The 71,140-nt window shown below is 45.8% G+C and overlaps 13 non-coding genes and 2 pseudogenes across 13 annotated transcripts; 13 read left to right on the forward strand and 2 right to left on the reverse strand.

Moving 5' to 3' along the window:
* Positions 1-24,615: 24,615 nt before the first annotated feature.
* On the forward strand, positions 24,616-24,778 carry LOC134988489 (U1 spliceosomal RNA). The gene has a single exon (XR_010193948.1). It is a non-coding gene; the product is annotated as a U1 spliceosomal RNA (small nuclear RNA).
* A 629-nt stretch (positions 24,779-25,407) lies between these two features.
* Positions 25,408-25,571, forward strand: LOC134988475 (U1 spliceosomal RNA). Its single transcript, XR_010193933.1, has one exon. It is a non-coding gene; the product is annotated as a U1 spliceosomal RNA (small nuclear RNA).
* Positions 25,572-25,723: 152 nt separating this feature from the next.
* Positions 25,724-25,886, forward strand: LOC134988498 (U1 spliceosomal RNA). Its single transcript, XR_010193953.1, has one exon. It is a non-coding gene; the product is annotated as a U1 spliceosomal RNA (small nuclear RNA).
* Positions 25,887-26,557: 671 nt separating this feature from the next.
* On the forward strand, positions 26,558-26,721 carry LOC134988472 (U1 spliceosomal RNA). The gene has a single exon (XR_010193930.1). It is a non-coding gene; the product is annotated as a U1 spliceosomal RNA (small nuclear RNA).
* Positions 26,722-26,873: 152 nt separating this feature from the next.
* On the forward strand, positions 26,874-27,036 carry LOC134988482 (U1 spliceosomal RNA). Its single transcript, XR_010193942.1, has one exon. It is a non-coding gene; the product is annotated as a U1 spliceosomal RNA (small nuclear RNA).
* A 671-nt stretch (positions 27,037-27,707) lies between these two features.
* On the forward strand, positions 27,708-27,871 carry LOC134988500 (U1 spliceosomal RNA). Its single transcript, XR_010193955.1, has one exon. It is a non-coding gene; the product is annotated as a U1 spliceosomal RNA (small nuclear RNA).
* Positions 27,872-28,023: 152 nt separating this feature from the next.
* LOC134988491 (U1 spliceosomal RNA) lies at positions 28,024-28,186 on the forward strand. The gene has a single exon (XR_010193950.1). It is a non-coding gene; the product is annotated as a U1 spliceosomal RNA (small nuclear RNA).
* A 671-nt stretch (positions 28,187-28,857) lies between these two features.
* LOC134988476 (U1 spliceosomal RNA) lies at positions 28,858-29,021 on the forward strand. Its single transcript, XR_010193934.1, has one exon. It is a non-coding gene; the product is annotated as a U1 spliceosomal RNA (small nuclear RNA).
* A 152-nt stretch (positions 29,022-29,173) lies between these two features.
* Positions 29,174-29,336, forward strand: LOC134988484 (U1 spliceosomal RNA). The gene has a single exon (XR_010193944.1). It is a non-coding gene; the product is annotated as a U1 spliceosomal RNA (small nuclear RNA).
* Positions 29,337-30,007: 671 nt separating this feature from the next.
* Positions 30,008-30,171, forward strand: LOC134988473 (U1 spliceosomal RNA). Its single transcript, XR_010193931.1, has one exon. It is a non-coding gene; the product is annotated as a U1 spliceosomal RNA (small nuclear RNA).
* Positions 30,172-30,323: 152 nt separating this feature from the next.
* On the forward strand, positions 30,324-30,486 carry LOC134988487 (U1 spliceosomal RNA). Its single transcript, XR_010193946.1, has one exon. It is a non-coding gene; the product is annotated as a U1 spliceosomal RNA (small nuclear RNA).
* A 662-nt stretch (positions 30,487-31,148) lies between these two features.
* Positions 31,149-31,312, forward strand: LOC134988469 (U1 spliceosomal RNA). Its single transcript, XR_010193927.1, has one exon. It is a non-coding gene; the product is annotated as a U1 spliceosomal RNA (small nuclear RNA).
* Positions 31,313-31,464: 152 nt separating this feature from the next.
* LOC134988494 (U1 spliceosomal RNA) lies at positions 31,465-31,606 on the forward strand (annotated as a pseudogene).
* A 2,776-nt stretch (positions 31,607-34,382) lies between these two features.
* On the reverse strand, positions 34,383-34,524 carry LOC134988496 (U1 spliceosomal RNA; annotated as a pseudogene).
* Positions 34,525-34,676: 152 nt separating this feature from the next.
* LOC134988478 (U1 spliceosomal RNA) lies at positions 34,677-34,840 on the reverse strand. The gene has a single exon (XR_010193936.1). It is a non-coding gene; the product is annotated as a U1 spliceosomal RNA (small nuclear RNA).
* Positions 34,841-71,140: the final 36,300 nt, after the last annotated feature.

The raw sequence follows: 71,140 nt of genomic DNA on the forward strand, positions 1-71,140 counted from the left end.
AGTAATTAGAAGCTTTACTGTAGGGCATAGTGTATCACAGATATTGTGGTGAGTGACATAATATGTTCCAAAGGGCATTAATGTGTGGGGCTTAACATGGTGGAAATTACTGTACTTTTTTCCCTGTGGTGGCCGAGGTCTGTTGGTGCAGGGTCAAGAACTGGGGTGTAAGGTAGTCTTTGCCTGCAAGGCTACGCTCAAGTACCCCCCTGTCAAGTGAAGGAGATCCAACTGAGGCAGCACAAGGGAACTCTCGAAAGAGGAACAAGGCTAGAGGAAGATCTGAGACAAAGAAATCTGATTTTTACCAGAGTTGACCAGAAGAAAGCACAAACACAGTGGATTTGGCAAAAGCAGAGGACGATCTCTGCTCCTGCGATCTTGAAGAGGCTACAGACCTCTTCCCTCTTTTCCTTCCTCTACCTGCAAAGAAAGGGGAATCTTAACTTCTTGCATATCTATTGGGCCGAAATGACTGCGTCAGATAATGATGCGTCTTCATCCGTTGAGAGGGAACATAGGGCAAGAAGGATGACTTACCTGCGGGAGCTGCCGAGATCAAATTAACTAGGCCGTCGCCAAACAAGGCTTCACCTTCATAGGGAAGAGACTCCCTTTCTTCTTGGAGTCAGCATCAGCATTCCCTTGGTGAATCCACAATGCCCTCCTATCCGAGACTGCCATGAAATTGGCCCGTGAGCACTTGTGCCCGGTGTAGGATTTTTAAATATGTGTAGTTTACTGTATGCAAAGGTTTAAAACCTTTAGGAACTGAGATCTAAGGTGTATTACATGTAGTTTAAAAAAAACAAAAAAGGTTTATTTTATGGCAGTAGTTTCCAAACTGGGGTTCTTGCACTGGTAGCATAGTTTGGTGGTCCAGGACCAATTAAAATTATTTATACTTTATTAAATTGGCAAAACCATTCCCTCACAACATAACTGAACCTGAGGATGACATGCTATAAACACAATTTACTTAATTTTATATTTTTTTCTGAATTTCTCAATAAAAAAAACTTTGGCCTAGGGGTGCCGTGAAACAAATTTTGATACTCTAGGGCAGGGGTGTCAAACCCATGGGCCGCATGCCGCCCCCAATGCATCCTTTTGTGGCCCACAGGCCGGGGTCCGACAGGGGTCCTTTTGTGGCCCGATCACCTTGCTTAGAGCGAGGGCAGGAGAGTACAGCCAGAGTCTTTGCTTTCTATGTGCGGCACCATCTTCCCGAAGAGATCACCGGGAAGATAGTGCCCCTTCCACTGGCTACAGCACAGGTATACTGGGGTGGGGTAGCAAACTGGGGGCCCCAATGGGCCCCTCCAGCAGTCCCTCTACCAAAACACGTCTTTTGGTGGTTTTGCGGTGTTGTTATAACTACATGGTGACGATACTGTAGCACAGAGATTTTCAACCATTTACAACTCACGTCACACAGAACAAGATTTAAATATTGACAAGGCACACTGAAATATAATGGTGATGCATGGTGCAGTATCGTGTCCTAGGATGTCATGTCGCAGCTTCTCCATAGGTAACGCCTGAACAGGCCCGGTGACAGGGGGGACAAAGGGGACACTTGTTCAGGGCTCCAAGTATTAAGAACAGAAATAATGGGGCCACAGTGCCAATATTGCTTTTTAAAGTGTATCCACCAACTGCTCAATTTAAGCAGGAAAACAATTAACAGGCCAACTAAACCCTCCCCCCTCCTTTTACCCCATCACTTTGTCCAGTCCCTGTGGTCCATACTGTATTGCCATTATTATGCATGTTGCTGTGCTGGCCCTTTTCTGAATGTCCCTGCCACCGCCACCGAAGAGCTGGATAGCCCAGTATGAAAACCACCTGCCGGCCTCACTGACGGTCCGAGTCAAAGGCTCCATTTTTTTTTAAAGATCCCTCTGCCAAGTTAAGGGGGGGTTGAGGGGGCCCCAGAGATATCAGTGTACTGGGCCCCGAGATTTCTGTTGCTGGCCCTGACCCTCAGGGGCGTATCTACCCCTTGGCCAGGATGGCACTTGCCAGGGGCACCATCCAGCTGTGCCAACCGTGGCTAAGGGATAGAGTTCTGCAGTCTCGGCGTGGGACTGACCAATTAGACGGTGAGGGAAGGATACTGAAATTGTCCCAACCCTGTTACAGTTTGAAACGCCCCTCAACTGCTGTCACTGCTTCACTCCTAGCTCTGCCCCTTTGAAATTATTAATCCCTACCCCCCGGTAGGCGGAGTTCTCCAGGCCCATACTCAGGAGTCACCACTGCTGTACATTATGTGCCGGTTGTAGAGGCAGAGCGGGGAACATCAGAGAACGCCACAAATTACACAGTGGGCAAGGAGATGGCTGGAGACAGCTGCACAGCCATGCCTTGCAAGTTCGAGAGAGCTGTTGAATTTCAGCACTTCAAGTCAGAGCCTGCCCCCTGCTGCCCAAGCAGTCCGTGACAGTTAGTGTCGAGGAGGGGGGGATTTGTGCATGTGTGCTATCAGTGTGTGTGTGGGGGGGTGGAGGATGTGTGTGACTGTGAGGGAGCTGTCAGTGTCAGTGGGGAGAGGAGCAGGAGGGAGTTGTCAGTGTGTGGAAGTGATGAGAGTTGTCAGTATTGGGGAAATGTGTGTGTGTGTGTGTGTGTGTGTGTGTGTGTGTGTGTGTGTGTGTGTGTGTGTGTACTAGATTTAGGAGTGTGTGTTTGTGAGAGGTTTCAGTTGGGGAATTAGAGTTCATACAGTAATTAAATGTTTTCATATTGAGAACTACATCTCCCAGCATATACAGTGTGCTGGGGATGCTAACAAGCTTTATTTAAAAGTTTAAAAAACATTGCTTTTATGACTGCAATGGTTAAAAAGGGAGAGCTATAAATCAATTTATCAGTGAATGATCGCAGTTTGAGCTGTTACATTTTACTGAACCACCTATCCCTCCACACTCACTACCTGTCCTCAGGATACATTTACCATCCCGGCAGACGGTATACCGGCGGTCATTTGACCGATGTTGGAATCCTGACACCACTTGGGAGACTGGTGCCGGCACACAGACAGCCAACATCCCGAAGGCGAGTATTGGAGGGAGGGTTAGGACCGGGGGAGGGGGTGTTAGGGAAGGCACTAGGAGGGGGGGGGGGGGGGGTTAGTCCTAGCTGCCACCCCCTGAGGGTTAGCCCTATCCGCCACCCCCCCAGAGGGTTAGGATTAGGTATCATGTGACTGCTGGAATCCCGAGCGCCGGATGCCATACCCAACCCCCTTTACTTTTTCAGGCATTTCTATCTCTCCTCTCTCTATGGTGTTCCGATTGCCCACTTTCCCTTGTGCTTTTCTCTCTCTCTCTCTCTCCTTTGTTTAGAGCATCAGTTTCTGTAGTCCACTTTATCCTTATTTTTTCCAGTGTTTCACTATCTCTCTGATGTAATGAGGATGTATGGTCTAGAGGGATCAGTAATGCATTGTACTGTATAGAGGCGTCAGGGATGTAGCGTAGGTTATAGAGGCATCAGGAATGTAGCGTAGGGAATAGAGGCATCAGGGATGTAGAGTAGGGTATAGAGGCGTCAGGGATGTAGCATAGGGAATAGAGGCGTCAGGGATGTAGCGTAGGGAATAGAGGCGTCAGGGATTTAGCTTAGGGAATATAGGCATCAGGGATGTACTAGCAGGTATATAGAGGTACTGTATAGAGGGTAGAGATGAGCGGGTTCGGTTCCTCGGAATCCGAACCCGCCCGAACTTCAGGTTTTTTTACACGGGGCCGAGCGACTCGGATCTTCCCGCCTTGCTCGGTTAACCCGAGCGCGCCCGAACGTCATCATCCCGCTGTCGGATTCTCGCGATGCTCGTATTCTATCGCGAGACTCGGATTCTATATAAGGAGCCGCGCGTCGCCGCCATTTTCACACGTGCATTGAGATTGATAGGGAGAGGACGTGGCTGGGGTCCTCTCCGTTTAGACTAGAGTACTAGAGAGAGACACAAATTTTGGGGAGCATATTATTAGGAGGAGTACTACTTGCTGCTTATAGTGTGACCAGTGACCACCAGTTTAATTAATCCATTCTCTGCCTGAAAAAAAACGATACACAGTGTGACACAGTCACATACCATATCTGTGCTCAGCCCAGTGTGCTGCATTATATGTAATACTGTATATCATTATCTGACTGTGCTGAGTGCTCACTGCTCACACAGCTTAATTGTGGGGGAGACTGGGGAGCAGTTATAGCAGGAGTACATATTTTAAGTACAGTGCACACTTTTGCTGCCAGAGTGCCACTGCCAGTGTGACTGACCAGTGACCACTGACCACCAGTATTGTGATTGTCTGCTGACCACCAGTATATTGTGATTGTCTGCCTGAAAAAGTTAAACACTCGTCGTGTGGTGTTTTTATAAACGCATTCTGCAGACAGTGTCCAGCAGGTCCGTCGTTACATAATATATACCTGTCCGGCTGCAGTACTAGTGTGATATATATATATATTTTAATTTTATCTCATTATCATCCAGTCTATATTAGCAGCAGACACAGTACGGTAGTCCACGGCTGTAGCTACCTCTGTGTCGGCAGTCGCTCGTCCATCCATAATTGTATACCACCTACCCGTGGTTTTTTTTTTCTATCTTCTTGATACTAGTAGCTTACTTTAGGAGTCTGCAGTGCTGAGTCTGACAGACAGTGTCCAGCAGGTCCGTCATTACATAATATATACCTGTCCGGCTGCAGTACTAGTGTGATATATAATATATATATATTTTAATTTTATCTCATTATCATCCAGTCTATATTAGCAGCAGACACAGTACGGTAGTCCACGGCTGTAGCTACCTCTGTGTCGGCAGTCGCTCGTCCATCCAAAATTGTATACCACCTACCCGTGGTTTTTTTTTTTTCTATCTTCTTGATACTAGTAGCTTACTTTAGGAGTCTGCAGTGCTGACAGACAGTGTCCAGCAGGTCCGTCATTACATAATATATAACTGTCCGGCTGCAGTACTAGTGTGATATATATATATATATTTTAATTTTATCTCATTATCATCGAGTCTATATCAGCAGCAGACACAGTACGGTAGTCCACGGCTGTAGCTACCTCTGTGTCGGCAGTCGCTCGTCCATCCATAATTGTATACCACCTACCCGTGGTTTTTTTTTTTTCTATCTTCTTGATACTAGTAGCTTACTTTAGGAGTCTGCAGTGCTGACAGACAGTGTCCAGCAGGTCCGTCATTACATAATATATACCTGTCCGGCTGCAGTACTAGTGTGATATATATATATATTTTAATTTTATCTCTTTATCATCCAGTCTATATTAGCAGCAGACACAGTACGGTAGTCCACGGCTGTAGCTACCTCTGTGTCGGCAGTCGCTCGTCCATCCATAATTGTATACCACCTACCCGTGGTTTTTTTTTTCTATCTTCTTGATACTAGTAGCTTACTTTAGGAGTCTGCAGTGCTGACAGACAGTGTCCAGCAGGTCCGTCATTACATAATATATACCTGTCCGGCTGCAGTACTAGTGTGATATATATATATATTTTAATTTTATCTCATTATCATCCAGTCTATATTAGCAGCAGACACAGTATGGTAGTCCACGGCTGTAGTTACCTCTGTGTCGGCAGTCGCTCGTCCATCCATAATTGTATACCACCTACCCGTGGTTTTTTCCCCCCCTATCTTCTTGATACTAGTAGCTTACTTTAGGAGTCTGCAGTGCTGACAGACAGTGTCCAGCAGGTCTGTCATTACATAATATATACCTGTCCGGCTGCAGTACTAGTGTGATATATATATATATATATATATTTTAATTTTATCTCATTATCATCCAGTCTATATTAGCAGCAGACACAGTACGGTAGTCCACGGCTGTAGCTACCTCTGTGTCGGCAGTCGCTCGTCCATCCATAATTGTATACCACCTACCCGTGGTTTTTTTTTTCTATCTTCTTGATACTAGTAGCTTACTTTAGGAGTCTGCAGTGCTGACAGACAGTGTCCAGCAGGTCCGTCATTACATAATATATACCTGTCCGGCTGCAGTACTAGTGTGATATATATATATATATTTTAATTTTATCTCATTATCATCCAGTCTATATTAGCAGCAGACACAGTACGGTAGTCCACGGCTGTAGCTACCTCTGTGTCGGCAGTCGCTCGTCATCCATAAGTATACTAGTATCCATCCATCTCCATTGTTTACCTGAGGTGCCTTTTAGTTGTGCCTATTAAAATATGGAGAACAAAAATGTTGAGGTTCCAAAAATAGGGAAAGATCAAGATCGACTTCCACCTCGTGCTGAAGCTGCTGCCACTAGTCATGGCCGAGACAATGAAATGCCAGCAACGTTGTCTGCCAAGGCCGATGCCCAATGTCATAGTACAGAGCATGTAAAATCCAAAACACCAAATATCAGTAAAAAAAGGACTCAAAAATCTAAAATAAAATTGTCGGAGGAGAAGCGTAAACTTGCCAATATGCCATTTACCACACGGAGTGGCAAGGAACGGCTGAGGCCCTGGCCTATGTTCATGGCTAGTGGTTCAGCTTCACATGAGGATGGAAGCCTCTCGCTAGAAAAATTAAAAGACTCAAGCTGGCAAAAGCACAGCAAAGAACTGTGCGTTCTTCGAAATCCCAAATCCACAAGGAGAGTCCAATTGTGTCGGTTGCGATGCCTGACCTTCCCAACACTGGACGTGAAGAGCATGCGCCTTCCACCATTGCACGCCCCCTGCAAGTGCTGGAAGGAGCACCCGCAGTCCAGTTCCTGATAGTCAGATTGAAGATGTCAGTGTTGAAGTACACCAGGATGAGGAGGATATGGGTGTTGCTGGCGCTGGGGAGGAAATTGACCAGGAGGATTCTGATGGTGAGGTGGTTTGTTTAAGTCAGGCACCCGGGGAGACACCTGTTGTCCGTGGGAGGAATATGGCCATTGACATGCCTGGTGAAAATACCAAAAAAATCAGCTCTTCGGTGTGGAAGTATTTCAACAGAAATGCGGACAACAGGTGTCAAGCCGTGTGTTGCCTTTGTCAAGCTGTAATAAGTAGGGGTAAGGACGTTAACCACCTCGGAACATCCTCCCTTATACGTCACCTGCAGCGCATTCATAATAAGTCAGTGACAAGTTCAAAAACTTTGGGCGACAGCGGAAGCAGTCCACTGACCAGTAAATCCCTTCCTCTTGTAACCAAGCTCACGCAAACCACCCCACCAACTCCCTCAGTGTCAATTTCCTCCTTCCCCAGGAATGCCAATAGTCCTGCAGGCCATGTCACTGGCAATTCTGACGAGTCCTCTCCTGCCTGGGATTCCTCCGATGCATCCTTGCGTGTAACGCCTACTGCTGCTGGCGCTGCTGTTGTTGCTGCTGGGAGTCGATGGTCATCCCAGAGGGGAAGTCGTAAGCCCACTTTTACTACTTCCACCAAGCAATTGACTGTCCAACAGTCCTTTGCGAGGAAGATGAAATATCACAGCAGTCATCCTGTTGCAAAGCGGATAACTGAGGCCTTGACAACTATGTTGGTGTTAGACGTGCGTCCGGTATCCGCCGTTAGTTCACAGGGAACTAGACAATTTCTTGAGGTAGTGTGCCCCCGTTACCAAATACCATCTAGGTTCCACTTCTCTAGGCAGGCGATACCGAGAATGTACACGGACGTCAGAAAAAGACTCACCAGTGTCCTAAAAAATGCAGTTGTACCCAATGTCCACTTAACCACGGACATCTGGACAAGTGGAGCAGGGCAGGGTCAGGACTATATGACTGTGACAGCCCACTGGGTAGATGTATGGACTCCCGCCGCAAGAACAGCAGCGGCGGCACCAGTAGCAGCATCTCGCAAACGCCAACTCTTTCCTAGGCAGGCTAAGCTTTGTATCACCGGTTTCCAGAATACGCACACAGCTGAAAACCTCTTACGGCAACTGAGGAAGATCATCGCGGAATGGCTTACCCCAATTGGACTCTCCTGTGGATTTGTGGCATCGGACAACGCCAGCAATATTGTGTGTGCATTAAATATGGGCAAATTCCAGCACGTCCCATGTTTTGCACATACCTTGAATTTGGTGGTGCAGAATTATTTAAAAAACGAGAGGGGCGTGCAAGAGATGCTGTCGGTGGCCAGAAGAATTGCGGGACACTTTCGGTGTACAGGCACCACGTACAGAAGACTGGAGCAACACCAAAAACGCCTGAACCTGCCCTGCCATCATCTGAAGCAAGAAGTGGTAACGAGGTGGAATTCAACCCTATATATGCTTCAGAGGTTGGAGGAGCAGCAAAAGGCCATTCAAGCCTATACAATTGAGCACGATATAGGAGGTGGAATGCACCTGTCTCAAGCGCAGTGGAGAATGATTTCAACGTTGTGCAAGGTTCTGCTGCTCTTTGAACTTGCCACACGTGAAGTCAGTTCAGACACTGCCAGCCTGAGTCAGGTCATTCCCCTCATCAGGCTTTTGCAGAAGAAGCTGGAGACATTGAAGGAGGAGCTAACACAGAGCGATTCCGCTAGGCATGTGGGACTTGTGGATGGAGCCCTTAATTCGCTTAACAAGGATTCACGGGTGGTCAATCCGTTGAAATCAGAGCACTACATTTTGGCCACCGTGCTCGATCCTAGATTTAAAACCTACCTTGGATCTCTCTTTCTGGCACACACAAGTCTGCTGGGGTTCAAAGACCTGCTGGTGAGAAAATTGTCAAGTCAAGCGGAACGCGACCTGTCAACATCTCCTCCTTCACATTCTCCCGCAACTGGGGGTGCGAGGAAAAGGCTCAGAATTCCGAGCCCACCCGCTGGCGGTGATGCAGGGCAGTCTGGAGCGACTGCTGATGCTGACATCTGGTCCGGACTGAAGGACCTGACAACGATTACGGAGTCGGACATGTCGTCTACTGGCACTGCATATGATTCTCTCCCCATTGAAAGAATGGTGGAGGATTATATGAGTGACCGCATCCAAGTAGGCACGTCAGACAGTCCGTACTTATACTGGCAGGAAAAAGAGGCAATTTGGAGGCCCTTGCACAAACTGGCTTTATTCTGCCTAAGTTGCCCTCCCACAAGTGTGTACTCCGAAAGAGTGTTTAGTGCCGCCGCTCACCTTGTCAGCAATCGGCGTACGAGGTTACTTCCAGAAAATGTGGAGAAGATGATGTTCATTAAAATGAATTATAATCAATTCCTCCGTGGAGACATTGACCAGCAGCAATTGCCTCCACAAAGTACACAGGGAGCTGAGATGGTGGATTCCAGTGGGGACGAATTGATAATCTGTGAGGAGGGGGATGTACACGGTGATATATCGGAGGATGATGATGAGGTGGACATCTTGCCTCTGTAGAGCCAGTTTGTGCAAGGAGAGATTAATTGCTTCTTTTTTGGTGGGGGTCCAAACCAACCCGTCATTTCAGTCACAGTCGTGTGGCAGACCCTGTCACTGAAATGATGGGTTGGTTAAAGTGTGCATGTCCTGTTTATACAACATAAGGGTGGGTGGGAGGGCCCAAGGACAATTCCATCTTGCACCTCTTTTTTCTTTCATTTTTCTTTGCGTCATGTGCTGTTTGGGGAGTATTTTTTTGAAGGGCCATCCTGCGTGACACTGCAGTGCCTCTCCTAGATGGGCCAGGTGTTTGTGTCGGCCACTAGGGTCGCTTATCTTACTCACACAGCTACCTCATTGCGCCTCTTTTTTTCTTTGCGTCATGTGCTGTTTGGGGAGTGTTTTTTGGAAGGGCCATCCTGCGTGACACTGCAGTGCCACTCCTAGATGGGCCAGGTGTTTGTGTCGGCCACTAGGGTCGCTTATCTTACTCACACGGCTACCTCATTGCGCCTCTTTTTTTCTTTGCGTCATGTGCTGTTTGGGGAGTGTTTTTTGGAAGGGCCATCCTGCGTGACACTGCAGTGACACTCCTAGATGGGCCAGGTGTTTGTGTCGGCCGCTGGGGTCGCTTAGCTTACTCACACAGCTACCTCATTGCGCCTCTTTTTTTCTTTGTGTCATGTGCTGTTTGGGGAGTGTTTTTTGGAAGGGCCATCCTGCGTGACACTGCAGTGCCACTCCTAGATGGGCCAGGTGTTTGTGTCGGCCACTAGGGTCGCTTAGCTTAGTCATCCAGCGACCTCGGTGCAAATTTTAGGACTAAAAATAATATTGTGAGGTGTGAGGCATTCAGAATAGACTGAAAATGAGTGGAAATTATGGTTTTTGAGGTTAATAATACTTTGGGATCAAAATGACCCCCAAATTCTATGATTTAAGCTGTTTTTTAGTGTTTTTTGAAAAAAACACCCGAATCCAAAACACACCCGAATCCGACAAAAAAAATTCGGTGAGGTTTTGCCAAAACGCGGTCGAACCCAAAACACGGCCGCGGAACCGAACCCAAAACCAAAACACAAAACCCGAAAAATTTCAAGTGCAGATCTCTAATAGAGGGGTCAGTAATGCAGTGATGGTTATAGAAAGGTCAGTGATGTAGTGTAGGGTATAGAGGGGTCAGTTATGTAGTGTGGGGTAAAGAGGGGTCAGTAAAGATACTAAGCTGAAGTACTTAGAACACTTCTTGAATTAAGACACAACCTGCAAGAAAAAGTATGCAATATGGGTGAAAAGGCAAATGTCAGAGGTCTGATACAAGTGACCAGCTCCACACCTTGCACCACATAGCGTTATGTTAAACTGGGATATGTTCTTTTTTGTGTGTGTGTGTGTGTGTGTGTGTGTGTGTGTGTGTATGTGTGTGTGTGTGTGGGGGGGGGGGGGGGGGGGTGCCAAAGGAAATTTTTGCCATTGGCTCCTTTGGTCTAGAACCAGCCCTGATCACAAAATATTTTTGTCTGAGCAGACTGGACACTGATCAGCGTTGGCTCATTCTCAGCCCCCCGCCCAGCCTCTGCTGCCAACAGACTGCTATTAGCTAGTTAACCTTCTGCCTTCCCTATCTATGACACAGGCTGCTGCTAATGCTACCAGAATGTTCCCAGTGGCTTCACACCAACAGTGAATCCCAGCCGATGATGTAGGGCAGCGTGTGGGGGAGGGGGTCAGTTGCTGTGGCTCCAACATGGTAACCGCCAATGGACTGCAATGCTTTATCGAAAGGGGGGGCGCCAGTCCCTTACTTTGCCAGGGGCGCTTGGACCCCTAGCTACACCTCTGTTGACCCTAACCGATACCCCTAAACTAACCATAATTCCTGCAGTAAAAATCCATGTTTCTATGTATATAGGGGGTCATTCCGAGTTGATCGCTTGCTGCCGTTGTTCGCTGCGTAGCAATCAGTTGAAAAAAAATGGCTAATCTGTGCATGCGCATGCTCCGTAATGTGCATGCGCATCGTACGGGTACAAAGTCCATTGTGGTTTTGCACTAGTTCTAGCGATTATTCCAATCACAGAACAGGCCACAAGGAGATTGACAGAAAGAGGGCGTTTCTGGGTGTCAACTGACCGTTTTCAGGGAGTGCTTGGAAAAATGCAGGCGTGGCAGAAGAAATGCAGACGTGGCTGGGCATTCGCTGGATGGGTGTGTGACATCAAAAGCCGTCCCTCGGTTGTTAGAATCAACGCACACGAAGTGTAACTACAGTGCTGGTCTTATTTTGAAACGATTTTGCAGGCGCTCTGCTACTCAAGTATTCGCACTTCTCCAAAGTGAATATACACTCTCCAGTGGGCAGCGACAATGCGTTTGCATGGCTGCTAAAAACTGCTAGCGAGCAATCAACTCAGAATGACCCCCATAGTGTATTGCAAGAAAATATCTGTAAATCCAATGGTACCGTAAGTGCGGTATATACTCGCACTTCTTTGCGGGGTGAGAACATCTCCCCTAAGTGAAGTCAGCCCTATGAATAGAGTTTGTGTGATCCCTGTGCAGCAGTCACAGAAAGGGTTCATCTCTGCAGTTTGTCACTCAAATTACATTGCTGCATTTTTTCTAGAAGTGGATCTGAGAGCTGTTACCCGCAGACCAGCTACAATAATTATCCTGGGTACTCACTATACCAGTGGTTCTCAAACTGCACCCTGGGGTGCCTCAGGACACTTGCAGGGGTGCCTTGGATTGGTGGTCCAGGACCAATTCAAAATATTTATAGTTAGTGTTATAGGCAAAACCAGTGCTGTTGGCTGGCAATCATAACATATGTGCACAAGCAGAAGCAAATCCTGTCCCCTACCAAAGGGCCAGTGCTAGGGTGTTTGGCGCCTCCCTGCAAACTATTAATTTGGGCCCTCTCTCCAATACTTAATAAAGGGACAGTGCGCTCCTTAAAAAAAGAAGGTGTGGTATCACAAGGAAGGGGCATGGCCACACAATAGCACCCCAAATCAAAATACGCCACACAGTAGCACTATCTTATTGTCATTACACCGCATGTAATAATAATAATAATAATAATAATACCCACAGTCGCAGTGCCCTTTATACACATAACCACCATATCAGTGCAGCTTACACACATAATGCCAACAGTAGCAGTGCCCCTTCTACACATGCCCACGGTGGCAATCCTTTACATGGCAAATATCAACCTGGTTTTGCCATGTAAAGGATTGCCACTTTAAAAACAAACAATCAAACAAAAAAAACAAAAAACAACAGGAAAAAACACAAAATCTCTCACTTTCTGATTCTCACACCCTATTACATTCCTCCCTATATATTTAAATGTTTCTATTACTGTATGTTCCCTCTTCCCTTCTCCAAACTATACACATCAACATTTTTTAGTATTTCCAGGTAAGTTTTGTGATGTAGGGCATGCACAATTTTAGTTGCCCTAATGTATTTACAGCCTTCTGGAGATATGGCTTCTGGAACTGAACACAGGATTCTAAATGTGGCTGTACCAAGGACCTATACAGTGGCATTACAGGTTGAGTATCCCTTATCCAAAATGCTTGGGACCAGAGGAATTTTGGATATCGGATTTTTCTGTATTTTGGAATAATTGCATACCATAACGAGATATTATGGTGATGGGACCTAAATCTAAGCACAGAAGGCATTTATGTTTCATATACACCTTATACACACAGCCTGAAGGTCATTTTAGCCAATATTTTTTATAACTTTGTGCATTAAACAAAGTGTGTGTACATTCACAGAATTCATTTATGTTTCATATACACCTTATACACACAGTCTGAAGTTCATTTAATACAATATTTTTAATAACTTTGAGTATTAAACAAAGTTTGTGTACACTGAGCCATCAAAACACAAAGGTTTAACTATCTCAGTCTCACTCAAAAAAGTCCGTATTTCGGAATATTCCGTATTTCGGAATATTTGGATATGGGATACTCAACCTGTATTACTTTTTTCTGCTACTGGTTCTTTAACCTATGCAAACAAGCATCTGACTTGCCTTTCCTATTGCTTTGTTACATTGCTCACCTGAAATAGTAATACTTAGATAGCTTTCCTCTTGCCATTATAATGCCCTTAATATTATAGTTAGCCTTTGCATTTTTGAGACGTGTATGATTTTGCATTTTTTGGCATTAAATGTTGCCATGTTCTTGACCATTCCTCTAGTCCAGGGGCGGAACTGCCAGAGACAACGGAGTCAGTTTCCGCCGGGCTCCAGCCCTAAAGGGGCTTCCTCCATTGCCCCCCGGCTGTTACGTGCCCTTCCTACTAAATAGACAAAGGCGCTACCAGCAGGGTCTCGCAGTTTGTACATTCCATGCCGTAACACCCTTCTTTCCACCTTCACAATGAAGCTATTGGTACTTTGCAAAAAAAAAAAATTATTAGCATTGCAACTCAGCAGATCAATGCAGTGTGCAGCCACACACTCCATATATCTGCTCAGCCACAAAGCTGATTATTTCTTCACAAAGTACAAGGTGAGCTCCAAATAGAATTCTCTAGCTTAGATTATACCTTTCTATGCAAGGGTAAATAGCTCAATTGTTTGACTGCAATGCCACAGGAAATGGTTTGGATCCAAGACAGTGTGACTGAATAATAAAGAAACCTTAAGATGAGTTCATGAATGTTGTATAAGTATTAGTGAGAGAAGGGGTCAGGAGCATGCTAGGCTGCAAAAAATAAGGTAGGCTGCAAGTGAAAGTAATGATCTCCTATATATTTTCCCAGATCTGTCACTCTGTGTGGCTAACTCTGGGGGAAGTCACAGCAATGGGCGGAGACGGCATCTGCAGGACGATACACCAGTGCCAGCAGCAGACCGTAACAAAGTGACAGATCAGGGAGAATATATAGGAGGTAGGGAGGTGGCCATGGTACATGGCTGGCCAAGGGACACTAGCTCATGTACCCCTTTACCACTGAGGCTGGCCACCAAGGATGGACCTGTCACCAGTGCACATGCAATAACCTCTTCTGCTGCCCTCTTTGCAACTCAGATTGCCCAGTGCTCCCCTTTGCTAACAGTCCACAAAGTTTCCCCATCTCACGATCTGCCTCCTCACCCCCACTTTCATCTCTACAGCACACGCGCATATCATACAAGATCCCATCATGCGTACGTAGGTCTGAAATGCAAGAGGGAGGTTGGGGGGAGATTGGCATGCGCCAGCAACACCACACAGCTCACTGTGACCACAGTGGAGAGGCGCTGCAACAGGACAATACACCAACCTCGGAGCAAGGAACTGCGTCGGTCAGGAGGAGAACAATTTCAATAGCATAAAAAGGTTAATGCGTCCCACCCTATGGACACCAGACTCATCAAGTCACTGTTGCCAGAGTCTCATACAATGACTCTGAACCTCTAAGCACACTATTTGACTGTCCACACCCTGCTGTGCCTATTACCCATCTCCTCCACCACCCTCAACACTGACCCACACATCATTCACCCACAAAGATACAATAAAGGTAGTTTGGATAAATTAGCTAAATGAAATGGATTTAACCAATTTATCTAAATGACCATTTTTGGATGTTTTCCAGTGTTTGTGAGCAAATGGTCAATTGTCATTTGCTGCCACATATTAGCATAATTTTGTTTCAACTAGAAAAAAAAAATTGGACAGATAATCTAAGTGTGGATCCAGTTTAAAGGTCCGTATTCACGGCCCGATTTTGGGGAGAGATGTGTGCTGAGCGAACTGCTCAGCACACATCTCTGCCCCCGCTCAGCACAGCGTGATGTGTGCTGAGCGTACGGGGGGGGGGGGGGGCGCTCATTTCACCCCCTGTGTAGGGCATTCTGTGTGTATCCAGTTTAACAGGTGTGAGCATCATACAACTACTGACTTGCGAGTAACTATACAGCAGCTCCATACCTTGTGACTTGAAGAAACACCAGTTAACCCCGGGAATGCTGCAGTCAAAGCAACAATTTCTCTTCTTACATTCCGCTGCACTTATTGTGGGGTAGCCGCAATCCCTTCTGCTGTACGGTTCCACATTACATTGTTTCTTGTCACTTCCTGTTGATGCAGTAAGGAAACATCCAGGAATTACAGCAGCTTAGTTTTTTTTTTTTTTTAACTGGGGCAATTTAGCTAGATCACAGGGCAATTTAGCGCCTTTGGTCCTTTTTTAGGACCAGTTAATCAGACAGTTGAGCAAACTGAAAAACAGCTAACAGGAAATTTCCACTTAAATGGTATTTTCTAATCTTATCTGACCATGACTAAGAATAAAGGATACACAAGATAAACTCTTAGAGCCATGGACCTTATCCATGTTTAAGCTCCATCAAAACTGTAATCAATAGCACTACATGCTCCCACTTTACCACTGTACTATATACTCTACCTGTGTTTTTAAGGTAAAAACACCATTTAACCCCAGTGACACTTGAATTAAAGCAGCAGCCTCTGGAATAGCATTCCTTAGCATTAATCCCAGGAAATCTGCAATCTTCACGCTCTTTGATAGCCATGCTACATTGCTGTTTACTTGGATGGAGCAGAGAGCACAACATCAGGACATAGGAAATATTACAATGCATGATAAGAAAGGTGTGAGCTCTACAGCAAGGCCTCTAACCCTTTGCCAGTGCCAAATACATAGGGCTTAACTCAGATCTGATCACAGCAGCAAATGTATTAGCTAAAACCATGTACACTGCAGGGGGGGGGGGGTGTATAATATGTGCAGAGAGAGTTAGATTTTGGTGCGGTGTGTTCAAACTGAAATCTAAATTGCAGTGTAAAAACAAAACAGCCAGTATTTACCCTGCACACAAACAATATAACCCACCTAAATCTCTCTGCAAATGTTATATCTGCCCCCCCCCCAACCCTGCAGTGCACATGGTTTTGCCCACTAGCTAACAAATTTGCTGCATCTGGGAATTACAGCAGCTTAATATTTCTTTTTACAGAAGGTTCAGCAAATTAAATTATTTAGTGAAATACTGTAATCATAACAGTTACAGGGATATTGTAGGTAGATTTATTGTCAGTGGATAAATGTAAAAATTAAACCCTTAGGCATAGTTCCAAAATGCTGTCATTGCAATCCAGATTTTAAGGATATCATGCTTGAGCACAGGTGACTTAATTAGAACTTCGGTCAATGTGAATTAACCATTGGACTCAACCATGGTTATCCTTAAAACCCAGGGGTCTATTTAAGATCGATCTTAATCGATGTTGGGCTTCCAGGTTGAAAAAAAAAACACACATTTACTAACATTTTAAAATTTATATAAAAAATCATCTGTTCGTAAATGCAGTGCACATGGTTTTGCCCAACTGCTAACAAAAATCCTGCTGCGATCAACTCAGAATTACCCCCCATGGCCCTCATTCCGAGTTGTTCGCTCGCAAGCTGCTTTTAGCAGCATTGCACACGCTAAGCTGCCGCCTACTGGGAGTGAATCTTAGCATCTTAAAATTGCGAACGAAAGATTTGCAATATTGCGATAAGACATCTCTGTGCAGTTTCTGAGTAGCTCGAGACTTACTCTGCCAGTGCGATCAGTTCAGTGCTTGTCGTTCCTGGTTTGACGTCACAAACACACCCAGCGTTCGCCCAGACACTCCTCCGTTTCTCCAGCCACTCCCGCGTTTTTCCCAGAAACGGTAGCATTTTTTCCCACACGCCCCTAAAACGGCCTGTTTCCGCCCAGAAACACCCACTTCCTGTCAATCACATTACGATCACCAGAACGATGAAAAAACCGTGAGTAATATTCCTAACTGCATAGCAAATTTACTTGGCGCAGTCGCAGTGTGAACATTGCGCATGCGCATTAAGCGGAAAATCGCTGCGATGCGAAGAAAATTACCGAGCGAACAACTCGGAATGACCACCTATGTGCACTGCAGGGAAGGCAGATTTAACATGTGCAGAGAAAGTTAGATTTGGGTGTGGTGTGTTCAATCTGCAATCTAATTTGCAGTGTAAAAATAAAGCAGTCAGTATTTACCCTGCACAGAAACAAAATAACTCACCCAAATCTAACTCTTTCTGCACATGTTATATCTGCCTCCCCTGCAGTACACATGGTTTTGCCCAACTGCTAACAAAATTCCTGCTGCGATCAACTTGGAATTACCCCCATCGATTGATGTTTTCACACTGCTCGTGTATATAAGACATAGGGCCTAATTCAGTTTGGATCGTAATACGCGTTCCAACCGCAAAAACTATGAAGAGGATGGGGGCATATACGCAGGGTCCATCCTGTGCGTGTGCCTACATTTTCTCCGGGTGCCCCGCAGAAAATGCGAATGCCTCTGCCTGTCAATCAGTAGAGGGCGTACCTTCGCAGGTATATCGCGATCATGAGCCATGTCTCCCATTTTTGTCATTATAGGTGCTCTGTGAGCTGCTGGCCATGCCCCAGCCCCTCTGTCTCCCGTGAATAGAGATTGAGGCTTATTCAGACCAGATCGCTTCAATTTATTTTCACCCAGCGGGCAATTTGGTTTGCACTGCACATGCGTATGCGCCACAATGCGTAAGTGCGACGGTCCGGAGATCACAAGAAGATTGACAAGAAGAGGGTGTTTGTGTGGGTGGCAACTGAATGTTTCTAGGGAGTGTCCGGAAAAACACTGGAGGGACCCGGCGTTTTGTGGGAGGATTTGTGACGTCACCTCAATGGCTGAGTAAGTGCTGAGCTGTGCAGCTCTTGTGCACATGTGATCACACACCTGCACAGCAAATTTTCCCTTCCGCTGTAGGCGACAACTACCTGATTACAGGGATGCAAAAAACACACCCTAGCGATCAGGTCTGAATTACCCACAATGTGCATATTTGCAGAGCAACAAGCTACAGGGAGCCTTCCACCCCCCCACCCCTTTCCCATGGGAAGGGGGGGGGGTTGTTTGGGTTAGCTGGACATTCCCCAAAAAAGTGACTGTCCTGCAAAAATTGGGATAGTTGGGAGGTATGTTCAAATACATTTATTGTTTTGCATGCAGGGTAAATACTGGCTTCTTTGACATTTAGCCACAAATGCTGCACAGCTGAATTACAGTATTACACTGCAATTAACAGTTATGCTAGGACATTCCCCCTCCCAAATCTACCTCTCTCTGCATGTTACATCTGTCCCACAGTGGCGTGCGGTGAGGTCAGTGGCTAGTGAGGCACTACAGCCATAATGTCCGCCGAATCCTGCCGATGACCCTTAGCCAATGCCCGCTACTGCCTCTGAGCCGATACCCGCTGCCACCGCCAATGGCTTACAAACTCGCCCACAATCAACTGACCCAGCCCTCCACCACTAATTTCTATCTCAGTCCGATGCCGCCAATGCCCGCTGCCTGCCTGCTCATTGTTCTCGTTATATATTATAAATTTTTAAAGAAAAAAAAAATGAGTGTTTGGGACTGGGAAGGGTGAGGGAGGAGGACATGAATGCAATTTTGTTGTCCAGGGCTTCCATTAACTTAAAGGAGAAGGGTCTGAATGGGTTAAAAAAATGCGTGAGGTCCCCCCTCCTTAGTATAACCAGCCTCGGGCTCTTTGAGCCGGTCCTGGTTATTTAAATACTGGGGGAAAAATTGGACAGGGGTTCCCCGTATTTAGACAACCAGCACCGGGCTCTTAGACCGGTCCAGGTTCCAAAAATACGTGGGACAATAGATGTAGGGGTCCCCCATATTTTTAAAACCAGCACCGGGCTCCACTAGCCAGAGAGATAATGCCACAGCCGGGGGACACTTTTATGTAGGTCCCTGCGGCCCTGGCATTACCCCTCCAACTAGTCACCCCTGGCCGGGGTTCCCTGGAGGAGTGGGGACCCCTTAAATCAAGAGGTTCCTCCCCTCGAGGCACCCAAGGGCCAGGGGTGAAGCCCGAGGCTGTCCCCAGCACCCCTGGGTGGTGGGTGCCGGGCTGATAGCCATGTGTGTAAAAAAAGAATATTGTTTTTTCGTTGTGGAACTACAAGGCCCAGCAAGCCTCCCCCGCTTGCTGGTACTTGGAGAACCTCAAGTACCAGCAGGCGGGGAAATAACGGGCTTGCTGGTACCTGTAGTTCTACAACAACACAAAATACCCAAATAAAAACACAAACACACACAGCGTGACAGTAAAATTATTGAGACAGGCTGTAGCATGTGGGTGCATGTAACCCTATAAAAGTGATGGATTGGGTGACTATTACAATACCCACTGTTGCTGTCTGAAAAATGATGGATTTATAGATTGCTCTGCCGAGACATGTTTTTTTCTAAAATGCACCACAGGTATGGATGGATAGTATACTTGACGACACAGAGGTAGGTAGAGCAGTGGCCTACTGTACCGTACTGCTATATATTATATTATTTATTATTATTATTATCCTTTATTTATATGGCGCCACAAGGGTTCCGCAGTGCCCAATTACAGAGTACATAAACAAATAATCAAACAGGAAAACAGCAACTTACAGTTGACGACAATATAGGACAAGTACAGGGTAAATAAACATAGCTACATCAGCAGATGACACTGGAATAAGTATCAGGTGGCAGAAGACTGCTGGATTTGGTGCAGCTGAAGATTATTAAAGTAAGAAAAGAGTAAGCACATGAGGGAAGAGGGCCCTGCTCGTGAGAGCTTACATTCTAAAAGGGAGGGGTAGACAGACAGGGGTGAGACAGATGGGGTACATAGAGAGCATGGAACAGAGGTTTAGGATGAGATTTGGCTGGGTTTGGTGAAGAAGTGGGTCTTGAGAGCCCGTTTGAAGTTTTGTAGAGAGGTGGAGAGTCTGAGGGGGAGAGGTAGGGAATTCCAGAGAAGTGGTGCAGCACGTGAAAAATCTTGGAGGTAGGAGTGGGAGGAAGTAATCCGTAGGCAGGAGAGTCGGTGTGCATTAGCAGAGCGAAGAGGACGGGTGGGAGTGTAAAGCGAGATAAGATCAGAGATGTAGATGGGAGAGGAGTGGGTGAGGGCTTTGTAAGCAAGTGTGAGAAGCTTGAAATGGATTCTGAAAGGGAAGGGGAGCCAGTGAAGGACTAGTAAGAGAGGAGAGGTGGACGTAGTGCGTTTGGTGAGGAAAATGAGCCGGGCAGCAGCATTGAGGATAGATTGGAGTGGAGAGAGGTATTTGTCAGGAATGCCAGTCAGGAAGAGATTACAGCAGTCCAGTCTGGAGATGACCAGTGAGTGGATAAGAGTCTTAGTAGCATCCTGGGTCAGAAAAAGTCTGATCCTGGAAATATTTTTTAGATGAAAACGGCAGGTTTGTGAGAGGTGCTGAATGTGTGGTTTGAAGGAGAGGGAGGAGTCAAGGATTACTCCAAGACAGCGCGCTTGGGGGGTAGAGGAGATAGTAGTGCCATCAATAGATAATGAGATTGTAGGAGGTGAGATTATGCGGGAGGGAGGGAAGATGATCAGCTCGGTCTTAGACATGTTAAGTTTAAGAAAGCGCTGGGACATCCAGGAAGAGATAGCAGAGAGACAGTTGAAGATACGAGTGAGGAGAGTAGGGGAGAGGTCTGGAGAGGAAAGATAGATTTGAGTGTCATCAGCATAGAGATGATATTGGAAACCAAAAGAACTAATGAGCTTACCTAGTGAGGACGTATAGAGAGAGAAGAGAAGAGGACCAAGGACAGAACCTTGGGGTACCCCTACAGTTAGTGGAAGTGAGGGGGAGGTGGAGTCATGAGAGGAGACAGAGAATGAACGGTCAGAAAGGTAGGACGACAACCAAGAGAGGGCAGTGTTACGCAGACCAATGGAGTGAAGGATTTGCAGTAGGAGAGGATGGTCCACAGTGTCAAAAGCAGCAGAGAGATCAAGTAGAATAAGTAGAGAGTAGTGTCCCTTAGATTTAGCAGCATGGAGGTCATTGCATACTTTTGTAAGGGCAGTTTCAGTGGAGTGGAGAGGACGGAAGCCAGACTGGAATGGGTCAAGCAGTGAGTGTGAGGAAAGAAAGGAAGTAAGGCGGTTGTAGACAATACGCTCAAGGAGTTTGGAGGCAAAAGGGAGGAGAGAGATGGGTCGGTAGTTGGAGAGAGTGTTTGGATCAAGGGTAGGTTTTTTAAGAATAGGAGAGATGAGAGCGTGCTTGAAGGCAGAGGGGACAGTGCCTGATGAGAGGGAGAGATTGAGAAGGTGGGAAAGATGGGAACAAGCAGAAGAAGAGAGGTGGCAAAGGAGGCGGGAGGGGATAGGGTCAAGTGGGGAGGTGGTGAGGGGACAGGAATGAATGAGGGCCATGACTTCCTCTCCAGATGCATGGGAGAAAGATGACAGAGTTGGTGCGAGGGATGGGGAGGGTTGGTAAGGGATGGGAGAAGGCTGGTTACTGATAGTCTGGTGTGATGTGATGTCCTGACGTATGGAGTCAATTTTGGATGTGAAGTAAGTGGCAAAGTCAAGAGCAGAGAGTGAGGAAGGGAGACGAGGTGGAGGTGGGCAGAGGAGTGAGTTGAGAGTGGCAAAGAGGCGCCGGGGGTTGGAAGACTGGGAGGAGATGAGGTTCTTGAAGTATGACTGTTTAGCAAGAGAAAGGGCAGCACTGAAGGATGAGAGCATAAGTTTGAAATGGAGGAAGTCTGCCTTAGAGCGTGATTTCCTCCAGTGTCGCTCAGCAGTACATGAGCATTTTTGCAGATATCTGGTGCATTTGGTGTGCCAGGGTTGAGGTGTTAATTTGCAAGGGTGAATAGTGGTTGGTGGAGCAACAGAGTCAAGAGCAGAAGTAAGGGAAGCATTGTATGTGGAAGTGGCTTGTTCAGGGCATGAGAGAGAGAGAATAGGAGAGAGAAGTGAGTCAAACAGGGAGGAAAGGAATGTGGTGTCAATAGCTTCAATGTTACGCTTAGTGATGGTAGCCTTAGGAGGTAGAGATGGGGAAGTCGAGAGAGATAGGTTGAAGGAGAGCAGGTGGTGGTCAGAGAGGGGAAATGGGGAGTTGGAAAAATCAGAAATATCACAGCGGTGAGTGAAGACCAGATCCAGTGAGCTCCCATTCACATGGGAGGGTGAGGAGGTCCACTGGGAGAGACCAAGTGAAGAGGTGAGGTTAAGGAGTTTAGAGGCAGGGGATTGTGTGGGGATGTCAATAGGGATGTTGAAATCGCCTAGGATAATGGTGGGAATGTCAGAAGAGAGGAAGTGAGGAAGCCAGTAAGCAAAGTTGTCGATGAATTTGGAAGCAGTGCCAGGGGGGCGGTAAATGACAGCTACTCTAAGATGGACTGGTTGGAAGAGGCATATGGCGTGGACCTCAAATGTAGAGAATATAAGGGATGGTTCTGGTGGTATGAGTTGGTAGGAGTAACTAGAAGGTAAAAGGACCCCAACACCACCCCCATGGCGACCCCCAGGTCGGGGTGTGTGTGTGAATGTAAGGCCCCCAGCAGAGAGAGCAGCAGCAGAAGTAGTGTCAGAGGGCATAATCCAAGTTTCAGTAATGGCTAGTAGGTGTAGGGAGTTGGAAATGAAAAGGTCATGAGTGGGGACCAGTTTGTTACAAACAGATCTGGCATTCCAGAGGGCACAGGATAGGGGGTATGAGTTTGTGGGAGAGATGTGAATTAGATTTTCAAGGTATGAAATGAGTCAAAAGCGTAGATAAAGTGGGTGCAGAAATGTATTTGGAGTGTAAGAAATGAAAGGATTGTGAGAGGTTTAAGAAGCAATGGTAATTATGTTAGATGTTTTAAGTGTTTGCAGGTAAAATTGCATTGGTGCAGCTGTGCTTAAAAAACAAAATTACAATAATACAGATACAGGCATTTGTAGGTGAAATGGATGGTTTATGAAATGTCCAAGTAAGGTAGTTCTGTGCTATGTAATCAGATGCAACAATCAGGAGGTGAGTGATCTGAGGAGTAAGTGACTCACATTTGTTATTAGTTCTTCAGTTTTCTTTGTTTTGTTAGATTGGTGTGCTTCTGTTTTCCTTCTTTTTCACTTCGATTGAACGCTGACTGAACACTGCTGTTATGTGTCAATTTTATCACGCTTTGATAAAAATGCACGCTTAGATCAATAAATGCACAGCCAAATGGCTTTGCACAGCCTACACCATTGGACTTAAGTAGAAGACTATTACAAGTGAAACCAATAATTGAAATCTGTAACCACACCCCACCCCCTCAAATGCCAGGCAATAAATTACCTTAAAAACAACAACCAGGCATTCCACAAAGATTAAACTGGGTCTATATCATTCAAAACTTTAAAAAAGTACTTAAAAATCACATACTATGCAATAATGTTTCAATTTGCATTACCCAGCAGAATTAGCTTTGCATATATAGATATAGTGCAGCAGAATATATTGGTGGTTGTAGTCAATTGTAATTACCTGTAGGTGACAAGAAGAGAAGAAACGTCAATTCACAATCGATATCAGCTGAAGATAAATTAACGCTGATTGAACGCTGCTGTTATGTGTCAATTTTATCACGCTTTGATAAAAATGCACGCTTGGATCAATAAATGCACAGCCAAACGGCTTTGCACAGCCTACACCATTGGACTTAAGTAGAAGACTATTACAAGTGAAACCAATAATTGAAATCTGTAACCACACCCCACCCCCTCAAATGCCAGGCAATAAATTACCTTAAAAACAACAACCAGGCATTCCACAAAGATTAAACTGGGTCTATATCATTCAAAACTTTAAAAAAGTACTTAAAAATCACATACTATGCAATAATGTTTCAATTTGCATTACCCAGCAGAATTAGCTTTGCATATATAGATACAGTGCAGCAGAATATATTGGTGGTTGTAGTCAATTGTAATTACTCAGCAGAATTAGCTTTTCATATATAGATATAGTGCAGCAGAATATATTGGTGGTTGTAGTCAATTGTAATTACCCAGCAGAATTAGCTTTGCAAATATAGATATAGTGCAGCAGAATATATTGGTGGTTGTAGAAAATGCGAATGCCTCTGCCTGTCAATCAGTAGAGGGCGTACCTTCGCAGGTATATCGCGATCATGAGCCATGTCTCCCATTTTTGTCATTATAGGTGCTCTGTGAGCTGCTGGCCATGCCCCAGCCCCTCTGTCTCCCGTGAATAGAGATTGAGGCTTATTCAGACCAGATCGTTTCAATTTATTTTCACCCAGCGGGCAATTTGGTTTGCACTGCACATGCGTATGCGCCACAATGCGCAGGGGGGTACCCGAGCAGCGACCCTCCCCAGCTCTAGCCCAACTCCTACTTACCTGCCAGGTGAGATACTATGATCATGTAGGTGCTTCTCCCAGGGCAAGGCTCACCCATTGCACTCTGGGTGTGCTGCCCCTGTGATTTCCCCAAATGTTGGAAACTTGACTGCATAATTTGTGTTTCCCCTGGTCGGCTCTCGTATAATTCAGATCTCTTTGTCTCAGGTCTCTCTCCAGCCTAGTTTGCTGTCTGTTTCCACTTCTCTTTTCTTGAGCCGCTCCCTTCTATGCCTTCCAACACACAATGCAAACTTCAGGTAGTGCTGCAGGGCCCTCACCCTTTTAACTGCCTCACAGAGCAGCTCTGGAGCTGTTACAGTGCCCAGCTGCTGCAGAGAAATCAGCTTGAATGCTTCAGGGGCTGGGGCATTGCCAACATGAGCCCCACACCGAAGGAGGGTGGGGGTGTTTAATGCGAACTAAGGGTCATCCAAGCGCTGCAAAAGGCCGCCATGCCCTGCATACCCCTTTTCTCTTTTCATATGCAGATGAGGGTTCCAGCCAACTTTGGCCCACTGCTTGGATGACATCACCATATGCAAATCCATCTGCTGTAGGCCTTCCCCCAGGAATGCTTGCACTAGTTGTTGCATTTGGTTTGTTGTTTGGGGGTGCTTCAGTATTAGGCAGCCTTCTGCCCTCCCATGTTCATCTGAAAATATGTGTTCTCCCTGCAGTTGTTGTCCCCAGATGAGAGTTCCCTTGTGCTGCCTCAGTTGAATCTCCTTTACTTGACAGAGATGTGCCTGAGCAGCGGCCCTCCCCAGCCCTATCTCAAATCATACTTATTTTGCATAGGAGATACCATGGTCAAGAAGATTGTTCTCCCAGGGTGAGGGTCATTCATTGCATTCTGGGTATGCTGACCCCTGTGATTTCCCCAAATGTGGGAAACTTGGCTGCATTATTTGTAGTAGTGGGGGACTGTGTTTGTGCTTTCCTCTGGTCAGCTCTGGTAAAAGTCAGATTTTTTTGTCTCATTTCTTCCTCTAGCCTTATTCTTCTTTTGAGAGTTCCCTTGTGCTGCCTCAGTTGGATCTCCTTCACTTGACAGAAGGGTGCTTGAGCAGCGACCCTCCCCAGCTATAGCCCAACTCCTACTTACCTGCCAGGTTAGATACTATGATCATGAAGCTGCTTCTCCCAGGGCAAGGCTCACCCATTGCACTCTGGGTGTGCTGCTCCTGCGATTTCCCCAAATGTGGGACACTTGACTGCATAATTTGTGTTTCCCCTGGTCGGCTCTCGTATAATTCAGATCTCTTTGTCTCAGGTCTCTCTCCAGCCTAGTTTGCTGTCTGTTTCCACTTCTCTTTTCTTGAGCCGCTCCCTTCTATGCCCTTGCGCACTATCCTGACTTCTCCCGTCTGCTTACTTTGTGCCTTCCAATGCACAATGCGAACTACAGGTAGTGCTGCAGGACCCACACCCTTTTACTTGCCTTACAGAGCAGCTCTGGAGCTGTTACAGTGCCCAGCTGCTGCAAGAAATCAGCTTGAATGCTTCAGGGGCTGGGGCATTGCCAACATGAGCCCCACACCGAAGGAGGGTGGGGGTGTTTAATGCGAACTAAGGGTCATCCAAGCGCCACAAAAGGCCGCCATGCCCTGCATACCCCTTTTCTCTTTTCATATGCAGATGAGGGTTCCAGCCAACTTTGGCCCACTGCTTGGATGACATCACTGTATGCAAATCCGTCTTCTGCAGACCTTCCCCCAGGAATGCTTGTACTAGTTGTTGCATTTGGTTTGTTGTTTGGGGGTGCTTCAGTATTAGGCAGCCTTCTGCCCTCCCATGTTCATTTGAAAATATGTGTTCTCCCTGCAGTTGTTGTCCCCAGATGAGAGTTCCCTTGTGCTGCCTCAGTTGAATCTCCTTTACTTGACAGAGATATGCCTGAGCAGCGGCCCTCCCCAGCCCTATCCCAAATCATACTTATTTTGCATAGGAGTTACCATGGTCATGAAGATTGTTCTCCCAGGGTGAGGTTCATTCATTGCATTCTGGGTATGCTGACCCCTGTGATTTCCCCAAATGTGGGAAACTCGACTGCATTATTTGTGGTAGTGGGGGACTGTGTTTGTGCTTTCCTCTGGTCAGCTCTGGTAAAAGTCAGATTTCTTTGTCTCAGATCTTCCTCTAGCCTTGTTCTTCTTTCGAGAGTTCCATTGTGCTGCCTCAGTTGGATCTCCTTCACTTGACAGGGGGGTGCCCGAGCAGCGACCCTCCCCAGCTCTAGCCCAACTCCTACTTACCTGCCAGGTGAGATACTATGATCAGGAAGGTGCTTCTCCCAGGGCAAGGCTCACCCATTGCACTCTGGGTGTGCTGCTCCTGCGATTTCCCCAAATGTGGGACACTTGACTGCATAATTTGTGTTTCCTCTGGTCGGCTCTCGTATAATTCAGATCTCTTTGTCTCAGGTCTCTCTCCAGCCTAGTTTGCTGTCTGTTTCCACTTCTCTTTTCTTGAGCCGCTCCCTTCTATGCCCTTGCGCACTATCCTGACTTCTCCCGTCTGCTTACTTTGTGCCTTCCAACGCACAATGCGAACTACAGGTAGTGCTGCAGGGCCCACACCCTTTTAGTTGCCTTACAGAGCAGCTCTGGAGCTGTTACAGTGCCCAGCTGCTGCAAGAAATCAGCTGGAATGCTTCAGGGGCTGGGGCATTGCCAACATGAGCCCCACACCGAAGGAGGGTGGGGGTGTTTAATGCGAACTAAGGGTCATCCAAGCGCAGCAAAAGGCCGCCATGCCCTGCATACCCCTTTTCTCTTTTCATATGCAGATGAGGGTTCCAGCCAACTTTGGCCCACTGCTTGGATGACATCACTGTATGCAAATCCGTCTTCTGCAGACCTTCCCCCAGGAATGCTTGTACTAGTTGTTGCATTTGGTTTGTTGTTTGGGGGTGCTTCAGTATTAGGCAGCCTTCTGCCCTCCCATGTTCATTTGAAAATATGTGTTCTCCCTGCAGTTGTTGTCCCCAGATGAGAGTTCCCTTGTGCTGCCTCAGTTGAATCTTCTTTACTTGACAGATATATGCCTGAGCAGCGGCCCTCCCCAGCCCTATCCCAAATCATACTTATTTTGCATAGGAGATACCATGGTCATGAAGATTGTTCTCCCAGGGTGAGGTTCATTCATTGCATTCTGGGTATGCTGACCCCTGTGATTTCCCCAAATGTGGGAAACTCGACTGCATTATTTGTGATAGTGGGGGACTGTGTTTGTGCTTTCCTCTGGTCAGCTCTGGTAAAAGTCAGATTTCTTTGTCTCAGATCTTCCTCTAGCCTTGTTCTTCTTTCGAGAGTTCCCTTGTGCTGCCTCAGTTGGATCTCCTTCACTTGACTGGGGGGTGCCCGAGCAGCGACCCTCCCCAGCTCTAGCCCAACTCCTACTTACCTGCCAGGTGAGATACTATGATCAGGAAGTTGCTACTCCCAGTGCAAGGCTCACCCATTGCACTCTGGGTGTGCTGCTCCTGCGATTTCCCCAAATGTGGGAAACTTGACTGCATAATTTGTGTTTCCCCTGGTCGGCTCTCGTATAATTCAGATCTCTTTGTCTCAGGTCTCTCTCCAGCCTAGTTTGCTGTCTGTTTCCACTTCTCTTTTCTTGAGCCGCTCCCTTCTATGCCCTTGCGCACTATCCTGACTTCTCCCGTCTGCTTACTTTGTGCTTTCCAATGCACAATGCAAACTACAGGTAGTGCTGCAGGGCCCACACCCTTTTACTTGCCTTACAGAGCAGCTCTGGGGATGTTACAGTGCCCAGCTGCTGCAAGAAATCAGCTTGAATGCTTCAGGGGCTGGGGCATAGCCAACATGAGCCCCACACCGAAGGAGGGTGGAGGTGTTTAATGCGAACTAGGGGTCATCCAAGCGCCGCAAAAGGCCGCCATGCCCTGCACGCACCTTTTCTCTTTTCATATGCAGACGAGGGTTGAAGCCAACTTTGACCCACTGCTTGGATGGCATTACCATATGCAAATCAATCTGCTGCAGGCCTTCCCCCAGGAATGCTTGCACTAGTTGTTGCATTTGGTTTGTTGTTTGGGGGTGCTTCAGTATTAGGCAGCCTTCTGCCCTCCCATGTTCATCTGAAAATATGTGTTCTCCCTGCAGTTGTTGTCCCCAGATGAGAGTTCCCTTGTGCTGCCTCAGTTGAATCTCCTTTACTTGACAGAGATGTGCCTGAGCAGCGGACCTCCCTAGCCCTATCTCAAATCATACTTATTTTGCATAGGAGATACCATGGTCAAGAAGATTGTTCCCCCAGGGTGAGGGTCATTCATTGCATTCTGGGTATGCTGACCCCTGTGATTTCCCCAAATGTGGGAAACTTGACTGCATTATTTGTAGTAGTGGGGGACTGTGTTTGTGCTTTCCTCTGGTCAGCTCTGGTAAAAGTCAGATTTCTTTGTCTCATTTCTTCCTCTAGCCTTATTCTTCTTTTGAGAGTTCCCTTGTGCTGCCTCAGTTGGATCTCCTTCACTTGACAGAGGGGTGCTTGAGCAGCGACCCTCCCCAGCTATAGCCCAACTCCTACTTACCTGCCAGGTGAGATACTATGATCATGAAGGTGCTTCTCCCAGGGCAAGGCTCACCCATTGCACTCTGGGTGTGCTGCTCCTGCGATTTCCCCAAATGTGGGACACTTGACTGCATAATTTGTGTTTCCCCTGGTCGGCTCTCGTATAATTCAGATCTCTTTGTCTCAGGTCTCTCTCCAGCCTAGTTTGCTGTCTGTTTCCACTTCTCTTTTCTTGAGCCGCTCCCTTCTATGCCCTTGCGCACTATCCTGACTTCTCCCGTCTGCTTACTTTGTGCCTTCCAATGCACAATGCGAACTACAGGTAGTGCTGCAGGACCCACACCCTTTAACTTGCCTTACAGAGCAGCTATGGAGCTGTTACAGTGCCCAGATGCTGCAAGAAATCAGCTTGAATGCTTCAGGGGCTGGGGCATTGCCAACATGAGCCCCACACCGAAGGAGGGTGGGGGTGTTTAATGCGAACTAAGGGTCATCCAAGCGCCGCAAAAGGCCGCCATGCCCTGCATACCCCTTTTCTCTTTTCATATGCAGATGAGGGTTCCAGCCAACTTTGGCCCACTGCTTGGATGACATCACTGTATGCAAATCCGTCTTCTGCAGACCTTCCCCCAGGAATGCTTGTACTAGTTGTTGCATTTGGTTTGTTGTTTGGGGGTGCTTCAGTATTAGGCAGCCTTCTGCCCTCCCATGTTCATTTGAAAATATGTGTTCTCCCTGCAGTTGTTGTCCCCAGATGAGAGTTCCCTTGTGTTGCCTCAGTTGAATCTCCTTTACTTGACAGAGATGTGCCTGAGCAGCGGCCCTCCCCAGCCCTATCCCAAATCATACTTATTTTGCATAGGAGATACCATGGTCATGAAAATTGTTCTCCCAGGGTGAGGTTCATTCATTGCATTCTGGGTATGCTGACCCCTGTGATTTCCCCAAATGTGGGAAACTTGACTGCATTATTTGTGGTAGTGGGGGACTGTGTTTGTGCTTTCCTCTGGTCAGCTCTGGTAAAAGTCAGATTTCTTTGTCTCAGATCTTCCTCTAGCCTTGTTCTTCTTTCGAGAGTTCCCTTGTGCTGCCTCAGTTGGATCTCCTTCACTTGACAGGGGGGTGCCCGAGCAGCGACCCTCCCCAGCTCTAGCCCAACTCCTACTTACCTGCCAGGTGAGATACTATGATCATGAAGGTGCTTCTCCCAGGGCAAGGCTCACCCATTGCACTCTGGGTGTGCTGCCCCTGTGATTTCCCCAAATGTGGGAAACTTGACTGCATAATTTGTGTTTCCACTGGTCGGCTTTCATATAATTCAGATCTCTTTGTCTAAGGTCTCTCTCCAGCCTAGTTTGCTGTCTGTTTCCACTTCTTTTTTTTTGAGCCCCTCCCTTCTATACCCTTGTGCACTATCCTGACTTCTCCTGTCTGCTTACTTTGTGCCTTCCAATGCACAATGCAAACTACAGGTAGTGCTGCATGGCCCACAACCTGTTACTTGCCTTACAGAGCAGCTCTGGAGCTGTTACAGTGCCAAGCTGCTGCAAGAAATCAGCTTGAATGCTGGGGCATTGCCAACATGAGCCCCACACCGAAGGAGGGTGGGGGTGTTTAATGCGAACTAAGGGTCATCCAAGCGCCGCAAAAGGCCGCCATGCCCTGCATACCCCTTTTCTCTTTTCATATGCAGATGAGGGTTCCAGCCAACTTTGGCCCACTGCTTGGATGACATCACTGTATGCAAATCCGTCTTCTGCAGACCTTCCCCCAGGAATGCTTGTACTAGTTGTTGCATTTGGTTTGTTGTTTGGGGGTGCTTCAGTATTAGGCAGCCTTCTGCCCTCCCATGTTCATTTGAAAATATGTATTCTCCCTGCAGTTGTTGTCCCCAGATGAGAGTTCCCTTGTGCTGCCTCAGTTGAATCTCCTTTACTTGACAGAGATATGCCTGAGCAGCGGCCCTCCCCAGCCCTATCCCAAATCATACTTATTTTGCATAGGAGATACCATGGTCATGAAGATTGTTCTCCTAGGGTGAGGTTCATTCATTGCATTCTGGGTATGCTGACCCCTGTGATTTCCCCAAATGTGGGAAACTCGACTGCATTATTTGTGGTAGTGGGGGACTGTGTTTGTGCTTTCCTCTGGTCAGCTCTGGTAAAAGTCAGATTTCTTTGTCTCAGATCTTCCTCTAGCCTTGTTCTTCTTTCGAGAGTTCCCTTGTGCTGCCTCAGTTGGATCTCCTTCACTTGACAGGGGGGTGCCCGAGCAGCGACCCTCCCCAGCTCTAGCCCAACTCCTACTTACCTGCCAGGTGAGATACTATGATCATGTAGGTGCTTCTCCCAGGGCAAGGCTCACCCATTGCACTCTGGGTGTGCTGCCCCTTTGAATTCCCCAAATGTGGGAAACTTGACTGCATAATTTGTGTTTCCCCTGGTCGGCTCTCATATAATTCAGATCTCTTTGTCTCAGGTCTCTCTCCTGCCTAGTTTGCTGACTGTTTCCACTTCTCTTTTCTTGAGCCGCTCCCTTCTATGCCCTTGCGCACTACCCTGACTTCTCCCGTCTGCTTACTTTGTGCCTTCCAACGCACAATGCGAACTACAGGTAGTGCTGCAGGGCCCACACCCTTTTAGTTGCCTTACAGAGCAGCTCTGGAGCTGTTACAGTGCCCAGCTGCTGCAAGAAATCAGCTTGAATGCTTCAGGGGCTGGGGCATGGCCAACATGAGCCCCACACCGAAGGAGGGTGGGGGTGTTTAATGCGAACTAGGGGTCATCCAAGCGCAGCAAAAGGCCGCCATGCCCTGCATACCCCTTTTCTCTTTTCATATGCAGATAAGGGTTCCAGCCAACTTTGGCCCACTGCTTGGATGACATCACCGTATGCAATTCCATCTTCTGCAGACCTTCCCCAAGGAATGCTTGTACTAGTTGTTGCATTTGGTTTGTTGTTTGGGGGTGCTTCAGTATTAGGCAGCCTTCTGCCCTCCCATGTTCATCTGAAAATATGTGTTCTCCCTGCAGTTGTTGTCCCCAGATGAGAGTTCCCTTGTGCTGCCTCAGTTGAATCTCCTTTACTTGACAAGGGAGGCATTTTGGATTTTTTCTTTGGGTACCCCTACACCTGATGGTCTGATTGAGAGCATCGAACTGAACAACATTGGCAGTCTCTGAAGATTTTATCTATTGATTTACCTAATATATTATTTATTGAATATCCATTTATTGTATGTTTAATAAATAAACAAAATTATTAGAAGTAGCTATTTTGGGAACAGCATTCCTCTTAGTATGAAACTGTATAATCCTGTTGTGTGTGTTCCTTTAAAGTTCTTTAGTAAAATCCACTAGTAATGATGAACATCAGATTTCTTCCTCCATCCTCTTTTTACACTTTCTCTTGGTTCTATATATATATATATTTTTTATTTTTTTATTTTTTTTCCCTCCTTCTCCCAAAAGGCCCCCCTCCCTCCCCCCCCCCCTCCCTGTTTTAAATTTTTACATCTTTAAATCTTTAAATCTTCGAATCCTTAAATTGTCTGTTTAATAATTATTCTTTCTTCAATTCTTTTTGTTGTTTAAGCAGCAATGTAATTATTCCAGGGGTTAAAATAATGAAATATAGAAATAATATTAACAAAAATTAAAGGTAAAAATGAATTGATAGAATGATCCCATTAAAAGTAAATAAATAATATGGATGTTAAGCTGAGCGGGTTGGATTCGAACATGGGACTCGCTGCATAGAGTGCAGGTGATGTTTCCCCTGCGCCACAAGAGCTGCTTTAGTAGTGTGTTGGATTTATGTTACCCTAAAAGGTTTTATATAAGTAAATGGGGATCCTTAGTGCTGGGTCTCTGAATTATGTGTATGTGATTATAGAGATGAGGTATTGATTGAAAGATTAGAGCAGGCCTGGCCAACCTGTGGCTCTCCAGATGTTGTGAAACTACACATCCCAGCATGCATTGCCACAGTTTTAGCATTCCCTAATAGCAAAACTGTGGCAAAGCATGATGGGACTTGTAGTTTTACAACAGCTGGAGAGCCACAGGTTGGCCAGGCCTGGATTAGAGGTTAATCTGTATATAGATTATATATTTTCTGTTATTTTTTAAACCACCTTGTTGCTTATTTTATTATTATTTTTAATCACCATGTTGCTTATTTTTATATTATGAAATGCCTTTATATGTGCAATTGCAATTAGAAAGTTGTTCCATATGTGAGTCATTACATGTATGCATCCAATTAGTACATGTATATATCCAATCAACTAATTAGTAATGCTATTGGTCCGGTGCATTTTAAAAAGAGCCTGCTAGGCTGCTGATGTATCCTCTGACGAAACCGCTCTTGGATAACAGCGGAGAAACGCGTAAGGAAGGTGACTACCAGACACTCTGATTGCTGAGATATAAGCCCATTCATGAACGAGCTACATCACGGCGGACGTCTGATGTAAAGACAGCGGTGAAGGGGAAAAAGCAATTTGAGACCGAGCAAAAGGAGGTCTCTACCCCACGGCAGGGAGGAATATCCCGACCGCGAGTGCCAATAAGATCCAGCCACGGTTAACGACTGAGGCAGCATAAGGAAACTCTCATCTGGGGACAACAACTGCAGGGAGAACACATATTTTCAGATGAACATGGGAGGGCAGAAGGCTGCCTAATACTGAAGCACCCCCAAACAACAAACCAAATGCAACAACTAGTGCAAGCATTCCTGGGGGAAGGCCTGCAGCAGATGGATTTGCATATGGTGATGTCATCCAAGCAGTGGGTCAAAGTTGGCGTCAACCCTCGTCTGCATATGAAAAGAGAAAAGGGGCGTGCAGGGCATGGCGGCCTTTTGCGGCGCTTGGATGACCCCTAGTTCACATTAAACACCTCCACCCTCCTTCGGTGTGGGGCTCATGTTGGCTATGCCCCAGCCCCTGAAGCATTCAAGCTGATTTCTTGCAGCAGCTGGGCACTGTAACAGCTCCAGAGCTGCTCTGTAAGGCAAGTAAAAGGGCGTGGGCCCTGCAGCACTACCTGTAGTTTGTATTGTGCGTTGGAAGGCACAAAGTAAGCAGACTGGAGAAGTCAGGATAGTGAGCAAGGGCATAGAAGGGAGTGGCTCAAGAAAAGAGAAGTGGAAACAGACAGCAAACTAGGCTGGAGAGAGACCTGAGACAAAGAGATCTATATTATACGAGAGCCGACCAGGGGAAACACAAATTATGCAGTCAAGTGTCCAACATTTGGGGAAACCGCAGGAGCAGCACACCCAGAGTGCAATGGGTGAGCCTTGCCCTGGGAGAAGCACCTTCATGATCATAGTATCTCACCTGGCAGGTAAGTAGGAGTTGGGCTAGAGCTGGGGAGGGTCGCTGCTCGGGCACCCCCCTGTCAAGTGAAGGAGATCCAACTGAGGCAGCACAAGGGAACTCTCGAAAGAAGAACAAGGCTAGAGGAAGATCTGAGATAAAGAAATCTGACTTTTACCAGAGCTGACCAGAGGAAAGCACAAACACAGTACCTCACTACCACAAATAATGCAGTCCAGTTTCCCACATTTGGGGAAATCACAGGGATCAGCATACCCAGAATGCAATGAATGAACCTCACCCTGGGAGAACAATCTTCATGACCATGGTATCTCCTATGCAAAATAAGTATGATTTGAGATAGGGCTGGGGAGGGCTGCTGCTCAGGCACATCTCTGTCAAGAATTTATAAAGTCTATACATATATATAACCAAATGTCAATATATATATATATATAGAACCCAGCGCTCCTATCAAAACTTATCTATTTCACCAATTTGTTGCTTATTTAATCTTTATACATCTATTAATTTTTACCATATATTATAAAATACTCTAGGGCAGGGGTGTCAAACCCATTGGCCGCATGCCGCCCCCAATGCATCATTTTGTGGCCCACAGGCCGGGGTCCGACAGGGGTCCTTTTGTGGCCCGATCACCTTGCTTAGAGCGAGGGCAGGAGAGTGCAGCCAGAGTCTTTGCTTTCTATGTGCGGCACCATCTTCCCGAAGAGATCACCGGGAAGATAGTGCCCCTTCCACTGGCTACAGCACAGGTATACTGGGGTGGGGTAGCAAACTGGGGGCCCCAATGGGCCCCTCCAGCAGTCCCTCTACCAAAACACGTCTTTTGGTGGTTTTGCGGTGTTGTTATAACTACATGGTGACGATACTGTAGCACAGAGATTTTCAACCATTTACAACTCACGTCACACAGAACAAGATTTAAATATTGACAAGGCACACTGAAATATAATGGTGATGCATGGTGCAGTATCGTGTCCTAGGATGTCATGTCGCAGCTTCTCCATAGGTAACGCCTGAACAGGCCCGGTGACAGGGGGGACAAAGGGGACACTTGTTCAGGGCTCCAAGTATTAAGAACAGAAATAATGGGGCCACAGTGCCAATATTGCTTTTTAAAGTGTATCCACCAACTGCTCAATTTAAGCAGGAAAACAATTAACAGGCCAACTAAACCCTCCCCCCTCCTTTTACCCCATCACTTTGTCCAGTCCCTGTGGTCCATACTGTATTGCCATTATTATGCATGTTGCTGTGCTGGCCCTTTTCTGAATGTCCCTGCCACCGCCACCGAAGAGCTGGATAGCCCAGTATGAAAACCACCTGCCGGCCTCACTGACGGTCCGAGTCAAAGGCTCCATTTTTTTTTAAAGATCCCTCTGCCAAGTTAAGGGGGGGTTGAGGGGGCCCCAGAGATATCAGTGTACTGGGCCCCGAGATTTCTGTTGCTGACCCTGACCCTCAGGGGCGTATCTACCCCTTGGCCAGGATGGCACTTGCCAGGGGCACCATCCAGCTGTGCCAACCGTGGCTAAGGGATAGAGTTCTGCTGTCTCAAAAGGGCGCTATGGCAATCAGCGTGGGACTGACCAATTAGACGGTGAGGGAAGGATACTGAAATTGTCCCAACCCTGTTACAGTTTGAAACGCCCCTCAACTGCTGTCCACTGCTTCACTCCTAGCTCTGCCCCTTTGAAATTATTAATCCCTACCCCCCGGTAGGCGGAGTTCTCCAGGCCCATACTCAGGAGTCACCACTGCTGTACATTATGTGCCGGTTGTAGAGGCTGAGCGGGGAACATCAGAGAACGCCACAAATTACACAGTGGGCAAGGAGATGGCTGGAGACAGCTGCACAGCCATGCCTTGCAAGTTCGAGAGAGCTGTTGAATTTCAGCACTTCAAGTCAGAGCCTGCTGCCCAAGCAGTCCGTGACAGTTAGTGTCGAGGAGGGGGGGATTTGTGCATGTGTGCTATCAGTGTGTGTGTGGGGGGGTGGAGGATGTGTGTGACTGTGAGGGAGCTGTCAGTGTCAGTGGGGAGAGGAGCAGGAGGGAGTTGTCAGTGTGTGGAAGTGATGAGAGTTGTCAGTACTGGGGAAATGTGTGTGTGTGTGTGTGTGTGTACTAGATTTAGGAGTGTGTGTTTGTGAGAGGTTTCAGTTGGGGAATTAGAGTTCATACAGTAATTAAATGTTTTCATATTGAGAACTACATCTCCCAGCATATACAGTGTGCTGGGGATGCTAACAAGCTTTATTTAAAAGTTTAAAAAACATTGCTTTTATGACTGCAATGGTTAAAAAGGGAGAGCTATAAATCAATTTATCAGTGAATGATCGCAGTTTGAGCTGTTACATTTTACTGAACCACCTATCCCTCCACACTCACTACCTGTCCTCAGGATACATTTACCATCCCGGCAGACGGTATACCGGCGGTCATTTGACCGATGTTGGAATCCTGACACCACTTGGGAGACTGGTGCCGGCACACAGACAGCCAACATCCCGTAGGCGAGTATTGGAGGGAGGGTTAGGACCGGGGGAGGGGGTGTTAGGGAAGGCACTAGGAGGTGGGTTAGTCCTAGCTGCCACCCCCTGAGGGTTAGCCCTATCCGCCACCCCCCCCCAGAGGGTTAGGATTAGGATTAGGTATCATGTGACTGCTGGAATCCCGAGCGCCGGATGCCATACCCAACCCCCTTTACTTTTTCAGGCATTTCTATCTCTCCTCTCTCTATGGTGTTCCGATTGCCCACTTTCCCTTGTGCTTTTCTCTCTCTCTCTCTCTCCTTTGTTTAGAGCATCAGTTTCTGTAGTCCACTTTATCCTTATTTTCTCTAACGTCCTAAGTGGATGCTGGGGACTCCGTAAGGACCATGGGGAATAGCGGCTCCGCAGGAGACTGGGCACATCTAAAGAAAGCTTTAGGACTAGCTGGTGTGCACTGGCTCCTCCCCCTATGACCCTCCTCCAAGCCTCAGTTAGATTTCTGTGCCCGACGAGAAGGGTGCACACTAGGGGCTCTCCTGAGCTTCTTAGTGAAAGTTTTAGTTTAGGTTTGTTATTTTCAGTGAGACCTGCTGGCAACAGGCTCACTGCATCGAGGGACTAAGGGGAGAAGAAGGGAACTCACCTGCGTGCAGAGTGGATTGGGCTTCTTGGCTACTGGACATTAGCTCCAGAGGGACGATCACAGGTCCAGCCTGGATGGGTCCCGGAGCCGCGCCGCCGGCCCCCTTACAGAGCCAGAAGAGCGAAGAGGTCCGGAAAAATCGGCGGCAGAAGACGTTCCTGTCTTCAATAAGGTAGCGCACAGCACTGCAGCTGTGCGCCATTGCTCTCAGCACACTTCATACTCCGGTCACTGAGGGTGCAGGGCGCTGGGGGGGGCGCCCTGAGACGCAATAAAACACGACAGAAATACCTTACATGGCAAAAAATACATCACATATAGCTCCTGGGCTATATGGATGCATTTAACCCCTGCCAAAATATACAAAAAACCGGGAGATAAGGCCGCCGGAAAGGGGGCGGAGCCTATCTCCTCAGCACACTGGCGCCATTTTCCCTCACAGCTCAGTTGGAGGGAAGCTCCCCTGGCTCTCCCCTGCAGTCACTACACTACAGAAAGGGTTAAAAAAGAGAGGGGGGCACTAATTAGGCGCAGTATTAAAACATACAGCAGCTATAAGGGGAAAAACACTTATATAAGGTTATCCCTGTATATATATAGCGCTCTGGTGTGTGCTGGCATACTCTCCCTCTGTCTCCCCAAAGGGCTAGTGGGGTCCTGTCCTCTATCAGAGCATTCCCTGTGTGTGTGCTGTGTGTCGGTACGTTTGTGTCGACATATATGAGGAGAAAAATGATGTGGAGACGGAGCAGAGTGTCTGTAACAGTGATGTCACCCCCTAGGGGGTCGACACCTGAGTGGATGTACTGTTGAAAATTACGTGACAGTGTCAGCTCTATATAAAAACAGTGGTTGACATGAGACAGCCGGCTACTCAGCTTGTGCCTGTCCAGACGTCTCATAGGCCGTCAGGGGCTCTAAAGCGGCCGTTACCTCAGATGGCAGATACAGACGCCGACACGGATACTGACTCCTGTGTCGACGGTGAAGAGACAACCGTGATTTCCAGTAGGGCCACACGTTACATGATTGATACAATGGAAAATGTTTTTATACATTTCTGATAATACGAGTACCACCAAAAAGGGGTATTATGTTCGGTGGGGGAAAAACTACCTGTAGTTTTCCTAAATCTGAAAAATAAAATGAGGTGTGTGATGATGCGTGGGTTTCCCCCCGATAACACTTGATAATTTCTTAAAAAGTATTGGCTGCATACCCTTTCCCGCCAGAGGTTAGGGTGCGTTGGGAAACACCCCCTAGGGGGGATAAGGCGCTCACACGCTTGTAAGAACAAGGGCTCTACCCTCTCATGAGATGGCCGCCCTTAAGGATCCTGCTGATAGAAAGCAGGAGGGTATCCAAAAATGTATTTACACACATACTGGTGTTATACTGCGACCAGCTATCGCCTCAGCCTGGAGGTGCAGTGCTGGGTTGGCATGGTCGGATTCCCTGACTGGAAATATTGATATCCTAGATAAGGATAGTATATTATTGCCTATAGAGCATTTAAAAGATGCATTTCTATATATGCATGATGCACAGCGGAATAATTGCCGACTGGCATCAAGTATAAGTGCGTTGTCCAATTCTACCAGTAAAATGGTCAGGTGATGCGGATTCCAAACGGCATTTGGAAGTATTGCCTTTGAAAGGGGACATTTGGGGTCGTCCTTTAGACCTGGTGGCCACGGCAACAGCTGGGAAATCCACGTTTGTACCCCAGGTCGCCTCTCAAAATAAGACGCCGTATTATCAGGCGCAGTCCTTTGTTGGCAAGCGGACAAAAGGTTCCTCTTTTCTGCTCGTGACAGACGGAGAGGAAAAAGGCTGCAGAGATCAGCCAGTTCCCAGGAACAGAAACCCTTTCCCGCCTCTGCCAAGCCCTCAGTATGACGCTAGGGCTATACAAGCTCAGGCACGGTGGGGGCCCGTTCTCAATGAATTTCAGTGCGCAGTGGGCTCACTCGCAAGTAGACCCCTGGATCCTTCAGGTAATATCTCAGGGGTACATATTGGAATTCGAGACGTCTCCCCCTCGCCGTTTCCAAAAGTTGGCTTTACCGACGTCTCCCTCTGACAGGGAGGCAGTTTTGGAAGCCATTCACAAGCTGTATTCCCAGCAGGTGATAATCAAGGTACCCCTCCTGCAACAGGGAACGGGGTATTATTCCACACTATTGTGGTACCGAAGCCAGACGGCTCGGTGAGACCGATTCTAAATCTAAAATCTAAAATCTTTGAACACTTACATACAGAGGTTCAAATTCAAGATTGAGTCACTCAGAGTAGTGATTGCGAACCTGGAAGAAGGGGACTACATGATGTCTCGGGACATCAAGGATGCTTACCTTCATGTCAAAATTTACCCTTCTCACCAAGGGTACCTCAGGTTATGGTACAGAACTGTCACTATCAGTTCAGACGCTGCCGTAGGGATGGTCCACGGCACCCCGGGTCTTTACCAAGGTAATGGACGAAATGATATCCCTTCGAAGGAAGGGAATTTTAGTTATCCCTTACTTGGACGATTCCCTGATAAGGGTAAGATCCAGGGAACAGTTGGAGGTCGGTGTAGCACTATCTCAGGTAGTGTTGCGGCAGCACGATTGGATTCTCAATATTCCAAAATCGCTGCTGGTTCCGACGACTTGTCTTCTGTTTCCTAGGGATGATCCTGGACACAGTCCAGAAAAAAGGTGTTTCTCCCGGAAGAGAAAGCCAGGGAGTTATCCGAGCTAATCAGGAACCTCCTAAAACCGAACCAAGTCTCAGTGCATCAATGCACAAGGGTTCTGGGAAAAAATGATGGCTTCATACGAAGCAATCCCATTCGTTAGATTCCACGCAAGAACTTTCCAGTGGAACCTACTGGACAAATGGTCCGGGTCGCATTTTCAGATGCATCAGCGGATAACCCTGTCACCAAGGACAAGGGTATCCATCCTGTGGTGGTTGCAGAGTGCTCATCTTCTAGAGGGCTGCAGATTCGGCATTCAGGACTGGGTCCTGGTGACCACGGATGCCAGCCTGCGAGGCTGGGGAGCAGTCACACAGGGAAGGAATATCCAGGGCTTAGGGTCAAGCCGGGATACATCACTTCACATAAATATCCTGAAGCTAAGGGCCATTTACAATGCTCTAAGCTTAGCAAGACCTCTGCTTCAAGGTCAGCCGGTGTTGATCCAGTCGGACAACATCATGGCAGTCACCCACGTAAACAGACAGGGTGGCACAAGAAGCAGGAGGGCAATGGCAGAAGCTGCAAGGATTCTTCGCTGGGCGGAAAATCATGTGATAGCACTGTCAATAGTATTCATTCCGGGAGTGGACAACTGGGAAGCAGACTTCCTCAGCACGACCTCCACCCGGGAGAGTGGGGACTTCACCCAGAAGTCGTCCACATGATTAAAAAACTCGACAGGTATTGCGCCAGGTCAAGAGACCCTCAGGCAATAGTTGTAGACGCTCTGGTAACACCGTGGGTGTACCAGTCAGTATATGTGTTCCCTCCTCTGCCTCTCATACCCAAGGTACTGAGATTGATAAGATGGAGAGGAGAAAGCACTATATTCGTGGCTCCGGATTGGCCAAGAAGGACTTGGTAACCGGAACTTCAAGAGATGCTCACGGAGGATCCGTGGCCTCTACCTCTAAGAAGGGACCTGCTCCAGCAAGGACCCTGTCTGTTCCAAGACTTACCGCGGCTGCGTTTGACGGCATGGCGGTTGAACACCGGATCCTGAAGGAAAAAAGGCATTCCGGATGAAGTCATCCCTATCCTGATCAATAGCCAGGAAGGATGTAACCGCAAAAAACATTATCACCGCAATTGGCGAAAATATGTTGCGTAGTGCGAGGCCAGTAAGGCCCGACGGAGGAAATTCAACTGGGTCGATTCCTACATTTCCTGCAAACAGGAGTGTTTATGGGCCTGAAATTGGGGTCCATTAAGGTTCAGATTTCGGCCCTGTCAATTTTCTTCCAAAAAAGAACTAGCTTCAGTCCCTGAAGTTTAGACGTTTGTAAAAGGGGTACTGCATATACAGCCTCCTTTTGTGCCTCCAGTGGCAATTTGGGATCTCAATGTAGTTTGGGTTCCAAAAGTCACATTGGTTTGAACCACTTAAATCTGTGGAGTTAAAATATCTCACATGGAAAGTGGTCATGCTGTTGGCCCTGGCCTCGGCCAGGCGCGTGTCAGAATTGGCGGCTTTATCCTGTGAAAGCCCTTATCTGATTTTCCATTCGGACAGGGCGGAATTGAGGACTCGTCCTCAGTTTCTCCCTAAGGTGGTTCCAGCGTTTTCACCTGAACCAACCTATTGTGGTGCCTGCGGCTACTAGGGACTTGGAGGAATCCAGGTTGCTGGATGTTGTCAGGGCCCTGAAAAAGATGTTTCCAGGACGGCTGGAGTCAGGAAATCTGACTCGCTGTTTATCCTGTATGCACCCAACATGCTGGGTGTTTCTGCTTCTAAGCAGACTATTGCTCGTTGGATTGTAGTGCAATTCAGCTTGCACATTCTGTGGCAGGCCTGCCACAGCTAAAATCTGTAAAAGCCCGTTCCACAAGGAAAGTGGGCTCATCTTGGGCGGCTGCCCGAGGGGTCTCGGCTTTACAACTTTGCCGAGCAGCTACTTGGTCAGGGGCAAACACGTTTGCTAAATTCTACAAATTTGATACCCTGGCTGAGGAGGACCTGGAGTTCTCTCATTCGGTGCTGCAGAGTCATCCGCACTCTCCCGCCCGTTTGGGAGCTTTGGTATAATCCCCATGGTCCTTACGGAGTCCCCAGCATCCACTTAGGACGTTAGAGAAAATAAGAATTTACTTACCGATAATTCTATTTCTCATAGTCCGTAGTGGATGCTGGGTGCCCATCCCAAGTGCGGATTGTCTGCAATACTTGTACATAGTTATTGTTACAAAAATCGGGTTATTATTGTTGGGAGCCATCTTTTCAGAGGCTCCTCTGTTATCATACTGTTAACTGGGTTCAGATCACAAGTTATACGGTGTGATCGGTGTGGCTGGTATGAGTCTTACCCGGGATTCAAAATCCTTCCTTATTGTGTACGCTCGTCCGGGCACAGTATCCTAACTGAGGCTTGGAGGAGGGTCATAGGGGGAGGAGCCAGTGCACACCAGCTAGTCCTAAAGCTTTCTTTAGATGTGCCCAGTCTCCTGCGGAGCCGCTATTCCCCATGGTCCTTACGGAGTCACCAGCATCCACTACGGACTATGAGAAATAGAATTATCGGTAAGTAAATTCTTATTTTTTCCAGTGTTTCACTATCTCTCTGATGTATGGTCTAGAGGGATCAGTAATGCATTGTACTGTATAGAGGCGTCAGGGATGTAGCGTAGGGTATAGAGGCGTCAGGGATGTAGCGTAGGTTATAGAGGCATCAGGAATGTAGCGTAGGGAATAGAGGCATCAGGGATGTAGCGTAGGGTATAGAGGCGTCAGGGATGTAGCATAGGGAATAGAGGCGTCAGGGATGTAGCGTAGGGAATAGAGGCGTCTGGGATTTAGCTTAGGGAATATAGGCATCAGGGATGTACTAGCAGGTATATAGAGGTCAGTGTACTGTATAGAGGGTAGAGATGAGCGGGTTCGGTTCCTCGGAATCCGAACCCGCCCGAACTTCAGGTTTTTTTACACGGGGCCGAGCGACTCGGATCTTCCCGCCTTGCTCGGTTAACCCGAGCGCGCCCGAACGTCATCATCCCGCTGTCGGATTCTCGCGAGGCTCGTATTCTATCGCGAGACTCGGATTCTATATAAGGAGCCGCGCGTCGCCGCCATTTTCACACGTGCATTGAGATTGATAGGGAGAGGACGTGGCTGGCGTCCTCTCCGTTTAGACTAGAGTACTAGAGAGAGACACAAATTTTGGGGAGCATATTATTAGGAGGAGTACTACTTGCTGCTGATAGTGTGACCAGTGACCACCAGTTTAATTAATCCGTTCTCTGCCTGAAAAAAAACGATACACAGTGTGACACAGTCACATACCATATCTGTGCTCAGCCCAGTGTGCTGCATTATATGTAATACTGTATATCATTATCTGACTGTGCTGAGTGCTCACTGCTCACACAGCTTAATTGTGGGGGAGACTGGGGAGCAGTTATAGCAGGAGTACATATTTTAAGTACAGTGCACACTTTTGCTGCCAGAGTGCCACTGCCAGTGTGACTGACCAGTGACCACTGACCACCAGTATTGTGATTGTCTGCTGACCACCAGTATATTGTGATTGTCTGCCTGAAAAAGTAAAACACTCGTCGTGTGGTGTTTTTATAAACGCATTCTGCAGACAGTGTCCAGCAGGTCCGTCATTACATAATATATACCTGTCCGGCTGCAGTACTAGTGTGATATATATATATATTTTAATTTTATCTCATTATCATCCAGTCTATATTAGCAGCAGACACAGTACGGTAGTCCACGGCTGTAGCTACCTCTGTGTCGGCAGTCGCTCGTCCATCCATAATTGTATACCACCTACCCGTGGTTTTTTTTTTTTCTATCTTCTTGATACTAGTAGCTTACTTTAGGAGTCTGCAGTGCTGAGTCTGACAGACAGTGTCCAGCAGGTCCGTCATTACATAATATATACCTGTCCGGCTGCAGTACTAGTGTGATATATAATATATATATATTTTAATTTTATCTCATTATCATCCAGTCTATATTAGCAGCAGACACAGTACGGTAGTCCACGGCTGTAGCTACCTCTGTGTCGGCAGTCGCTCGTCCATCCATAATTGTATACCACCTACCTGTGGTTTTTTTTTTTTCTATCTTCTTGATACTAGTAGCTTACTTTAGGAGTCTGCAGTGCTGACAGACAGTGTCCAGCAGGTCCGTCATTACATAATATATACCTGTCCGGCTGCAGTACTAGTGTGATATATATATATATATATATATTTTAATTTTATCTCATTATCATCCAGTCTATATTAGCAGCAGACACAGTACGGTAGTCCACGGCTGTAGCTACCTCTGTGTCGGCAGTCGCTCGTCCATCCATAATTGTATACCACCTACCCGTGGTTTTTTTTTTTTCTATCTTTTTGATACTAGTAGCTTACTTTAGGAGTCTGCAGTGCTGACAGACAGTGTCCAGCAGGTCCGTCATTACATAATATATACCTGTCCGGCTGCAGTACTAGTGTGATATATATATATATATTAATTTTATCTCATTATCATCCAGTCTATATTAGCAGCAGACACAGTACGGTAGTCCACGGCTGTAGTTACCTCTGTGTCGGCAGTCGCTCGTCCATCCATAATTGTATACCACCTACCCGTGGTTTTTTTTTTTCTATCTTCTTGATACTAGTAGCTTACTTTAGGAGTCTGCAGTGCTGACAGACAGTGTCCAGCAGGTCCGTCATTACATAATATATACCTGTCCGGCTGCAGTACTAGTGTGATATATATATATATATATATATTTTAATTTTATCTCATTATCATCCAGTCTATATTAGCAGCAGACACAGGCCCTCATTCCGAGTTGATCGCTCGCAAGGTGATTTTAGCAGAGTTACACACGCTAAGCCGCCGCCTACTGGGAGTGAATCTTAGCTTCTTAAAATTGCGACCGATGTATTCGCAATATTGCGATTACAAACTACTTAGCAGTTTCAGAGTAGCTTCAGACTTACTCGGCATCTGCGATCAGTTCAGTGCTTGTCGTTCCTGGTTTGACGTCATAAACACACCCAGCGTTCGCCCAGACACTCCTCCGTTTCTCCGGCCACTCCTGCGTTTTTTCTGGAAACGGTAGCGTTTTTAACCACACGCCCCTGAAACGCCGTGTTTCCGCCCAGTAACACCCATTTCCTGTCAATCACATTACGATCGCCGGAGCGAAGAAAAAGCCGTGAGTAAAAATACTATCTTCATTGTTAAATTACTTGGCGCAGTCGCAGTGCGAATATTGCGCATGCGTACTAAGCGGAATTTCACTGCGATGCGATGAAATATACCGAGCGAACGACTCGGAATGAGGGCCACAGTACGGTAGTCCACGGCTGTAGCTACCTCTGTGTCGGCAGTCGCTCGTCATCCATAAGTATACTAGTATCCATCCATCTCCATTGTTTACCTGAGGTGCCTTTTAGTTGTGCCTATTAAAATATGGAGAACAAAAATGTTGAGGTTCCAAAAATAGGGAAAGATCAAGATCGACTTCCACCTCGTGCTGAAGCTGCTGCCACTAGTCATGGCCGAGACGATGAAATGCCAGCAACGTTGTCTGCCAAGGCCGATGCCCAATGTCATAGTACAGAGCATGTAAAATCCAAAACACCAAATATCAGTAAAAAAAGAACTCAAAAATCTAAAATAAAATTGTCGGAGGAGAAGCGTAAACTTGCCAATATGCCATTTACCACACGGAGTGGCAAGGAACGGCTGAGGCCCTGGCCTATGTTCATGGCTAGTGGTTCAGCTTCACATGAGGATGGAAGCACTCAGCCTCTCGCTAGAAAAATGAAAAGACTCAAGCTGGCAAAAGCACAGCAAAGAACTGTGCGTTCTTCGAAATCCCAAATCCACAAGGAGAGTCCAATTGTGTCGGTTGCGATGCCTGACCTTCCCAACACTGGACGTGAAGAGCATGCGCCTTCCACCATTTGCACGCCCCCTGCAAGTGCTGGAAGGAGCACCCGCAGTCCAGTTCCTGATAGTCAGATTGAAGATGTCAGTGTTGAAGTACACCAGGATGAGGAGGATATGGGTGTTGCTGGCGCTGGGGAGGAAATTGACCAGGAGGATTCTGATGGTGAGGTGGTTTGTTTAAGTCAGGCACCCGGGGAGACACCTGTTGTCTGTGGGAGGAATATGGCCATTGACATGCCTGGTGAAAATACCAAAAAAATCAGCTCTTCGGTGTGGAAGTATTTCAACAGAAATGCGGACAACAGGTGTCAAGCCGTGTGTTGCCTTTGTCAAGCTATAATAAGTAGGGGTAAGGACGTTAACCACCTCGGAACATCCTCCCTTATACGTCACCTGCAGCGCATTCATAATAAGTCAGTGACAAGTTCAAAAACTTTGGGCGACAGCGGAAGCAGTCCACTGACCAGTAAATCCCTTCCTCTTGTAACCAAGCTCACGCAAACCACCCCACCAACTCCCTCAGTGTCAATTTCCTCCTTCCCCAGGAATGCCAATAGTCCTGCAGGCCATGTCACTGGCAATTCTGACGAGTCCTCTCCTGCCTGGGATTCCTCCGATGCATCCTTGCGTGTAACGCCTACTGCTGCTGGCGCTGCTGTTGTTGCTGCTGGGAGTCGATGGTCATCCCAGAGGGGAAGTCGTAAGCCCACTTTTACTACTTCCACCAAGCAATTGACTGTCCAACAGTCCTTTGCGAGGAAGATGAAATATCACAGCAGTCATCCTGTTGCAAAGCGGATAACTGAGGCCTTGACAACTATGTTGGTGTTAGACGTGCGTCCGGTATCCGCCGTTAGTTCACAGGGAACTAGACAATTTCTTGAGGTAGTGTGCCCCCGTTACCAAATACCATCTAGGTTCCACTTCTCTAGGCAGGCGATACCGAGAATGTACACGGACGTCAGAAAAAGACTCACCAGTGTCCTAAAAAATGCAGCTGTACCCAATGTCCACTTAACCACGGACATGTGGACAAGTGGAGCAGGGCAGGGTCAGGACTATATAACTGTGACAGCCCACTGGGTAGATGTATGGACTCCCGCCGCAAGAACAGCAGCGGCGGCACCAGTAGCAGCATCTCGCAAACGCCAACTATTTCCTAGGCAGGCTACGCTTTGTATCACCGGTTTCCAGAATACGCACACAGCTGAAAACCTCTTACGGCAACTGAGGAAGATCATCGCGGAAGGGCTTACCCCAATTGGACTCTCCTGTGGATTTGTGGCATCGGACAACGCCAGCAATATTGTGTGTGCATAAAATATGGGCAAATTCCAGCACGTCCCATGTTTTGCACATACCTTGAATTTGGTGGTGCAGAATTATTTAAAAAACGAGAGGGGCATGCAAGAGATGCTGTCGGTGGCCAGAAGAATTGCGGGACACTTTCGGCGTACAGGCACCACGTACAGAAGACTGGAGCAACACCAAAAACGCCTGAACCTGCCCTGCCATCATCTGAAGCAAGAAGTGGTAACGAGGTGGAATTCAACCCTATATATGCTTCAGAGGTTGGAGGAGCAGCAAAAGGCCATTCAAGCCTATACAATTGAGCACGATATAGGAGGTGGAATGCACCTGTCTCAAGCGCAGTGGAGAATGATTTCAACGTTGTGCAAGGTTCTGCTGCCCTTTGAACTTGCCACACGTGAAGTCAGTTCAGACACTGCCAGCCTGAGTCAGGTCATTCCCCTCATCAGGCTTTTGCAGAAGAAGCTGGAGACATTGAAGGAGGAGCTAACACAGAGCGATTCCGCTAGGCATGTGGGACTTGTGGATGGAGCCCTTAATTCGCTTAACAAGGATTCACGGGTGGTCAATCCGTTGAAATCAGAGCACTACATTTTGGCCACCGTGCTCGATCCTAGATTTAAAACCTACCTTGGATCTCTCTTCCGGCACACACAAGTCTGCTGGGGTTCAAAGACCTGCTGGTGAGAAAATTGTCAAGTCAAGCGGAACGCGACCTGTCAACATCTCCTCCTTCACATTCTCCCGCAACTGGGGGTGCGAGGAAAAGGCTCAGAATTCCGAGCCCACCCGCTGGCGGTGATGCAGGGCAGTCTGGAGCGACTGCTGATGCTGACATCTGGTCCGGACTGAAGGACCTGACAACGATTACGGAGTCGGACATGTCGTCTACTGGCACTGCATATGATTCTCTCCCCATTGAAAGAATGGTGGAGGATTATATGAGTGACCGCATCCAAGTAGGCACGTCAGACAGTCCGTACTTATACTGGCAGGAAAAAGAGGCAATTTGGAGGCCCTTGCACAAACTGGCTTTATTCTACCTAAGTTGCCCTCCCACAAGTGTGTACTCCGAAAGAGTGTTTAGTGCCGCCGCTCACCTTGTCAGCAATCGGCGTATGAGGTTACTTCCAGAAAATGTGGAGAAGATGATGTTCATTAAAATGAATTATAATCAATTCCTCCGTGGAGACATTGACCAGCAGCAATTGCCTCCACAAAGTACACAGGGAGCTGAGATGGTGGATTCCAGTGGGGACGAATTGATAATCTGTGAGGAGGGGGATGTACACGGTGATATATCGGAGGATGATGATGAGGTGGACATCTTGCCTCTGTAGAGCCAGTTTGTGCAAGGAGAGATTAATTGCTTCTTTTTTGGTGGGGGTCCAAACCAACCCGTCATTTCAGTCACAGTCGTGTGGCAGACCCTGTCACTGAAATTATGGGTTGGTTGGTTAAAGTGTGCATGTCCTGTTTATACAACATAAGGGTGGGTGGGAGGGCCCAAGGACAATTCCATCTTGCACCTCTTTTTTCTTTCATTTTTCTTTGCGTCATGTGCTGTTTGGGGAGTATTTTTTTGAAGGGCCATCCTGCGTGACACTGCAGTGCCACTCCTAGATGGGCCAGGTGTTTGTGTCGGCCACTAGGGTCGCTTATCTTACTCACACAGCTACCTCATTGCGCCTCTTTTTTTCTTTGCGTCATGTGCTGTTTGGGGAGTGTTTTTTGGAAGGGCCATCCTGCGTGACACTGCAGTGCCACTCCTAGATGGGCCAGGTGTTTGTGTCGGCCACTAGGGTCGCTTATCTTACTCACACAGCTACCTCATTGCGCCTCTTTTTTTCTTTGCATCATATGCTGTTTGGGGAGTGTTTTTTGGAAGGGCCATCCTACGTGACACTGCAGTGCCACTCCTAGATGGGCCAGGTGTTTGTGTCGGCCGCTAGGGTCGCTTAGCTTACTCACACAGCTACCTCATTGCGCCTCTTTTTTTCTTTGCGTCTTGTGCTGTTTGGGGAGTGTTTTTTGGAAGGGCCATCCTGCGTGACACTGCAGTGCCACTCCAAGATGGGCCAGGTGTTTGTGTCGGCCACTAGGGTCGCTTAGCTTAGTCATCCAGCGACCTCGGTGCAAATTTTAGGACTAAAAATAATATTGTGAGGTGTGAGGCGTTCAGAATAGACTGAAAATGAGTGGAAATTATGGTTTTTGAGGTTAATAATACTTTGGGATCAAAATGACCCCCAAATTCTATGATTTAAGCTGTTTTTTAGTGTTTTTTGAAAAAAACACCCGAATCCAAAACACACCCGAATCCGACAAAAAAAATTTGGTGAGATTTTGCCAAAACGCGGTCGAACCCAAAACACGGCCGCGGAACCGAACCCAAAACCAAAACACAAAACCCGAAAAATTTCAAGTGCACATCTCTAATAGAGGGGTCAGTAATGCAGTGATGGTTATAGAAAGGTCAGTGATGTAGTGTAGGGTATAGAGGGGTCAGTTATGTAGTGTGGGGTAAAGAGGGGTCAGTAAAGATACTAAGCTGAAGTACTTAGAACTAGAGATGAGCGCCTGAAATTTTTCGGGTTTTGTGTTTTGGTTTTGGGTTCGGTTCCGCGGCCGTGTTTTGGGTTCGAACGCGTTTTGGCAAAACCTCACCGAATTATTTTTGTCGGATTCGGGTGTGTTTTGGATTCGGGTGTTTTTTTCCAAAAACACTAAAAAACAGCTTAAATCATAGAATTTGGGGGTCATTTTGATCCCAAAGTATTATTAACCTCAAAAACCATAATTTACACTCATTTTCAGTCTATTCTGAATACCTCACACCTCACAATATTATTTTTAGTCCTAAAATTTGCACCGAGGTCGCTGTGTGAGTAAGATAAGCGACCCTAGTGGCCGACACAAACACCGGGCCCATCTAGGAGTGGCACTGCAGTGTCACGCAGGATGTCCCTTCCAAAAAACCCTCCCCAAACAGCACATGACGCAAAGAAAAAAAGAGGCGCAATGAGGTAGCTGTGTGAGTAAGATTAGCGACCCTAGTGGCCGACACAAACACCGGGCCCATCTAGGAGTGGCACTGCAGTGTCACGCAGGATGGCCCTTCCAAAAAACCCTCCCCAAACAGCACATGACGCAAAGAAAAAAAGAGGCGCAATGAGGTAGCTGACTGTGTGAGTAAGATTAGCGACCCTAGTGGCCGACACAAACACCGGGCACATCTAGGAGTGGCACTGCAGTGTCACGCAGGATGTCCCTTCCAAAAAACCCTCCCCAAACAGCACATGACGCAAAGAAAAAAAGAGGCGCAATGAGGTAGCTGTGTGAGTAAGATTAGCGACCCTAGTGGCCGACACAAACACCGGGCCCATCTAGGAGTGGCACTGCAGTGTCACGCAGGATGTCCCTTCCAAAAAACCCTCCCCAATCAGCACATAATGCAAAGAAAAAGAAAAGAAAAAAGAGGTGCAAGATGGAATTATCCTTGGGCCCTCCCACCCACCCTTATGTTGTATAAACAAAACAGGACATGCACACTTTAACCAACCCATCATTTCAGTGACAGGGTCTGCCACACGACTGTGACTGATATGACGGGTTGGTTTGGACCCCCCCCAAAAAAGAAGCAATTAATCTCTCCTTGCACAAACTGGCTCTACAGAGGCAAGATGTCCACCTCATCTTCACCCTCCGATATATCACCGTGTACATCCCCCTCCTCACAGATTATCAATTCGTCCCCACTGGAATCCACCATCTCAGCTCCCTGTGTACTTTGTGGAGGCAATTGCTGCTGGTCAATGTCTCCGCGGAGGAATTGATTATAATTCATTTTAATGAACATCATCTTCTCCACATTTTCTGGATGTAACCTCGTACGCCGATTGCTGACAAGGTGAGCGGCGGCACTAAACACTCTTTCGGAGTACACACTTGTGGGAGGGCAACTTAGGTAGAATAAAGCCAGTTTGTGCAAGGGCCTCCAAATTGCCTCTTTTTCCTGCCAGTATAAGTACGGACTGTGTGACGTGCCTACTTGGATGCGGTCACTCATATAATCCTCCACCATTCTATCAATGTTGAGAGAATCATATGCAGTGACAGTAGACGACATGTCCGTAATCGTTGTCAGGTCCTTCAGTCCGGACCAGATGTCAGCATCAGCAGTCGCTCCAGACTGCCCTGCATCACCGCCAGCGGGTGGGCTCGGAATTCTGAGCCTTTTCCTCGCACCCCCAGTTGCGGGAGAATGTGAAGGAGGAGATGTTGACAGGTCGCGTTCCGCTTGACTTGACAATTTTGTCACCAGCAGGTCTTTCAACCCCAGCAGACCTGTGTCTGCCGGAAAGAGAGATCCAAGGTAGGCTTTAAATCTAGGATCGAGCACGGTGGCCAAAATGTAGTGCTCTGATTTCAACAGATTGACCACCCGTGAATCCTTGTTAAGCGAATTAAGGGCTGCATCCACAAGTCCCACATGCCTAGCGGAATCGCTCCGTGTTAGCTCCTCCTTCAATGCCTCCAGCTTCTTCTGCAAAAGCCTGATGAGGGGAATGACCTGACTCAGGCTGGCAGTGTCTGAACTGACTTCACGTGTGGCAAGTTCAAAGGGCATCAGAACCTTGCACAACGTTGAAATCATTCTCCACTGCACTTGAGACAGGTGCATTCCACCTACTATATCGTGCTCAATTGTATAGGCTTGAATGGCCTTTTGCTGCTCCTCCAACCTCTGAAGCATATAGAGGGTTGAATTCCACCTCGTTACCACTTCTTGCTTCAGATGATGGCAGGGCAGGTTCAGTAGTTTTTGGTGGTGCTCCAGTTTTCTGTACGTGGTGCCTGTACGCCGAAAGTGTCCCGCAATTCTTCTGGCCACCGACAGCATCTCTTGCACGCCCCTGTCGTTTTTTAAAAAATTCTGCACCACCAAATTCAAGGTATGTGCAAAACATGGGACGTGCTGGAATTGGCCCAGATTTAATGCACACACAATATTGCTGGCGTTGTCCGATGCCACAAATCCACAGGAGAGTCCAATTGGGGTAAGCCATTCCGCGATGATCTTCCTCAGTTGCCGTAAGAGGTTTTCAGCTGTGTGCGTATTCTGGAAAGCGGTGATACAAAGCGTAGCCTGCCTAGGAAAGAGTTGGCATTTGCGAGATGCTGCTACTGGTGCCGCCGCTGCTGTTCTTGCGGCGGGAGTCCATACATCTACCCAGTGGGCTGTCACAGTCATATAGTCCTGACCCTGCCCTGCTCCACTTGTCCACATGTCCGTGGTTAAGTGGACATTGGGTACAGCTGCATTTTTTAGGACACTGGTGACTCTTTTTCTGAGGTCTGTGTACATTTTCGGTATCGCCTGCCTAGAGAAATGGAACCTAGATGGTATTTGGTACCGGGGACACAGTACCTCCAACAAGTCTCTAGTTGGCTCTGCAGTAATGATGGATACCGGAACCACGTTTCTCACCACCCAGGATGCCAAGGCCTCAGTTATCCGCTTTGCAGTAGGATGACTGCTGTGATATTTCATCTTCCTCGCAAAGGACTGTTGAACAGTCAATTGCTTACTGGAAGTAGTACAAGTGGGCTTACGACTTCCCCTCTGGGATGACCATCGACTCCCAGCGGCAACAACAGCAGCGCCAGCAGCAGTAGGCGTTACACGCAAGGATGCATCGGAGGAATCCCAGGCAGGAGAGGACTCGTCAGACTTGCCAGTGACATGGCCTGCAGGACTATTGGCATTCCTGGGGAAGGAGGAAATTGACACTGAGGGAGTTGGTGGGGTGGTTTGCGTGAGCTTGGTTACAAGAGGAAGGGATTTACTGGTCAGTGGACTGCTTCCGCTGTCACCCAAAGTTTTTGAACTTGTCACTGACTTATTATGAATGCGCTGCAGGTGACGTATAAGGGAGGATGTTCCGAGGTGGTTAACGTCCTTACCCCTACTTATTACAGCTTGACAAAGGGAACACACGGCTTGACACCTGTTGTCCGCATTTCTGGTGAAATACCTCCACACCGAAGAGCTGATTTTTTTGGTATTTTCACCTGGCATGTCAACGGCCATATTCCTCCCACGGACAACAGGTGTCTCCCCGGGTGCCTGACTTAAACAAACCACCTCACCATCAGAATCCTTCTGGTCAATTTCCTCCCCAGCGCCAGCAACACCCATATCCTCCTCATCCTGGTGTACTTCAACACTGACATCTTCAATCTGACTATCAGGAACTGGACTGCGGGTGCTCCTTCCAGCACTTGCAGGGGGCATGCAAATAGTGGAAGGCGCATGCTCTTCACGTCCAGTGTTGGGAAGGTCAGGCATCGCAAACGACACAATTGGACTCTCCTTGTGGATTTGGGATTTCAAAGAACGCACAGTTCTTTGCGGTGCTTTTGCCAGCTTGAGTCTTTTCAGTTTTCTAGCGAGAGGCTGAGTGCTTCCATCCTCATGTGAAGCTGAACCACTAGCCATGAACATAGGCCAGGGCCTCAGCCGTTCCTTGCCACTCCGTGTGGTAAATGGCATATTGGCAAGTTTACGCTTCTCCGACAATTTTATTTTAGGTTTTGGAGTCCTTTTTTTTCTGATATTTGGTGTTTTGGATTTGACATGCTCTGTACTATGACATTGGGCATCGGCCTTGGCAGACGACGTTGCTGGCATTTCATCGTCTCGGCCATGACTAGTGGCAGCAGCTTCAGCACGAGGTGGAAGTGGATCTTGATCTTTCCCTAATTTTGGAACCTCAACTTTTTTGTTCTCCATATTTTATAGGCAGAACTAAAAGGCACCTCAGGTAAACAATGGAGATGGATGGATTGGATACTAGTATACAATTATGGACGGACTGCCACGGTTAGGTGGTATAAAAAAACCACGGTTAGGTGGTATATATTGTAATACAATTATGGATGGACGGACTGCCTGCCGTGTGCCGACACAGAGGTAGCCACAGCCGTGAACTACCGCACTGTACACTGGTTGATAAAGAGATAGTAGTATACTCGTAACAACTAGTATGACTGACTATGACGGTATAAAGAATGAAAAAAAAACCACGGTTAGGTGGTATATATTATAATACAATTATGGATGGACGGACTGCCTGCCGACTGCCGACACAGAGGTAGCCACAGCCGTGAACTACCGCACTGTACACTGGTTGATAAAGAGATAGTAGTATACTCGTAACAACTAGTATGACACTATGACGGTATAAAGAATGAAAAAAAAACCACGGTTAGGTGGTATATATTATAATAATACAATTATGGATGGACGGACTGCCTGCCGAGTTCCGACACAGAGGTAGCCACAGCCGTGAACTACCGCACTGTACACTGGTTGATAAAGAGATAGTAGTATACTCGTAACAACTAGTATGACTGACTATGACGGTATAAAGAATGAAAAAAAAACCACGGTTAGGTGGTATATATTGTAATACAATTATGGATGGATTGACTGCCTGCCGAGTTCCGACACAGAGGTAGCCACAGCCGTGAACTACCGCACTGTACACTGGTTGATAAAGAGATAGTAGTATACTCGTAACAACTAGTATGACTGACTATGACGGTATAAAGAATGAAAAAAAAACCACGGTTAGGTGGTTTATATTGTAATACAATTATGGATGGACGGACTGCCTGCCGAGTTCCGACACAGAGGTAGCCACAGCCGTGAACTACCGCACTGTACACTGGTTGATAAAGAGATAGTAGTATACTCGTAACAACTAGTATGACTGACTATGACGGTATAAAGAATGAAAAAAAAAACCACGGTTAGGTGGTATATATTATAATACAATTATGGATGGACGGACTGCCTGCCGACTGCCGACACAGAGGTAGCCACAGCCGTGAACTACCGCACTGTACACTGGTTGATAAAGAGATAGTAGTATACTCGTAACAACTAGTATGACACTATGACGGTATAAAGAATGAAAAAAAAACCACGGTTAGGTGGTATATATTATAATACAATTATGGATGGACGGACTGCCTGCCGACTGCCGACACAGAGGTAGCCACAGCCGTGAACTACCGCACTGTACACTGGTTGATAAAGAGATAGTAGTATACTCGTAACAACTAGTATGACACTATGACGGTATAAAGAATGAAAAAAAAACCACGGTTAGGTGGTATATATTATAATACAATTATGGATGGACGGACTGCCTGCCGAGTGCCGACACAGAGGTAGCCACAGCCGTGAACTACCGCACTGTACACTGGTTGATAAAGAGATAGTAGTATACTCGTAACAACTAGTATGACTGACTATGACGGTATAAAGAATGAAAAAAAAACCACGGTTAGGTGGTATATATTATAATACAATTATGGATGGACGGACTGCCTGCCGACTGCCGACACAGAGGTAGCCACAGCCGTGAACTACCGCACTGTACACTGGTTGATAAAGAGATAGTAGTATACTCGTAACAACTAGTATGACACTATGACGGTATAAAGAATGAAAAAAAAACCACGGTTAGGTGGTATATATTATAATACAATTATGGATGGACGGACTGCCTGCCGACTGCCGACACAGAGGTAGCCACAGCCGTGAACTACCGCACTGTACACTGGTTGATAAAGAGATAGTAGTATACTCGTAACAACTAGTATGACACTATGACGGTATAAAGAATGAAAAAAAAACCACGGTTAGGTGGTATATATTATAATAATACAATTATGGATGGACGGACTGCCTGCCGACTGCCGACACAGAGGTAGCCACAGCCGTGAACTACCGCACTGTACACTGGTTGATAAAGAGATAGTAGTATACTCGTAACAACTAGTATGACTATGACGACTGTATAAAGAAAGAAAAAAAAATACCACGGTTAGGTGGTATATAATTATACAATTATGGATGGACGGACTGCCTGCCGAGTGCCGACTGCCGACACAGAGGTAGCCACAGCCGTGAACTACCGCACTGTACTGTGTCTGCTGCTAATATAGACTGGTTGATAAAGAGATAGTATACAACAATATACTACTATACTGGTGGTCAGGCACTGGTCACCACTAGTCACACTGGCAGTGGCACTCCTGCAGCAAAAGTGTGCACTGTTTAATTTTAAATTAATATAATATTATGTACTCCTGGCTCCTGCTATAACAACCTGCAGTGCTCCCCAGTCTCCCCCACAATTATTATAAGCTTTTATACATTGATGTGCAGCACACTGGGCTGAGCTGAGTGCACACAGACTGAGTCACACTGTGTGACTGCTGTGTATCGTTTTTTTCAGGCAGAGAACGGATATAGCAGAGAACGGATATATTAAATAAAAGTTAACTTAACAACAACTGCACTGGTCACTGTGGTAAACTCTGTCTGCACAATCTCTCTCTCTCTCTCTCTCTTCTAATCTATTCTAATGGAGAGGACGCCAGCCACGTCCTCTCCCTATCAATCTCAATGCACGTGTGAAAATGGCGGCGACGCGCGGCTCCTTATATAGAATCCGAGTCTCGCGAGAATCCGACAGCGTCATGATGACGTTCGGGCGCGCTCGGGTTAACCGAGCAAGGCGGGAAGATCCGAGTCGCTCGGACCCGTGAAAAAAAAGTGAAGTTCGTGCGGGTTCGGATTCAAAGAAACCGAACCCGCTCATCTCTACTTAGAACACTTCTTGAATTAAGACACAACCTGCAAGAAAAAGTATGCAATATGGGTGAAAAGGCAAATGTCAAAGGTCTGATACAAGTGACCAGCTCCACACCTTGCACCACATAGCGTTATGTTAAACTGGGATATGTTCTTTTTTGGTGTGTGTGTGTGTGTGTGTGTGTGTGTGTGTGTGTGTGTGTATGTGTGTGTGTGTGTGGGGGGGGGGGGGGGGTGCCAAAGGAAATTTTTGCCATTGGCTCCTTTGGTCTAGAACCAGCCCTGATCACAAAATATTTTTGTCTGAGCAGACTGGACACTGATCAGCGTTGGCTCATTCTCAGCCCCCCGCCCAGCCTCTGCTGCCAACAGACTGCTATTAGCTAGTTAACCTTCTGCCTTCCCTATCTATGACACAGACTGCTGCTAATGCTACCAGAATGTTCCCAGTGGCTTCACACCAACAGTGAATCCCAGCCGATGATGTAGGGCAGCGTGTGGGGGAGGGGGTCAGTTGCTGTGGCTCCAACATGGTAACCGCCAATGGACTGCAATGCTTTATCGAAAGGGGGGGCGCCAGTCCCTTACTTTGCCAGGGGCGCTTGGACCCCTAGCTACACCTCTGTTGACCCTAACCGATACCCCTAAACTAACCATAATTCCTGCAGTAAAAATCCATGTTTCTATGTATATAGGGGGTCATTCCGAGTTGATCGCTTGCTGCCGTTGTTCGCTGCGTAGCAATCAGTTGAAAAAAAATGGCTAATCTGTGCATGCGCATGCTCCGTAATGTGCATGCGCATCGTACGGGTACAAAGTCCATTGTGGTTTTGCACTAGTTCTAGCGATTATTCCAATCACAGAACAGGCCACAAGGAGATTGACAGAAAGAGGGCGTTTCTGGGTGTCAACTGACCGTTTTCAGGGAGTGCTTGGAAAAATGCAGGCGTGGCAGAAGAAATGCAGACGTGGCTGGGCATTCGCTGGATGGGTGTGTGACATCAAAAGCCGTCCCTCGGTTGTTAGAATCAACGCACACGAAGTGTAACTACAGTGCTGGTCTTATTTTGAAACGATTTTGCAGGCGCTCTGCTACTCAAGTATTCGCACTTCTCCAAAGTGAATATACACTCTCCAGTGGGCAGCGACAATGCGTTTGCATGGCTGCTAAAAACTGCTAGCGAGCAATCAACTCAGAATGACCCCCATAGTGTATTGCAAGAAAATATCTGTAAATCCAATGGTACCGTAAGTGCGGTATATACTCGCACTTCTTTGCGGGGTGAGAACATCTCCCCTAAGTGAAGTCAGCCCTATGAATAGAGTTTGTGTGATCCCTGTGCAGCAGTCACAGAAAGGGTTCATCTCTGCAGTTTATCACTCAAATTACATTGCTGCATTTTTTCTAGAAGTGGATCTGAGAGCTGTTACCCGCAGACCAGCTACAATAATTATCCTGGGTACTCACTAGACCAGTGGTTCTCAAACTGCACCCTGGGGTGCCTCAGGACACTTGCAGGGGTGCCTTGGATTGGTGGTCCAGGACCAATTCAAAATATTTATAGTTAGTGTTATAGGCAAAACCAGTGCTGTTGGCTGGCAATCATAACATATGTGCACAAGCAGAAGCAAATCCTGTCCCCTACCAAAGGGCCAGTGCTAGGGTATTTGGCGCCTCCCTGCAAACTATTAATTTGGGCCCTCTCTCCAATACTTAATAAAGGGACAGTGCGCTCCTTAAAAAAAGAAGGTGTGGTATCACAAGGAAGGGGCATGGCCACACAATAGCACCCCAAATCAAAATACGCCACACAGTAGCACTATCTTATTGTCATTACACCGCATGTAATAATAATAATAATAATAATACCCACAGTCGCAGTGCCCTTTATACACATAACCACCATATCAGTGCAGTTTACACACATAATGCCAACAGTAGCAGTGCCCCTTCTACACATGCCCACGGTGGCAATCCTTTACATGGCAAATATCAACCTGGTTTTGCCATGTAAAGGATTGCCACTTTAAAAACAAACAATCAAACAAACAAAAAAAAAAACAACAGGAAAAAACACAAAATCTCTCACTTTCTGATTCTCACACCCTATTACATTCCTCCCTATATATTTAAATGTTTCTATTACTGTATGTTCCCTCTTCCCTTCTCCAAACTATACACATCAACATTTTTTAGTATTTCCAGGTAAGTTTTGTGATGTAGGCCATGCACAATTTTAGTTGCCCTAATGTATTTACAGCCTTCTGGAGATATGGCTTCTGGAACTGAACACAGGATTCTAAATGTGGCTGTACCAAGGACCTATACAGTGGCATTACAGGTTGAGTATCCCTTATCCAAAATGCTTGGGACCAGAGGAATTTTGGATATCGGATTTTTCTGTATTTTGGAATAATTGCATACCATAACGAGATATTATGGTGATGGGACCTAAATCTAAGCACAGAAGGCATTTATGTTTCATATACACCTTATACACACAGCCTGAAGGTCATTTTAGCCAATATTTTTTATAACTTTGTGCATTAAACAAAGTGTGTGTACATTCACAGAATTCATTTATGTTTCATATACACCTTATACACACAGTCTGAAGTTCATTTAATACAATATTTTTAATAACTTTGAGTATTAAACAAAGTTTGTGTACACTGAGCCATCAAAACACAAAGGTTTCACTATCTCAGTCTCACTCAAAAAAGTCCGTATTTCGGAATATTCCATATTTCGGAATATTTGGATATGGGATACTCAACCTGTATTACTTTTTTCTGCTACTGGTTCTTTAACCTATGCAAACAAGCATCTGACTTGCCTTTCCTATTGCTTTGTTACATTGCTCACCTGAAATAGTAATACTTAGATAGCTTTCCTCTTGCCATTATAATGCCCTTAATATTATAGTTAGCCTTTGCATTTTTGAGACGTGTATGATTTTGCATTTTTTGGCATTAAATGTTGCCATGTTCTTGACCATTCCTCTAGTCCAGGGGCGGAACTGCTCTGGCAGTCAACGGAGTCAGTTGCCGCCGGGCTCCAGCCCTAAAGGGGCTTCCTCCATTGCCCCCCGGCTGTTACGTGCCCTTCCTACTAAATAGACAAAGGCGCTACCAGCAGGGTCTCGCAGTTTGTACATTCCATGCCGTAACACCCTTCTTTCCACCTTCACAATGAAGCTATTGGTACTTTGCAAAAAAAAAATTATTAGCATTGCAACTCAGCAGATCTATGCAGTGTGCAGCCACACACTCCATATATCTGCTCAGCCACAAAGCTGATTATTTCTTCACAAAGTACAAGGTGAGCTCCAAATAGAATTCTCTAGCTTAGATTATACCTTTCTATGCAAGGGTAAATAGTAGAGATGAGCGCCTGAAATTTTTCGGGTTTTGTGTTTTGGTTTTGGGTTCGGTTCCGCGGCCGTGTTTTGGGTTCGAACGCGTTTTGGCAAAACCTCACCGAATTTTTTTTGTCGGATTCGGGTGTGTTTTGGATTCGGGTGTTTTTTTCAAAAAACACTAAAAAACAGCTTAAATCATAGAATTTGGGGGTCATTTTGATCCCAAAGTATTATTAACCTCAAAAACCATAATTTACACTCATTTTCAGTCTATTCTGAATACCTCACACCTCACAATATTATTTTTAGTCCTAAAATTTGCACCGAGGTCGCTGTGTGAGTAAGATAAGCGACCCTAGTGGCCGACACAAACACCGGGCCCATCTAGGAGTGGCACTGCAGTGTCACGCAGGATGTCCCTTCCAAAAAACCCTCCCCAAACAGCACATGACGCAAAGAAAAAAAGAGGCGCAATGAGGTAGCTGTGTGAGTAAGATTAGCGACCCTAGTGGCCGACACAAACACCGGGCCCATCTAGGAGTGGCACTGCAGTGTCACGCAGGATGGCCCTTCCAAAAAACCCTCCCCAAACAGCACATGACGCAAAGAAAAAAAGAGGCGCAATGAGGTAGCTGTGTGAGTAAGATTAGCGACCCTAGTGGCCGACACAAACACCGGGCCCATCTAGGAGTGGCACTGCAGTGTCACGCAGGATGTCCCTTCCAAAAAACCCTCCCCAAACAGCACATGACGCAAAGAAAAAAAGAGGCGCAATGAGGTAGCTGACTGTGTGAGTAAGATTAGCGACCCTAGTGGCCGACACAAACACCGGGCCCATCTAGGAGTGGCACTGCAGTGTCACGCAGGATGTCCCTTCCAAAAAACCCTCCCCAATCAGCACATGATGCAAAGAAAAAGAAAAGAAAAAAGAGGTGCAAGATGGAATTGTCCTTGGGCCCTCCCACCCACCCTTATGTTGTATAAACAAAACAGGACATGCACACTTTAACCAACCCATCATTTCAGTGACAGGGTCTGCCACACGACTGTGACTGATATGACGGGTTGGTTTGGACCCCCCCCAAAAAAGAAGCAATTAATCTCTCCTTGCACAAACTGGCTCTACAGAGGCAAGATGTCCACCTCATCTTCACCCTCCGATATATCACCGTGTACATCCCCCTCCTCACAGATTATCAATTCGTCCCCACTGGAATCCACCATCTCAGCTCCCTGTGTACTTTGTGGAGGCAATTGCTGCTGGTCAATGTCTCCGCGGAGGAATTGATTATAATTCATTTTAATGAACATCATCTTCTCCACATTTTCTGGATGTAACCTCGTACGCCGATTGCTGACAAGGTGAGCGGCGGCACTAAACACTCTTTCGGAGTACACACTTGTGGGAGGGCAACTTAGGTAGAATAAAGCCAGTTTGTGCAAGGGCCTCCAAATTGCCTATTTTTCCTGCCAGTATAAGTAGGGACTGTGTGACGTGCCTACTTGGATGCGGTCACTCATATAATCCTCCACCATTCTATCAATGTTGAGAGAATCATATGCAGTGACAGTAGACGACATGTCCGTAATCGTTGTCAGGTCCTTCAGTCCGGACCAGATGTCAGCATCAGCAGTCACTCCAGACTGCCCTGCATCACCGCCAGCGGGTGGGCTCGGAATTCTGAGCCTTTTCCTCGCACCCCCAGTTGCGGGAGAATGTGAAGGAGGAGATGTTGACAGGTCGCGTTCCGCTTGACTTGACAATTTTGTCACCAGCAGGTCTTTCAACCCCAGCAGACCTGTGTCTGCCGGAAAGAGAGATCCAAGGTAGGCTTTAAATCTAGGATCGAGCACGGTGGCCAAAATGTAGTGCTCTGATTTCAACAGATTGACCACCCGTGAATCCTTGTTAAGCGAATTAAGGGCTGCATCCACAAGTCCCACATGCCTAGCGGAATCGCTCCCTTTTAGCTCCTTCTTCAATGCCTCCAGCTTCTTCTGCAAAAGCCTGATGAGGGGAATGACCTGACTCAGGCTGGCAGTGTCTGAACTGACTTCACGTGTGGCAAGTTCAAAGGGCATCAGAACCTTGCACAACGTTGAAATCATTCTCCACTGCACTTGAGACAGGTGCATTCCACCTCCTATATCGTGCTCAATTGTATAGGCTTGAATGGCCTTTTGCTGCTCCTCCAACCTCTGAAGCATATAGAGGGTTGAATTCCACCTCGTTACCACTTCTTGCTTCAGATGATGGCAGGGCAGGTTCAGTAGTTTTTGGTGGTGCTCCAGTCTTCTGTACGTGGTGCCTGTACGCTGAAAGTGTCCCGCAATTTTTCTGGCCACCGACAGCATCTCTTGCACGCCCCTGTCGTTTTTTAAAAAATTCTGCACCACCAAATTCAAGGTATGTGCAAAACATGGGACGTGCTGGAATTTGCCCATATTTAATGCACACACAATATTGCTGGCGTTGTCCGATGCCACAAATCCACAGGAGAGTCCAATTGGGGTAAGCCATTCCGCGATGATCTTCCTCAGTTGCCGTAAGAGGTTTTCAGCTGTGTGCGTATTCTGGAAAGCGGTGATACAAAGCGTAGCCTGCCTAGGAAAGAGTTGGCGTTTGCGAGATGCTGCTACTGGTGCCGCCGCTGCTGTTCTTGCGGCGGGAGTCCATACATCTACCCAGTGGGCTGTCACAGTCATATAGTCCTGACCCTGCCCTGCTCCACTTGTCCACATGTCCGTGGTTAAGTGGACATTGGGTACAACTGCATTTTTTAGGACACTGGTGAGTCTTTTTCTGACGTCCGTGTACATTCTCGGTATCGCCTGCCTAGAGAAGTGGAACCTAGATGGTATTTGGTAACGGGGGCACACTGCCTCAATAAATTGTCTAGTTCCCTGTGAACTAACGGCGGATACCGGACGCACGTCTAACACCAACATAGTTGTCAAGGCCTCAGTTATCCGCTTTGCAGTAGGATGACTGCTGTGATATTTCATCTTCCTCGCAAAGGACTGTTGAACAGTCAATTGCTTACTGGAAGTAGTACAAGTGGGTTTACGACTTCCCCTCTGGGATGACCATCGACTCCCAGCGGCAACAACAGCAGCGCCAGCAGCAGTAGGCGTTACACGCAAGGATGCATCGGAGGAATCCCAGGCAGGAGAGGACTCGTCAGAATTGCCAGTGACATGGCCTGCAGGACTATTGGCATTCCTGGGGAAGGAGGAAATTGACACTGAGGGAGTTGGTGGGGTGGTTTGCGTTAGCTTGGTTACAAGAGGAAGGGATTTACTGGTCAGTGGACTGCTTCCGCTGTCACCCAAAGTTTTTGAACTTGTCACTGACTTATTATGAATGCGCTGCAGGTGACGTATAAGGGAGGATGTTCCGAGGTGGTTAACGTCCTTACCCCTACTTATTACAGCTTGACAAAGGGAACACACGGCTTGACACCTGTTGTCCGCATTTCTGGTGAAATACCTCCACACCGAAGAGCTGATTTTTTTGGTATTTTCACCTGGCATGTCAACGGCCATATTCCTCCCACGGACAACAGGTGTCTCCCCGGGTGCCTGACTTAAACAAACCACCTCACCATCAGAATCCTCCTGGTCAATTTCCTCCCCAGCGCCAGCAACACCCATATCCTCCTCATCCTGGTGTACTTCAACACTGACATCTTCAATCTGACTATCAGGAACTGGACTGCGGGTGCTCCTTCCAGCACTTGCAGGGGAGATCAGATTTTGGTGATATTTAAGTAGACAAGTCAAAATTTCAAACCCCCTGTTATGGTGTGGGTACCTGGCCTTCTCTGATGTAATCAGAGTTAGATTTGATTCAGTGATTTTATAAAAACAGATAGGAAGCACAATTTAGCAGTGGGTTGCAGAGAAAAAGAAATATGCTGGCAAAAAAATCCAATTGAGTGATTAAACAGCTCTTCATTTTCTGGCTTTATTTTTATGCTAACAAATTTGTTCTCTGAAAAGTGTCCACAAAGCCAAGTCTCTGTTTAACACCTTTGTAGGGATGGTTTTTCACCTATTACTAAATTAAACTTGCTTCATTGGAAAGGCAGCAAGATGCATCGTCATTTCAATATCTACTGAAATAATACAGGTTGACACCAGGAAACATTAACGCCACTGCATCCTTGCTGCTTTCTCATGTGGAAGTCTGTTTAATGTGAAAACAAGGTGATATCTAATTAGCACACAGGTAAGGTATTAAGAAAATCATTATTTAAGGGTGAAGATGTTTCTCACAAAATCGTTGCCCCAATGCATCATTGAAATTCAAGCTGGAAAGATGATTTTAATATATCACTTGTACATTTTGTATTGCTCTTCTGGTGACAATGTAGTTTGTTTTTGTCAATTACCATTTTAATAATAGGGTAAAGAAAATTAAGTGGATTTTTGAAAGAAAACAATACTGTCAATATACTATTAAACAAATTAAAATGGTAAAAGTTATTGTACTTTAAGTAAAAATAAAAGAGCTAAAATATCAATCCCAATTTTGGATTACTTTAATTAAAAAAAAATGCATATAGCAGAGGATAGTTTCAATCTGCCTACCTCTGGGTTATCGGCCCAGCATGCTTCCATTGCAGTACTCTGCTGCACATGTAAGTGCAAGAGATCCTGAAGCACTCACTCATCATGGGAAAGTACCAATGTGTTTCTTCGTTGGTTGATGGAAGAAACATCTTACAAAAACTCTCCAGATTATTGACTTTTTAAAGTTTTTCTAGGAAACGTTTTAGATGAATGCTTATTAGCCCTTGTCGGTATATGCTTTTGCAATGTGTCTCTGTGGCGCAATTAGTTAGTGTGTACGGCTATTAACCAAAAGGTTGGTGGTTCAATCCCACCCAGGTACGTAATTGACCTTGTTATCAGATTTTGGTGATCTTTAAGTAGACAAGTCAAAATTTCAAACCCCCTGTTATGGTGTAGGGTACCTGGCCTTCTCTGATGTAATCAGAGTTAGATTTGATTCAGTGATTTTATAAAAACAGCTAGGAAGCACAATTTAGCAGTGGGTTGCAGAGAAAAAGAAATATGCTGGCAGAAAAATCCAATTGAGTGATTAAACAGCTCTTCATTTTCTGGCTTTATTTTTATGCTAACAAATTTGTTCTCTGAAAAGTGTCCACAAAGCAAAGTCTCTGATTAACACCTTTGTAGGGATGGTTTTTCACCTATTACTAAATTAAACTTGCTTCATTGGAAAGGCAGCAAGATGCATCCTCATTTCAATGTCTACTGAAATAATACAGGTTGACACCAGGAAACATTAACGCCACTGCATCCTTGCTGCTTTCTCATGTGGAAGTCTGTTTAATGTGAAAACAAGGTGATATCTAATTAGCACACAGGTAAGGATTTAAGAAAATCTTTATTTAAGGGTGAAGATGTTTCTCACAAAATCGTTGCCCCAATGCATCATTGAAATTCAAGCTGGAAAGATGATTTTAATATATCACTTGTACATTTTGTATTGCTCTTCTGGTGACAATGTAGTTTGTTTTTGTCAATTACCATTTTAATAATAGGGTAAAGAAAATGAAGTGGATTTTTGAAAGAAAACAATACTGTCAATATACTATTAAAACAAATTAAAATGGTAAAAGTTATTGTACTTTAAGTAAAAATAAAAGAGCCAAAATATCAATCCCAGTTTTGGATTACTTTAATTAACAAAAAAAAATGCATATAGCAGAGGATAGTTTCAATCTGCCTACCTTTGGGTTATGGGTCCAGCATGCTTCCATTGCAGTACTCTGCTGCACATGTAAGTGCAAGAGATCCTGAAGCACTCACTCATCATGGGAAAGTACCAATGTGTTTATTCGTTGGTTGATGGAAGAAACATCTTACAAAAACTCTCCAGATTATTGATTTTTTAATGTTTTTCTAGGAAATGTTCTAGATGTATGCTTATTAGCCTTTGTCAGTATGTACTTTTTGCAAAGTGTCTCTGTGGCGCAATCGGTTAGTGTGTTCGGCTATTAACCAAAAGGTTGGTGGTTCAATCCCACCCAGGGACGTAATTGACCTTGTGATCAGATTTTGGTGATATTTAAGTAGACAAGTCAAAATTTCAAACCCCCTCTTATTGTGTAGGGTACCTGGCCTTCTCTGATGTAATCAGAGTTAGATTTGATTCAGTGATTTTATAAAAAACAGCTAGGAAGCACAATTTAGTAGTGGGTTGCAGAGAAAAAAAATATGCTGGCAGAAAAATCCAATTGACTGATTAAACAGCTCTTCATTTTCTGGATTTATTTTTATGCTAACAAATTTGTTCTCTGAAAAGTGTCCACAAAGCCAAGTCTCTGATTAACACCTTTGTAAGGATGGTTTTTCACCTATTACTAAATTAAACTTGCATCATTGGAAAGGCAGCAAGATGCATCCTCATTTCAATGTCTACTGAAATAATACAAGTTGACACCAGGAAACATTAACGCCACTGCATCCTTGCTGCTTTCTCATGTGGAAGTCTGTTTAATGTGAAAACAAGGTGATATCTAATTAGCACACAGGTAAGGAATTAAGAAAATCTTTATTTAAGGGTGAAGATGTTTCTCACAAAATTGTTGACCCAATGCATCATTGAAATTCAAGCTGGAAAGATGAATTTAATATATCATTTGTACATTTTGTATTGCTCTTCTGGTGACAATGTAGTTTGTTTTTGTCAATTACCATTTTAATAATAGGGTAAAGAAAATGAAGTGGATTTTTGAAAGAAAACAATACTGTCAATATACTATTAAAACAAATTAAAATGGTAAAAGTTATTGTACTTTAAGTAAAAATAAAAGAGACAAAATATCAATCCCAGTTTTGGATTACTTTAATTAACAAACTAAAAAATGCATATAGCAGAGGATAGTTTCAATCTGCCTACCTCTGGGTTATGGGCCCAGCATGCTTCCATTGCTGTACTCTGCTGCACATGTAAGTGCAAGAGATCCTGAAGCACTCACTCATCATGGGAAAGTACCAATGTGTTTCTTCGTTGGTTGATAGAAGAAACATCTTACAAAAACTCTCCAGATTATTGACTTTATTAATTTTTTCTAGGAAACGTTTTAGATGAATGCTTATTAGCCTTTGTCAGTATGTACTTTTGCAAAGTGTCTCTGTGGCGCAATCAGTTAGTATGTACGGCTATTAACCAAAAGGTTGGTGGTTCAATCCCACCCAGGGACCTAATTGACCTTGTTATCAGATTTTGGTGATCTTTAAGTAGACAAGTCAAAATTTCAAACCCCCTGTTATGGTGTAGGGTACCTGGCCTTCTCTGATGTAATCAGAGTTAGATTTGATTCAGTGATTTTATAAAAACAGCTAGGAAGCACAATTTAGCAGTGGGTTGCAGAGAAAAAAAATATGCTGGCAGAAAAATCCAATTGAGTGATTAAACAGCTCTTTATTTTCTGGCTTTATTTTTATGCTAACAAATTTGTTCTCTGAAAGGTGTCCACAAAGCCAAGTCTCTGATTAACACCTTTGTAAGGATGTTTTTTCACCTATTACTAAATTAAACTTGCTTCATTGGAAAGGCAGCAAGATGCATCCTCATTTCAATGTCTACTGAAATAATACAAGTTGACACCAGGAAACATTAACGCCACTGCATCCTTGCTGCTTTCTCATGTGGAAGTCTGTTTAATGCGAAAACAAGGTGATATCTAATTAGCACACAGGTAAGGAATTAAGAAAATCTTTATTTTAGGGTGAAGATGTTTCTCACAAAATCGTTGCCCCAATGCATCATTGAAATTCAAGCTGGAAAGATGATTTTAATATATCACTTGTACATTTTGTATTGCTCTTCTGGTGACAATGTAGTTTGTTTTTGTCAATTACCATTTTAATAATAGGGTAAAGAAAATGAAGTGGATTTTTGAAAGAAAACAATACTGTCAATATACTATTAAAACAAATTAAAATGGTAAAAGTTATTGTACTTTAAGTAAAAATAAAAGAGCCAAAATATCAATCCCAGTTTTGGATTACTTTAATTAACAAAAAAAAAATGCATATAGCAGAGGATAGTTTCAATCTGCCTACCTCTGGGTTATGGGCCCAGCATGCTTCCATTGCAGTACTCTGCTGCACATGTAAGTGCAAGAGATCCTGAAGCACTCACTCATCATGGGAAAGTACCAATGTGTTTCTTCGTTGGTTGATGGAAGAAACATCTTACAAAAACTCTCCAGATTATTGACTTTTTAAAGTTTTTCTAGGAAACGTTTTAGATGAATGCTTATTAGCCCTTGTCGGTATATACTTTTGCAATGTGTCTCTGTGGCGCAATTAGTTAGTGTGTACGGCTATTAACCAAAAGGTTGGTGGTTCAATCCCACCCAGGTACGTAATTGACTTTGTTATCAGATTTTGGTGATCTTTAAGTAGACAAGTCAAAATTTCAAACCCCCTGTTATGGTGTAGGGTACCTGGCCTTCTCTGATGTAATCAGAGTTAGATTTGATTCAGTGATTTTATAAAAACAGCTAGGAAGCACAATTTAGCAGTGGGTTGCAGAGAAAAAGAAATATGCTGGCAGAAAAATCCAATTGAGTGATTAAACAGCTCTTCATTTTCTGGCTTTATTTTTATGCTAACAAATTTGTTCTCTGAAAAGTGTCCACAAAGCAAAGTCTCTGATTAACACCTTTGTAGGGATGGTTTTTCACCTATTACTAAATTAAACTTGCTTCATTGGAAAGGCAGCAAGATGCATCCTCATTTCAATGTCTACTGAAATAATACAGGTTGACACCAGGAAACATTAACGCCACTGCATCCTTGCTGCTTTCTCATGTGGAAGTCTGTTTAATGTGAAAACAAGGTGATATCTAATTAGCACACAGGTAAGGATTTAAGAAAATCTTTATTTAAGGGTGAAGATGTTTCTCACAAAATCGTTGCCCCAATGCATCATTGAAATTCAAGCTGGAAAGATGATTTTAATATATCACTTGTACATTTTGTATTGCTCTTCTGGTGACAATGTAGTTTGTTTTTGTCAATTACCATTTTAATAATAGGGTAAAGAAAATGAAGTGGATTTTTGAAAGAAAACAATACTGTCAATATACTATTAAAACAAATTAAAATGGTAAAAGTTATTGTACTTTAAGTAAAAATAAAAGAGCCAAAATATCAATCCCAGTTTTGGATTACTTTAATTAACAAAAAAAAAATGCATATAGCAGAGGATAGTTTCAATCTGCCTACCTTTGGGTTATGGGTCCAGCATGCTTCCATTGCAGTACTCTGCTGCACATGTAAGTGCAAGAGATCCTGAAGCACTCACTCATCATGGGAAAGTACCAATGTGTTTATTCGTTGGTTGATGGAAGAAACATCTTACAAAAACTCTCCAGATTATTGATTTTTTAATGTTTTTCTTGGAAATGTTCTAGATGTATGCTTATTAGCCTTTGTCAGTATGTACTTTTTGCAAAGTGTCTCTGTGGCGCAATCGGTTAGTGTGTTCGGCTATTAACCAAAAGGTTGGTGGTTCAATCCCACCCAGGGACGTAATTGACCTTGTGATCAGATTTTGGTGATATTTAAGTAGACAAGTCAAAATTTCAAACCCCCTCTTATTGTGTAGGGTACCTGGCATTCTCTGATGTAATCAGAGTTAGATTTGATTCAGTGATTTTATAAAAAACAGCTAGGAAGCACAATTTAGTAGTGGGTTGCAGAGAAAAAAAATATGCTGGCAGAAAAATCCAATTGAGTGATTAAACAGCTCTTCATTTTCTGGATTTATTTTTATGCTAACAAATTTGTTCTCTGAAAAGTGTCCACAAAGCCAAGTCTCTGATTAACACCTTTGTAAGGATGGTTTTTCACCTATTACTAAATTAAACTTGCACCATTGGAAAGGCAGCAAGATGCATCCTCATTTCAATGTCTACTGAAATAATACAAGTTGACACCAGGAAACATTAACGCCACTGCATCCTTGCTGCTTTCTCATGTGGAAGTCTGTTTAATGTGAAAACAAGGTGATATCTAATTAGCACACAGGTAAGGAATTAAGAAAATCTTTATTTAAGGGTGAAGATGTTTCTCACAAAATTGTTGACCCAATGCATCATTGAAATTCAAGCTGGAAAGATGAATTTAATATATCATTTGTACATTTTGTATTGCTCTTCTGGTGACAATGTAGTTTGTTTTTGTCAATTACCATTTTAATAATAGGGTAAAGAAAATGAAGTGGATTTTTGAAAGAAAACAATACTGTCAATATACTATTAAAACAAATTAAAATGGTAAAAGTTATTGTACTTTAAGTAAAAATAAAAGAGACAAAATATCAATCCCAGTTTTGGATTACTTTAATTAACAAACAAAAAAATGCATATAGCAGAGGATAGTTTCAATCTGCCTACCTCTGGGTTATGGGCCCAGCATGCTTCCATTGCTGTACTCTGCTGC

This window comes from Pseudophryne corroboree, unplaced genomic scaffold (genome assembly GCF_028390025.1).
Source record: "Pseudophryne corroboree isolate aPseCor3 unplaced genomic scaffold, aPseCor3.hap2 scaffold_1068, whole genome shotgun sequence".
Taxonomy (NCBI): domain Eukaryota; kingdom Metazoa; phylum Chordata; class Amphibia; order Anura; family Myobatrachidae; genus Pseudophryne; species Pseudophryne corroboree.